The sequence below is a fragment of the Benincasa hispida genome, chromosome 6 (assembly GCF_027475165.1).
Source record: "Benincasa hispida cultivar pf3 chromosome 6, pf3_genome.v1.1, whole genome shotgun sequence".
Taxonomy (NCBI): domain Eukaryota; kingdom Viridiplantae; phylum Streptophyta; class Magnoliopsida; order Cucurbitales; family Cucurbitaceae; genus Benincasa; species Benincasa hispida.
The window spans coordinates 3,364,510-3,435,588 of NC_143483.1; the positions used below are offsets into that span (position 1 = coordinate 3,364,510).

Genomic DNA, 71,079 nt, shown 5'->3' on the forward strand with positions numbered 1-71,079 from the left:
CATAGTGAAATAAGTTATAAATATAGTTGTTGGCCTATAGTGATGGTTATTTATAATCTTCCACCATGGTTGTATATGAAAAGAAAATACATGATGCTATCAATGTTGATTTCGGGTCCAAAACAACCAAGAGACGACATTGACATATACTTAGCACCACTAATTGAAGATTTAAAACTTTTATGGGAAGGTGGTGTTGAATGTTATAATGCTTATCGAGAAGAACTACTCAACTTAAGGTCAGTTTTGTTGTAGACAATCAACGATTTTTCTGCATATGGTAACCTAAGTGGATGTTGTGTGAAAGGGTATAAGGCATGTCCAATTTGTGGAGACAATACATCTTCTATAAGATTGAAATATGGAAAAAAAATGGCATACCTTGGACATCGAAGATTTCTATCACAAAATCATCCCTACCAGCACAAAAAAAAATCGTTTTAACGGTCAAAAGGAACTTGGTACAATTTCAGAACCACTGTTTGGGGAGGCTATATATTTAAAAATCAAAGATCTTGAATTTCCTAAAGGAAAAAAGAACAATAAAAAACAAACCACGAAAGGAAGTTCAAGATTTGTTGGAACAGGTTTTCTTCTTTTTTTCAACTGCCATATTGAAAAGATCTTCATATCAGACATTGTTTACATATGATGCACATTGAAAAAAATGTTTGCATGAATATCTTAGATACGCTTTTTGATATTCCAGGGAAAAGTAATGATGGACTGAATGCTAGACATGAATTGGTTCATTTGAAAATTAGACCAGAGCTTGCACTATTAGTAGTGACAAAAAAATCTTCATTCCTCCCGTGTGTTATATTCTTACAAAGGAAGAAAAACGTTGTGTTTTAAAGACATTGTCAGGAATAAAGGTTCCTAAAGGTTACTTTTCGAATGTTAAAAACCTTGTGTTGATGACAAATTTAAAGTTTAATAGTTTAAAATCTCATGATTGTCATGTGCTCTTACAACAATTATTTCCTATTGCGATAAGATCAATACTATCAAAACATGTTCGGTACGCCATAACTCGATTGTGTATATTTTTCAATTCGGTATGCAACAAGGTCCTAGAAGTGCAGCAATTAGAAAAGTTGGAAGAAGATATTGTGTTATATTATGTTTATTGGAGAAGTGTTTTCCTCATTCATTTTTCACAATTATGATGCATCTCACAGTACACATAGTTAGGGAAGTCAAACATTATGGGCCTATATATCTACAATGGATGTATCCCTTTGAAAGATTCATGAAAATCATTAAAAACTCCGTGAGAAATAGATATCGTCCAGAAGGTTGTATTGCTAAAAGTTATATAGTAGAAGAAGCCATTGAATTTTGTTCTGATTTCCTGTTTGGAGTAGATCCTATTGGGGTTGACACTCATAATTCACAAAACTGTTTAGACAATTCAAATATTGGTAGACCATTGTCCAAAAGAGTTTCTTTGAAACCTAAATAAGAACTTTTATATCAAGCTCATTGGTATGTTTTTGAAAATACAATTGATGTGCAACCATAATTAGAGTAAGTTTTTTCAATGATTTTGGTTTTATTTTTTTCATTTCGTTTTATGATATAAATCTAACTATACAATGTTTCAATGTTCACTTCAAAAAAAACATATGATGGCTTTGCAATTGCAACATCGAAATAAGTCCAAAAAATCAGAAATGGACCCAAGAGGTACATAATCGGACTTTTATATCTTGGCTACGAGAAGAGGTAAAATGTTCAACCTATTATTTTACATACACTTTTTAATGCTTCAGTTTAAATGAAAACTTTCATGGTAGGTTGCAACTGAGCTTGAAATGGGAAAAACTGAAGTTTTAGATAACTTATGGTGGATTGCTCATGGTCCTCATCCTTTTGTGATTATGTATGGCAGTTACGTAATGTTATTTTTAGTACACAATGAATGTTACAATAGGCTCTAGCAAGCCCAAAAATAAAAAAAGGAAATAAACCTAGAGTAAATTAAAATATTAAAATACCCTTGGGACTATAAACTATCAACAAAGTCCTTTATTTCTAACAATTATAACAACGTATGGATCTAAATACCATCGTCTTGACTATTTCAAAAGAGAAAGAAGACGATAAAGATAATAAAGCCGCCAAATGACAAGTTGAAGTGAAACATACAATGAATTTAACACAAGACTAAGCTTTCATATAGCTAAAAAAACAAAGTTGAGAAGAAAATATGGGGAAACCCAGAACCGGAAACAAGAAACAAAAAGGAAAAAAAAACCTAGTAATGAAAGGAAAAGGGAAGAAGAAGATCAGAGAAATGGAGTGTTCTTCACCTGGTGGAGACGAAAAGGAGCGTCTGCGAAAAGGGAAAAATACACCGACGGCCACAAGAGGGAGTTTGGAGGGAGGAAGGGATGATCTGTTGGTTGGACAAAGTTGTGTTGATTGCCTCTCAATCGGCAATGAAGAGCGCACCGAAGATTAAGGAAAGGAAAAAAATGAAATAAAAGAAAGGGTTTTGAAAGGCGGCGGGGATTCATTTCCCAATTGTTTAGGCGCGCGTTGAACCAAATTTTTTGTTTTTCACCTTCGCGCTATTGTTCCTTAAAATTTCATAGCTTACTTTTAAAATGCTATAATAAAAAGCTATGAAATGTTATATTTCTTGTAGTGGAAGGTAAGAGCAGCTGACAAACCAAAGTAATTAGTACTTAATTTTGTGGGTGCTAGCTGTTTGTTTAAGAGGATGATGATTGAATGGCTTCCATCAATATCTTGTCAATCATTTGCACATTTTGCTTGTATACTAATTGAAGTCCACAACATTTTGCCATCAAGTCTGGGGAATCAGCTTCAATAATAGCCCAAACATGAGACCTGTGGCGGAAAATTTGACCATATTTCTTTCTTGGGCTGTAATAGAGCCAAACAAACTGGCGTTCGTGTAGCCAAATCACTGTGTCCTCAATGATAGTATGAATGTGTAATGGGTTAATTAGTCCATTTTCAATTCCAAATTGACAAATGAATTCATGCCTTGAAACTGAGCCAACATTGTTGAGAATTGCTGTTGGATGTTTGTTGATTTGGAAAAGTGTCCAAACTGCAAATCCCATCCAATCAGTATTAGTATACAAATTTGGAGGCAATTGGATGCTTGTATAACTCTTTGGAGATAGTTGATTAATCAGCTGAGGCCGAACGTTTCTCCTTGGAATAACGAAGTCAAATGGGGTTTCAAATCGATCCTGTTGTAAAGAAAATGTTAATAACTAAACTTGACTACATAATGTATAAGGACAACAACCATATAAAATTATCCAACATAATTTCTAACATAATCAACATTTAATTTGTTGATTTTTAGTTTTTTCTCTCGATTTCAATCTTACAATGCATTTCATCTTTCCGAAGTAAAAACATAATTTTTAAAACTATATATATATATTTTTTTTTACTTTTAAAACTTAATTATTTTTTAAAATATTAATAGAAAAATAGATAACAAAATAAGAAATTCAGAGGTGGAATGGATGTTTATAAGCTTAATTTTTAAAATCTAAAAACTAAAAACCAAATGTAATATTATCAAATGGGAACTAATGATTGAATGCATAGAGAGACAAAGTAGTAAGGTCCACATGAGCATAGTTGAACAACTATCTTAAGAGGGTTATGAATTTGAACATCCACCCTTGAAAAAGTATCAAATAGAAATATAAATTAGAAAAGAAAAAATCTAAACAGGGTTCAAAAATTTTAAAATTATGTCTAACCAGTAGATCCTTAAACTTTAAAAAGTGAGTAGATATTATAAATTTGTAAATTTCCAAAATGTTTTGTTTCTAGACAAATAAATAGGATATTAAACTTTCAATTTTATGGTATGCAAAATTAAAATTTTAGAAGGTCGAGCTAATTAATCATCAGATATAATTTAAAGTTCACGGTCTATATATTCTACGACACAAAATGAAACTTAAGAAACTTAAATGAACCAAATGATTGAATGCATTAAGCATAAGAAAAAGAATAGTAATTAATAATGAGCTTTGCATAAGAAAGTAGTAATTAAATAGTGAGTTAATGCATAACACAAGAAGAAAGAGAGAGAGATTGACCTTTAAATCCTTTTGAAGGAAAGAAGGAATGCTTTCTTTGAGTTGCAAAATGTGGCTCCTTTCCATTTTTGAACAATCTTCTTCTTGAGGATGAGCATTTGATTTTTGTTCCCCTTCCCACTCTTCTATAGGAAAATCTTGTCTACTTTCATTTTCCTTTTTCTTTGGATCATACTTATGAGAATGTACATTCTTTAACATGCCATTAACATGAATTTGGTCATAATATTCATGCAATTCAGTTGGAGAATTCAACACATTACTTACAATTGTGTTGACAAATCCTTCAAGATCTTGCTTATAAACAAGACGTGCACCACAAAGAACAACCTTAAAGTCTGAGTTATTGCATACGATCGAAAAACGAAGATGCCTCCATTGATTTAATCTATATGGATAAACAGCTCGAGGCTCGAAAAACAACCAAAGTTGATGAGAATCAACTAACAAATCTTCATTCAAGTAAAGAATTGATTCTCTTTCCAATCTATATTCATCATTGTCCACATGGTAAGAGAAGGAATGAGCTTTTGGTGAACTTTCATCAACTGAAAATACTACAAAAAAGGCCAAGCCCATCCACTTCTTTTCTTTATGCAAATTTGGAGGTACCTTGATTGTGATTTTAGGCTCTTTTAGTTGAAAATTGAAGAAACTTCTTGACATTTCTTTTTGAGGAAACATATAGTATTCACCATAGAGCTTCAGTTCCTATATGAAGATATATGGAGAGAGTTAATTTGATGAAACATATATGTAATTAACTTATAGCTGTTTTTTTCCCTCAACTAATGAGCAATCTTTATAAGATATATGGATCATTTCTCTCATTGCTTTGAGATGAAATAGTACATGTTTATCTAAGATAATATCAAAGCCTATAAAATCTAAACATTCATTCAAGAAGAAAAAAAAAAAGAAAAGAGAGAGATCAATTCAAACAATGATGAAGCCAAAGAGGATTCTCGAATATCACAATCTTTATAAGATACATGAATTACTCTTTTCATTATAAATTGTTTTTATTATGAAACATCCCATATTTATCTATTAACTATAACTTTAAATTTTATTAACTTGAATCATAAACTTCAACAAATATTGATGTTTTGAACCTTTGTTTAATTTGTGCTAATTAAATCAATGCACTAATTGTAGGAATAAAAAGCAAACTAAAAGAATCTTTCAAACACATTCGTTTGGTGTAAAATTAAGTTTTGATTAATGCACAAAATGAACCATGAGATTCTAATACAATTTAAACTTCTTGTTTTTCTCTAAAATCTCATCAACTTTTTATTAGATATAAGATCATAATTATTATTATGAAGAGCTTTTCAAAAATAGAAAAATAAGAGAAACTATTTACTCAAAATAAAAAGAATTAATCTTCTTTGATAGAGACTGATAAAGGTTGATAGAAGTCTATCAGTAATAGAAATTGATAGAAATCTATCATTGATACCATGTGATAGACACTAATGTATTTTTTTTGCTATTTCTATAAATGGTTTGACATTTTTTTTCTATCTGTGATTTTTTTTAAAACTTATCAAGCGTACATAATTTTTTTAATATTTAAGACCTTATTATTTTTTTAATATTTAGTAGGGATAGGGATGAAGAAACCTTCGCCGTTCCCGCTCTGCCCCGTAAACATATCTAAGTATATTGGTAAAAGTTTGACATTCCTAGAAAAAGTTTTAACGGCAGTAAACTTCAAATTACTTTTCCCTTAACCTGTATTTCTAGAATATATATGAAGAATTTACGAATTTGTTTGAATGGGCTCTGAAAAAAAAATGTTTTTAAATATTTAAAAAGTTAAACCAAACATATCATAAGAGAGGCATAGTATAGAAAGAAAACCTCGAAAGTCCTTAGAAGTGTTGCCTTGAGGTTTCGTTTTAACATGATAGAGTGGTCACTTTCATTTTCTTCAGCCTCAGAAGATGCATTCATGGTGGAACACTCCTCTATAACCTCACGTGGTGGCCTACTAGGTCGAAGCCTAGAAAATGACCCAATTGTCCTGAAACAATGAATTAATAATGTAAATACTTTTAGTGAGAGAGAAGAAAGAAAACAAATAATAATCCTTTAATTAATGTATGAATATGATAATGACAACAAAACATCTATCTATCTCAATAATGATATGATATCATTTACCTTAGGTACCTAGGTGGACTCCACTCATTGAGTGCAATATTTCTACTAGTCATATGGTATATCATTGATAGACTTCTATTCACGATATGGTCTATCACTGATAGATTTCGAGAGCTAAAGCTAAATTTTGCTATATGTGGAAATGCTTCTTCGGTATTGTGCTATATTTGGTAATATCTTTGGCTTAGTTGTTGTTTTTGCAATTGTCTCATTTTCTTATTTAAAAAAACAATATATAACGCCAACAACACTAAATTCGAATAAAAACACTTGAATGTTGCCTGGGTTGCACCTATTTTTGTGTAAGTCAGACAATTGTCCAATAAAAATGTGCAATGTGACAAATATTTTTTTAGAATTTTTTTTTTTTTTGGTTATGGGTAAATAGAGAGGGATGTATGCACCTAATCATTATCCAATTTGAATTATTTCAGAAAAATCAAGTAACCTAAAGTATTAGTCTGGAGAGATAGCAAAGTCTCTTTCTTTCATTCTTTTACGTTCAAGTACATATGAGGAAATCGGTTTAAACCTTTTACCTTTGATTGGTGATATATCTATGACTTAACTAGTTGAGTTATACTAAGGTTGACAAGAACAGAAGATAGATATATATATATATAGAGAGAAACAGTTTTAATTGAATTACCTTTGCAATGCATTAAACCAAGAAGTCTTGTAACGAGCTCCACCATCCAACAAAGTAGAAACATCTACACGATTCTGACGGTTCAAAAGATGATCAACAATTGATGTATGGTATTTTCCAGGAGATCCAAACAAGGCTTTGATAATCTTCCCAATAAAACTGCCAGCATTTTGTTCATACAATATTGAAGCACCACACCATTTGACCTTCACAAATGGGTTATCAGTCATTATTGAAACATCAATGCAGCAACATTCGTTCAACCACCTTGATATCCTTTTCATTGGAATGTAAAAAACTGATAGCCCCATTTGGCTTTCCAATTCAGCTTTGTTGCCATCAAACACTAGGGCTGATTTTAGAGGGCATTCATCTGTTTCCATTTTCACTATGAAGTCGCAACAAATTTTTGAATTATCATGGCTAATTTCATGCTTTTGGACTTCAAATACAGCACCTAAAGCAATTCCTATCCTTGGATTTTTTTCACTTATGTAATCTGGAGGACAATGTGCTGTGATTGAGAATCCATATCTTTTTTCATCAAAGCATGCTATGAAGTTAGGATAGGGAATCACAAAAAAGTATTTTTGTTGTTGCCATGTGAGTACCTGCCAAATAAAAAATGGTTACATTTTTCAGTTTATTCCTCTGTTTAAATTCAAGTAATAATATAAGATTAAATTTACTGTATCCTAACTATCATGAGGTTTTGGATTTTGTGGTAGTTTAACATGATATCAAAGAGCTAGAGGTCGTATTTAAACTTATATAAGGACAATGACCATCAATGTATCTTGATAACCTTGGTATGGTACTGTTTCTCATAACTTTTTTTATTTCCTAATTGCATTGGATATGAAAAAGCAATAGAATGATTCCCCACTCGAAATACAAATGTTAAACGGAAAGCATTGACAAGCATTATAACAGCATAAATACTAACAAGAAGTAAATAAGTAATGACACACAGAAGTTGGTAACTCAGTTCGGTGATAATCCACCTACGTCTTGGGGGCAGTATGCCAAGGAAAGATAATCCACTATTATTAAAGACTTGAGCAGTTTACAACGTAGTACTTATCCGTAATACACGATCATTGTAATCAAAAAAGAAAGTAAGGGAATTACCTCAATGTATCGTTGAGTCATCGTCCTTATGTGAATGGCAGAAAGGCGAGGCTGGTCAATTTTGTAGCTTTCATTTGGTTCAGTTGATATAGGACAACGAATCATAGTCATTCCCATTTCACTTGAAGGAATTTGTTTCTCTTGATTGTAATATTCTTTTAGTGAAACACAATCCCTTGCTTCCACATTTCTAACACTTAGTGGAAGCTTTGGTAAATTCAAAAGATGAAAACATTCCTCCAAAAATAGACCTCTCAAACTAACAAGATGAGAAATGCTTTCAGGTAATTTGGTAAAGTGGTTTTGGCTTAGATGAAGAATTTGCAATGAAGCTAAGCTATGAAGATCATTAGGTAAATCCCCATCCCACAAATTACAATCACTCAAATTCAGAACCATCAAAGAACAACCAAAATTAAACCAATTTGTTACTTTCAACCCTTGAGAATGATTGAATTTTCTAGTAAAATTCCAAGTAGGGAATAATGAATGAAGAAATTTGCGAGATAGTCCTTGACAATTTAGTATTTCCAATTTGGTCAAAAGTTGAAGAGACATTGGAGCTTGGTTTACACAAGTGTTAGTAATATCAAGCTTTTCCAAGCAAGAAATATTTCCTAAACTCTCTGGAAGACTATCAAGTTTTGAGCAGCCATTTAAATTGAGGGTTTTCAATGATGTTAAACAGCCAATAGTGGAAGGAAGTTTTAGAAGATTTGTGCAATTTTTGAGATTTAATAGAACAAGTGCTGTTAAATGTCCTATTGATGAATGCAAAATTTTTATGGATGTTTCATCCAAATGAAGCTCTAATAAATGGTTCATGTTTCCTGAAATCTTTGGGAAATAGGTGAGATTTGAACAGCCTGAAAGAACCAAAATGTGGAGAGATTCTAAACAAATATTGAAAGGAATTGTTGTTAATTTCTTGCAATTTCTGAGGTCCAATTGAATTAGATGCTTTAGATTCCCCAAAGAGGGGTGAAGTTGGTGTAATTCTACACAACCACTCAAAACCAATCTTTCAAGATTTGGAACACCTGAAAAATCAGGGATCTTGGATAGGAATTGAGAATCACTTAGATTTATCACTTTCAATGTTTCCAAGCTCTGCAAAAAAATATAAAAAAATAAATAAACGTACTGAAAATAGGAATCAATACTATGATTTATTAAAAGTAAGAGGATGACATGGAGGAAATAGACAAGTGTTAAAGTACAAAATGATGTAATATTTAATATTAGTATTGATGTACCTTTGAAGCAGTCCAAAGATGTTGAATAGAGCTACTAGGCAACTCAAGCTCCAACAGGTTTGTGGGATTGAAATTTGATGGTAAACACTTTAAAGGGTAACCATGCCAATTGAGAAACCTTAGCTGATCAGAGAGATATTGAAGTTCTTCAGAAAGATAAACATTGTTCAGTTTCAATACTCTTAGATTTGTCATTGCTGAAAATGATTTGGCATTCAAATGTGACTCTCCCTCCTCATCCATATCTATCACTATCCCTTCAATTGCTTCTGTTCCCTGACAAATATACTTAGATCATGATACACATACATATCATGTACCAATGTCAAAGATTCCCAATGAGAGACAAAATTAATAATTTCATGAAATTGTACCAGACACCTTTATAAGTGAATATATGTAGTATTGAAACCTCAAGTTGACATCTTTCCGTATCTATTAGTGTCTATCAGCAAAAAATAATAGTAGTTTATCAGTGTCTATTACTGATAGATATGACATCTTGTTATATTTGTAAATATTTTCGTTGATTTTTCTATATTTAAAAATAGTCCTTAAAATTAATAAAATAAATTACATCATTATTATTTTTAGTTAATTGAAACTCTAAAACTTAATTTCAAATACCAAAATGAGCACTAGTAAAATCTCTTGAGTAAAAGTATAAAATATTTAAATCTATAGACCAAACAAACACTAAACTCAAAACCAAGGGAATAAATGTAACATTTTAAACACATGGACCAAATTGAAATTAAAACTAAAAAATTAGGAGTAAAAGTATATCATTTCGTATATAATGATTAAATAGAAACTAGATTCAAAATCTAAGGATAAAAGATCATTTTATTTTTCTTTTTTTAATTGTATGAACCTATGAAACAAAATTTTAAAAGTTGAAGAACTAAACTTTCAAACTTTACCTATATTATAGATGACTTCAAAGTATCAATTTAGAAACGTACCTCATCAAGGTTTAGAGCAAGATTTACATCTTCTCGAAGCCACAACCTGCTTCGTTTTTCAGGCTTGTTCGGAAAGTTTTGGCGAACAATTTCTTGACCCATTTCTTGTATTAAATCATGCATTTGTAGCTTATCATGTGGTGTAGTAATAAGAGATTTCTCCTCCAATATTTCTAGTCCAAGAACAGCAGGAAATCCAAAGCTTTCAAGAATTTTTATTGCTCTTCTCTTACTCTTCCTCTTGAAAAAACATGCAATGTCAAGAAAAATATTCTGTTCAGATTCCTCTAACATATAATAACTAATTTTCAACTTTTCCAGAATTTCCTTATCACGAACTTCCTTCAACTTTTCCACCGCATTTTCCCATTGCTCCAATGGTTTATCACGTAAAGAGGATCCAAGAACCTCAATTGCTAATGGAAGCCCTCCAGCATAGCTTACTACTTGGCTAGAAAGATCAAAATAGCCTTTCTTTGGATGGTCTTCTCCAAATGCCTTTTGTGAAAAAAGCTGAAGAGCTTCTTCAATTTTTAGCCCTTCGACATTGTATCGTCTTTCGATTCCGTGTGAAATTAGGAGATGTTCGTCTCTCGTCGTAACGATGACTCGACTTCCCGAACCAAACCAATCCAAACCTCCAACTAACTTTTGAAGTTGGCTTAGATGGTTGACGTCGTCAAGAATTATAAGAGCTTTAAGATTACTTATTCTTCTCTTGATCAATGTAGCTCCATCAACATTTGGGATGTCAATGTTTCGTTTCATTAAAGCTCCTGTTAGAAGTTTTTCTTGTAACGAAGCTAAGCCTTCTTTCTTCAAAGCTTCTTTGACATTGTCCAAAAAATAACATCCTTCAAATAAATGGGAAACACTTTTGTAAATGATTCTAGCGAAGGTAGTTTTGCCAATTCCACCCATTCCCCATATTCCAACAAAGCGTACATCATCTAAACCTATTCCCATAAGCATATTAATTTGGTGTAATCTTGGGCTAATTCCAACGAATTTATCATCATACCGAAACAAATCAGGACGCAATTTGTTGAAAATATGCTTCACAATTTCATTTATGACTCCAGCTTCAGACCTACATAATTTTCATTTTTAGTAATGTTGTCAAAATCATGGGGCCGAAATTTTTAAAAGCATCATTATTTATTTAGGATTGTATTCAAATATAGAAAAATAAACCAAAATATTTATAAATATAGTAAAATATTACTATCTATCTATATACATAGATTATCATAGACTAATATAATCTATCGCGGTCTGTCATAGATAGTGATTATTTGTTATTAGTTGTAAATATTTCAACAGTTTTGCATTTAAATTAATTTTCTATTTATTTATTTATTTATTGAAATTTGGTTAAAAATTGAAATGTTTAGATAGGAAAGATAAAAGATGATTGTAAAGAAGTATGAGAAAAACAAACATAATTTTCACAAAAAATCAAAATCAAAATTAAACTGTTATCAACCAGGTCTTAACTTTTTTTATTTTGATTTTTGAAAATTAAGCTTATTAACTTTATATTCTTCTTCTCTTTTTTTTTTTAACCTACATTTGAGAGATGTTATCAAAATTCAAGCCCAATTCTAAAAACTAAAAAGACTAAGTTAAACTACTTGTTCTATTGGAAGGTGGCCTTATTCGAAGGAAGAAGCAAATAGAGGAGTTTAGGGAGGTTTTGAACCATTGTAATCTAAAGGACATTGGCTTTAGAGGGGATCAATTCACTTGGACTAACAAGAATAGCACTAGGCACCTGATTTAGGACAGATTGGACAGATTTATAGCTAATTAGAATTGGTTGAGCTTTTCTCATCTATCAATGTGGATCATCTCAATTTTCAGAGGTCGGGCCATCAGGCAATTGTGGCTCAATGGGATGCTGGATCAGGATCTTGTCAGAGACATACTAGAGTTTTGGTTGGAGATTAATAACATTTGATTGATGCTTGCAAGGAGATTATTGAAAAGACATGGAGCATTGAGATTCTAAAGAAGTTGAAGGGTTCCAATGGAAGATTTCGAGTTGTATTTAAAGGTATGGGATAAAGACAGATTAAATAGTTCCCTAGAGGCCAACAAGAGCTTAGCTCATTTGACATACGTATTTGTTGAGGACCAAGAGGTTCATGGTTCAAATCTTGTCACCTCCAACTTGTACTTAAAAAAAAAAAATGTTCCTTAAAGGGAGCTCTTGTGCAAGAAGACCATTAGTTAGCTAAATGCTTAGCATGTAACCATTGTTGGAGAGTAATAGACAAGTGGAGAATTCCACTCGTGTACCTGCCATAATAAGAGCATCGATATTGTTTGTAACAACACGCTGACGAGAGCTTCCACTATTAAAGTACTAATCTTTCTTGGTAGAAGATCTGAGAGCATTATATTATACAAGGATAGAAGACTTGGGTAATTAAGTTTTCCTCTTCGTCATATGATGAGAGCTTCCACTATTAAAGTACTAATCTTTTTTGGCAGAAGATCTGAGAGATGTTAGAACAATATTGCACCTATTATGAACAATATGTTTTACTTCCACTTCTCTTTGAAATGTTCCTCTCTAAAGTTTGTGGATCTGTGAATAGTACTCAACAATTTATAGCAAAATGGCCGTTTATGATGTACTCCTCCACAATAATGTCAAATCCATCTAGTTCTATAAATTTCGTTGGCTTCCCTAATTGGATAGCTAAATGATGTACCTGTAAGGCCATAAGACTCTAGATTCTGAGCTTTACACGTAATTTTTGCTTCCTTTTGAATTGAGACCGTTTATTATGTATATTTTCACCTTTAGAAAAACCTAGCCTAGAATTGTCACCAGCAGTTTTTCCTTTTATCAATATTTTCTCCTGAGACTCAGTACTAGTGTTCAACATTCTGACATTTTTACAAATAGATTCTTTCTCAGCTCTAACCAAGTTAAGTACGTTTCAGATCTACATTAGTAGTCATAAGCCTGTGATTGTCAGCCATCAAAGTCTCGATTCTTTCATTTTGCACATCAATAACTTTTTTGATCATCTTGTCATTTAACAAAGAGAGCTTGATAAGAAGGATCTGAAGACCCTGTCGATAGAGTCATGAAAATTTTCTACATACACATCATATTTTAAAATCTCACATGACGAGGTGTCAGATAAAATGTTACTGACAAATACTTTGACATCATCCTTTGAATCACTATTGTCTTCAGAGTCATCATCAGAGAGAGCTAAAACATAACTTTTATCCTGCTTTCTCAAGAAATTTGGACATTCTACTTCGTAATGACCATAACCTCCACGCTCTCTACACTTGAACGACTTATCTTTTTAAAAGTTTATGGTACCAAACTTGTTAGCTTCCTTCCTATTACTTTGAATTTTAACTTGCTTGAGAGGAAACAAACCACTAGACTGATTATTTTTAGTATTGAAATTGGAAGGCTTCTTTCCAAACCATATAAGAGCACGATTGAGTTGTTTTGAAAGCAAGAAAATAGATTCGACAATGGAATCCTCAGACTCTTTTTACCATCACCAAGCTCATCATCAACTGAGGATTGTAAAGTAATTCCTTTATTCTTCTTCTCTAGCTTTCCATTTAGAGACATCTCAAAAGTGAGCAGAGAGTCAAACAGATCATCGATTTTCAAAGATGTAATGTCTTGAGCCTTCTCAATTGTAGTTACTTTCGTATCAAATTTCTTAGGTGAGGACCTAAGCACTTTCTGGACAAGTCTTTCTTTTGAGATTTTCTCTCCAAGGGCAAACGAATCATTAGCAATGTCCAATAACCGAACATTGAATTCAGCAATAGATTCATCATCTTGCACTTTGAGATTCTTGAACATTGAGGTCAACAACTGCAACCTCGACATTTTATCCTTTTGAAGTTCTTTCATGTGCAACATATAGAATATAACATGCCTCTTTTGTAGAGACACATGTATTAATTAGTCTGAATATATTACGATCCAGACCATTAAATATGGCATTTAAGGCATGTGAATTCCCTAGGGACCTTCATCTTCAGCTTCCATCCACTTTAATTATAGTTTCAAGACATCCTTCCCATCATCAATTTTTGTGGTTGGATGTGACCATCGAGTAATAACGGCCTTCCATGTTTCACCGTCAATTGATCTCAGAAAGGAAGTCATTCGAGTTTTCCAGTATGAATAGTTTGTCCCATCTAAGATAGGGGGACGAATGGTGGAGCCTCTCCCTTGATTATGTTCATGATCGAAACATCTGAGATAATGGTAACACACTCTGATACCAATTGAAAAAGCATTAGGACGACTCGTCACTTGAAATCCTAATGTTAAATAGAAAGCACTGACAAGAAATACAACAAAATACAAACAATAGAAAAACAAATAAATGAGCATAGGTGTTGGTAATCCAATTAGGTGATAAACCACTTACGTCTGGGAGCAATATGTCGATAATCCACTAATATTAGAGAGTTAAGCAATTTACAACGTAGTACTTATATGTAATTCAAAGACTACTACAGTGACATACGTAGAGCTCAACTCACAAGTCATGTGAGACTCCCTTTCAATTGTACTTAGGCTCCCCTAGATGTGAGACTCCCTTTCAATTGTACTTAGGCTCCCCTTAAGTGTGATAATATGAGTGTTGAACACTTCAGATTCCAACGATGTGTGTGAGACTCCTCTTAATGTTGTTATCTTTCCTTCAAACCAACAAACTCCCTTCACTGATAGCTCTTAGGATCCTCCTAAAATGAAGAACTTCTTCTCCGAATGTCATACCTTAGGATCCCCCTAAGGTTAAGAAATCCTTCTCGAATGGTAGAGTCTTAGGCTCCCCCTAAGACTAAGAATCCCTTCTCAGCAACAATGGCTTAGGCTCCCTCTAAGACCATGATTAATTTCAATGTGCCTCCACTCAATGGATCAATAACTTGCATAGCGGAATATAATGAGCAAAGAGCAAAAGCACTAAGATGAAAAATTCTGCCACATACCAGAAGAACGGCTAGCTCGATTAACAATAGCAACAACCCTAAATGATCAGCAAAATTCTCATTTTATAATCGAATCAAAGAAAGGAAACAAGTTCTCTTTTGTAGAAATTAAGTCGTACATCAAAGAAGGAAAATATCGGACAAAATATTTCTGCCGGATAATTCCAGAATAGGAAAAAAATATATTATGTATGTAAATAATCTGTTGTCTGAAACAAATCTTAAAACTATATTTGAGACAACTGCAAAATCCAATGTCGATATAAAGCAAACTAACCAAAACTCCAACAAGGAGTTAATTGCTACAAATTTTTAAAAGAAGCATTTTTAGTCTTCCAATCCTAGTGTGCAAGATATAAAGAAAGTCTCTGATCATTTAAATCGGAAAGTTACTGAAGCATATAATGAAGAGTTGAACAAGCCTTTTACAAAAAGAGAAATTGAACTGGCGATCAAAGGTATGCACCCCTTCTAAAGCTCCAGGATCGGACAACATGCATGCACTCTTTTACAAAAAATATTGGGGCATTCCAGGCGAGGAAACAGTGAAAATTTGTTTGAAAATTTCGAATCAAAGAAAAGGTTTGGAGAAGATCAACAAAACTCTCATCTCTCTCATTCTAACATTGTCTCTATTGTCAGAAGCAGGAAGGTGGGTTGGGATTTAGAGATTTTAAACTTTTTAACCAAGCTATACTGGCAAAATACATTTGAAATTTGGTGCGAAATCCTAGCACTCTTCTTGGGAGAGTTTTGAAAGGAAGATATTTTCATAATGGGTGTTTTCTATAGGCTGCTTTAGGATCAAATCCCTCCCTCACTTTGAGAAGTATTGTGGGGAAGAAGTTTGTTTGAAAAAGGATATTGGTGAAGAGTGGGATCGAGTACACAAATTTATATGTCTGTGGACTCTTGGATTCATAAAGGTGAAAATTTTAGACGTTGTGTGGTTCACAACTCAGTTAAGCTGGGGAGGGTCTTAGACTTTATTACTATGCAAGGCAGTCAGAATGAGAAATTTTTCAAAGAAGCATTTATTCCACACGATGTGGTTGACATTTTCAAAACCCCATTAAGAGGGCGGTGGTTTTCTGATGAGATTATATAGGGGGATTCTAAAGGAAAGTTTTCGGTGAGGAGCACTTATCAGTTAGGGAATCACATAAGCAAGACTCTCAAAGGCTCCTAGTATAATGAGGCCAACTACAAGAGCATGTGTGGTGCTCTGTGGGGTTCAGATGCCTTCCTAAAGTCCAAAATCATGAGATGAAAAATTATTTAGGATATTATTCCTACTGCTTCTAATTTAATGAAAAAAGGAATTTCAACTAACTTGGGTTGTTCCTTTTGTAGGACCCACTTCGAAACCACCAGTCGTGTGATTCAGGATTGTAAAATGACTAGAAAGTTAGGGAAGCTTTACTTTTCCTCTAATGTTGATGTGTTGGCTTTAGACAGGAGTTGCTGGAAGTCAATGGAGTATTGGGACCTTCTTCATGAAACCAAGAACAAAGAGGACTTGGGGAAAATTGTGTCCATAATGGGGGTATTTGGAATTACCATAACCTCGTCATTCGTTTTAATAATGCCCCTCTTGATCATCAAGCTTATGATCTTACTGTGGAAAAGACTTTATAGATTCTTTCATTCAAGAAGGAAGTGGTCTCGCCTAGGATCAATTTAAGCATCAATCCATCTATTAGCCGTTAGAAGCCGTCAATAGAGGATTGCCGGAAGATGAATGTTGATGTCCCATGGTCGGAGAATGCTCAGAGTAATGGGACCATTTGGATTATTCTGATTGGAATGGTCACCCAATTGGGGGTGGGTGTATACCAATATCTACTAGTTGATTGGTCAGAGTCTTAAAAGCTAAAGCCATTGTCCATAGTTTAAAGCAAATCGTGGTTTCTTCGGATGGGCAGTACCCCTGGTGGAGGTGAAGTTAGATTCAATCGAAGTCATCAACCTTTTGAATCTTGATACTTTCAACTTATCTGAGGTTTATTTATCTTTTTTTTTTCTTTTTTTTTTTTTGAGGAGTCTCTTTCTTACTTCTTCGATAAATGTTTCTCATTTTTGTAAAATTCTTAGAGAGGCGAACAAAGCAACTCATGGTCTAGCAGTTTTAGTTTCTTCTTCTAGGACATCATCTTTTTGGAGAGAGCTTTTTCCATCCTCTGTTTTATCCCTCATCCATATGGATTGATATTTGGTTGTTGGTTTGTTTCATTTTTGTAAGAGGAAAACTGGACTAGAGTAAGACCTTTCATTTTTGTAAATGCAGTTGTCATATGAGCTTCTTTTGAAGTCAATCTTGGACATATAAGTATCAAACCTCTGGAACCAGCAGCTTAGTGATTGCTTTAGACTGTAGATAAATTTGTTTAAGAGACGAACAATATTTTCTTTACCTTTTTTTTTCATAACCTTAAAGGTTGTCTCATATAGATAGTTTCTTTTAATCTTTCATTTAGAAAAGTTGTCTTTACATCTAACTGATCATATTCTAAATCGAACTGAACAACTAGTAAGAGTAGAGTTCTAATCAATATGTGTTCAACAACCGGAGAAAATACCTATGTATGATTAATACCTTCTCTCTCTAAGTGAAGCCCTTTGCCACAATATGACTATATATCTTGGCTTTTGTACACTGGGAGCTCTATCTTTGAGTTTATAAACTTATTTGCAAGGTATCGACTTGCAATCTTTAGTCCCTATACTTTCAAATTTGTAACATTCTAAGTTCCTTACCTTAGTGCATATATCATCAAACTAAAATCAAGTGTCAACTTTTATCACGTAACAACTTAGTTTTTATAATTTATAAACAAATTTGATCCGGATGAATTTACTAATTATACACGTGTGATCAATTTCATTAAAGTTTGATAATTTTTTTTAACTATAGAAACTAAATTGTTACGATTTATAAAGTATAAAGACTAGAGGTCAAAGAATCAATGGGTGCACTCGAATAGGTCGACAGATTTTAAAGACTTAAATTATTACTTATTAAAGTTTATATACTAAATTGTTATAAAATTATTTTTAGTGTATCTACTATTTGAAATTTCAAAATGCAAAATTACATTCAGAATATATGGTTCTTATATAGTTTTCAAATATAGCAAAATCAACAAAAATATTTATAAATATAAAAAAAATCAACAAAAACATTTATAAATATAGTAAAATCAACAAAAATATTTATAAATATATTAAAATATCACTAAATATCAGCGACAAAAACTGATAGACTCTGATGGACTACTATCATTTACCACTGGTAGACACAGATAGATGTCGATCAATGTCTATCAGTGTCTATTTTGACATTTTACTATATTTATAAATATTTTTAGTATTTTTATCATTTAAAACAATTTTTCTATTTTTTTTTATATAAATATAACACTGCATGTAAATGCATTTCATTAACTTTTATTAAAAGTAAATTTGTATATTATAATATATAATAAAATATACGATATTATAAAATAGTAATGGTAGTAAATTTCTAACATAAAACATATTCATAAATTAGTTACCAATAGTTGAGATTCACTAAATATTTAGTTGATAACCATATCTATTTTATGAGTTTCAAAATATGCTACAAATTTTTTTTACATTGAACTCTTGTTTTCATATTAAGTTTTATTTTCATATCACCAACCAAATGAATCCTCAATTTTAAATCAAAATATTTTTTTGAAAAAAAAATAGTTACTTTTAAAATATTAATTAAACGTATTTGACAAGTAATAAAAAAAAAAAAAAAAAAAAAAACTTCTTAGAAGCAAAATTATTATAATTTTGTTTTCTATTTTTTTTTATTATTGATTTTCATTTGGATTTTTATAAGTGAGAAGATTCCTCTAATGTTCTCTTTCCTACCTCCCTTTCACTTTTTTCTAATTTATTCTTCTCTATCTAACTTAAGATATCACTAGCTCTCTTAATTTACTCCATCCTTCAGCTTCTCTCTCTAAAACCTTTTTTTTATCACCTAAAACATCTCTCCCTTCCTCTAATCTTTTTTTTACCCGATCTTTTAGTCTCTAACCTTTGGAAAATCATCGCAAATAATATTTTAAACTTTTCACATTACAAAACCAGTATTTTTCTTGAGAACACATTAAAATAGTTTTTCTTAGTCGACCATTGAGATTTAGTTTAAAAACTAATTTTTCTAAGTTATCGACAGTTTTTTTTTTTTTTTTGCTTTGTCGGTACCTCTCATCAGATTACACGTGGAGATTTTCTAATTTCGTATGTAATACCTTTCAAATTTTCTCCCAATTCAATTATCTTTTCTGAATATTATATTAAATTATTTCGTAATTTTTCAAATCTTTAGATTAATTTTCTTTTTTACAATTACATGAATTTTTAAAATTTCAAATGGGTTTTCCGATTATCAAAATGAATTTTCTAAATTGATTCAAGATGGTTGTAATGTCATTTTTAAATTTTGAAAAATATCTATTTTTGCGAAAAATTGGGTTAAATTTAGGATATATATTGAATCTCGATGTTAATCTTTTTCGAGATTCCATCCCAAAAGCTCAAATATATCAAATTTCAATGTTAATTATGCTCGAGTTTCATCGAGAAAGCCCAAATATATAGAATCTCAATGTTATTTTATCCGTAATTAATACCAATATCCATATAAATTACAAGAATTTCTAAATTGATTTATCGATTTCAATAATTTACCACTTATCTTTCCAAATTTATCCATATCGTGTATGATTTAATAGTGTGATTTTCTTATTTTGGAGAGATGTTGGAAGATTACATAACATTTAAAAATATTAGCAAATAATAATTTCTAGAGAGATGTATCGAGAATGCTCAAAACAATCGATAAATTAAAAAAAAAAAATAACATCTCAGTCACCATCTCGAGTGAGATGGACCTAAAAAAATATTCTAACAATTTTTTTAAAAAGCGTGCTAATTTTGTGAGGTGAATTGTAAGGTGAAAACTTAAGGTGTTATTTGTGGCAATTTCCCCTAACTTTTCTCCCAAGCTTTTCAAAATAAAAATAAATAAATAAAAACTTTTCTCCCTTTCCCTCAAAAGAATAAAAAAATAAAAAGCAAAATTCTCCAATCTTAGTTTTTCCTTGGAATTTCTCTCTCTTCAACCTTTTTTCTCCATAAATATTCCATCTCCAATGGTTTTTTTTTTTTTTTTTTTCATATATCGTGAATGTTTAATTTGAATTAGTTTACGCACACATTGACTAATTTCACATAGACAACAATCACCTGATTTCTACTTTGGATGTCAACGAAACTAGATGTTAAATCTTAAATAGGTGACTATCATGGATTGAATTCATGATTTCGCCCAATATTTTCTTTTCTATCCATTTAACCATTTATACATATAATCAACTTAAGAGTAACCATGTTCTTTTTCCTAGAAGAAAAAACTATAAGATTTGTGACCACTTTTAGGAAATATTTGTGATATCCTTTATAGATCTTATAATTATGAACTCTACAAAACATAATATTATATAAACATTATTGACTAAAAAATCACACCAAAGAACAGAAGAAAAGAAAAAGTTGAAGAGAGTGAATAATTACTTAACTGGGAATCTTGGATATGCCATCCAGAGAGATGCCCAACTTGGTTCATTGAATATCTCCAGCTTTCAACTTCTTCAATATCAATTTCAGGATTTGCTTCATGTTCATTAAAGTGATTCTCAAAGTTCCCCTTTTGCTTCCTCGCATTCGCTGGATCTATTTGGTAAAATATTGGAAGAACCAATTGATCCCTCAACTCCTTACACATTACAATCTTTTCTATTTCCTTCATGCAAACCAAATTCCCATAGTTCTCTGAAAAAACCACGATCGAAGACCTCGATTCTTCCACCGCTTTCATCTTCTCCGCTAAGGGTTTCCCTCCATCTTCTTCATCCTCGTCGTCTCTGAAAACTACAATTCCTTGAGTTGTCAGAGCTTCATGGAGATCGGCCGCAAAACTACGTCCGGTGTCCTTAGCCCTGTGGCTGAGGAAAACGTCGTAGTTTCGTAAGGGAGGAAGAGGAAGAGATATAGAATAACGAGGCGGAGGAGAAGATAAGGATGTTATGGAAGCTCTTCTCTCCATTATTGCTGGAGACGCCATTGAAGACTGGTGAGAGCTGCTCTGATACTTACTAACAAAATGGATGCTAATGGTTTAGAAGAAAACATAAGTGGGCGGCCAAATGATTCTCTCTCTCTCTCTCTCATGTGGAAATTCTTTTAATGGCCTAAATTGTTTTCAAATCTATTGTTATGTTCAAATTTTATATTCGTTTCATCTTTCGAGGCTTTATGCATTTTTAAGTTTTGATGTCCCATTTTTTTTTTCATATTGGATTTTTATGAAACCCCTGTTTAAGTAATGTGGAATCAAACTTCTTGAAGTCCAAACGAGTATTTTCAATAAAATTTGAGATCCAATCCAAAAAATTATGTACCCAAATAATTACCATTTTTTGAGGGACATGTTGAGAATTCCACAAGAAAGATGAAGATGCCTAAATAAAAATTTATAAGTTTGATGACAAAACATCATCATTATTTATAATTATTGAGTCACGTTGGTCGAGTTTTGAAAAAAAATTAGAAGTGTATTGATTTCACATTGAAAAAGTTCAAAAATGATAGGTTTTAAGTACTATAAAAACAATTTATGTCTTTGATCTCAAATTGTCTCAATTATAAACCGTTTTTTATTGTGTTAAATGTAGTTAAATTCACTTTTTGTATTCTCTAGTTAAGAGTGGGGAAGAGGGTGTGAATGATGTAAATGCTTTGAGAGATTGTTTCTTTGTAATTAGGGTTGGTGCGAGACTTTTGTGTGATATTGTAAATAATTTTTCACATAGAGAAATGTCTAGTCTATGATTTTTTGAAATTTTTCTAGTCTATCTTTTTTCTTTGGATTGAAGTTCTTTTAGATTTATTATTGTATTTCCAGTTTTATTATTATTTTTTTAATTTCTCTATCATTTTTCCATAAACAATTTTTTTTTTAATTTCTCTATTATTTTTCTATAAACATTTCAAAATTATCTTTGAAGTAAAGACTTTTTATAAGATGTGGACGGATAATGGTCTAAAATAGTTATAGGTCACACTCTCCTCACTAGTGGGTTTGAAATACGAAGAAATTTCAACAAGTGGAAAATAATTTTAATTAAGAAGAAAATAACATTACAAAGGCTTGAACATAGGATCTCGCTAGGCCACCTACTCTGATACAATTTTAAATCACCAATTAACCCAAAAAATTTAAGTGGATAGGTGAAGATATATTTAGTATTGTATCATTCAACACATATAGTAAAATCTATGAATAATAGACAATGTAGACAGACTTTAGAAATTTAATCTAAATTTTGTTATATATATAAATATTTTTGTATTATGTTATTTCTATTAACACCCCATAAAACTTTAGGAATGATTATTAGTTCCGACTTCTATGTTAATGAGGTTCACGTGTTGCCAATGTCTCAAAATTTCATTTTTCTCTTGCAAAAAAAATTAAAATTAATATGCATTTAAAAGGATAATGTTATTTATTTGATATTGATTATTAAAATATATTGAAATTGAAAAATAGGCATTTAAAATTAAAATGTTATTTATTTGATATTGGTTATTAAATATATTGAAATTGAAAACTTATTGATGTTCTTTACTAAATTCTCAACTACCAAGAATAAGCATAAATATCTTAATTATTAAGGACCCATTTGATAATCATTTCGTTTTTTTAAAAAAAAATTTAAGCATATTTTTTTTCATATAATTTGTCGCTTTCTTCATTACAAAAGTTGAATTCTTAATAAAATTAAAAAAAAAATATTTAAACACTATTTTCTTTAACATTCATTATTTAGCTTCGTTTTTTTAAATGTTAGTAAAAATAGATAACAAAACAAGATATAAGGAATATTTATAGATTTAGTTAAAAAAAAATTAAAATTAAAACTCTAATAATTATCGAAAGAGGTCTAAAATACCTATTTTACATAAATTTTGACTATGATAGTTAATTAATTAATTAGTTAATTATAATAAAGAGAAATCTTCACAGATAGGAAAAATGTCAAACAATTTACAGAAATAACAAAAAAACATTGATAGACAATGATAGACTTCTATCAACCTCTATTGATGATAGTTTTGTATCGATTTCTATCAATAATAGTATCATTGATAGACGTCTATCAATTTCTATCATTGATAGATATTCATAGACTTTTATAGTGTCTATCAGTCATAGACTTGTATCAGTTTCTATCATTAATAAACGTTAATAGACTTCTATTGGTACCTATTTAATATTGGTTAGAATGTCCATCACAACTATAATTAAATTTTACTATTTGTATAAATATTTTTTCTTTTTTTTTTTTATTTTTGAAAATTCCGTGTTAGTTAGAGGCAAGCTAGGTTTTCTTTTTAAAAAATGACAAAATTTTACATGAAAATTTTTTAATTTAAGAATTGAAAGTGCCGTAATTATGTAAAAGAGAATCTAAAATCTTAATTAGATATTTAATTGAAATTTAAGATAAGTTTGGGGGCAATTGCTTATGCCTAGTGATCGGGGCATATAGGTATGTCGTTATCGTGGCGGACAGTGCCTTCCCTTATGGATATCTCTGCCTTTTACTTACACTTTTTTGGTTCACTCAAGACAATGATCCAAGGAAAATACTAAACTAAGTTATCATGTTTGTTTTATTTTATTATTTCAAACAAAATAATCTCAAAACAACTTTACTACTCTCAATACAATTTTATGTGTTTAGATTTTTTTCCTCGACTTGTTTTCTGTATTTGGACTTTGGTCTTGAAATCATAAAACGCTGACATCCTTATCTTTAAGGTTTGGAAAAATTAACTTTATTTAATAATTCGATAATTCGAACAATTTGAACTACTAAAATTAAATTGTAGAGATTAGATTTGGTTAATTTTATCTTTAAATTAGGTTGGTTTAAATTTTTATATTTTGTTCGGATTAGATTGAGCCTCGATTTGCATTTTAAAAATTCGAGTTCCAGACACAACTAAAATTATTATCATTATTATTATTATTAGGGACAGTTGCAAATATAGACATTAGACCAAAAGTATTAGTGGATATAACACAATGTAAAAAAATTTACAAATATGACCAAATTTAAATAATTTATCAGTAATAGACCATATTATTAGTACAGTCTATCTGTAATAGATCATATCATTCGTAAAGATCATATCATTCGTAAGAGTCTATTAACGATAAAAATATATCGTTGATAGACTTGACTATATTTATAATTTTTTTAAAATAATATTATATACTTGTTTATTATTCATAAAAATTCTATCAATTGCAATTATCCTTATTTTATTGTTATTATATATAGCATATAAGATTTACTTTTGGAGTTTTTACGTTTTCTTTCCACCTTTGTCTTCTCTCTCCCTCTTCTGACTTGTCTCTCTCACCATCACTGACGTCTCCGCAGGCATTCTTTTTACTATCTCTCACCATCATCGTCGTCTCCTTCATTGCAATCTCTCACCATTACTGTTGTTTCCTCCGTTTTCTCTCAACAATGGATTTCTTGATCATGCACCGATAGCACAGTCTAGATCTCTTCATTGTAACCATCGTCGTTGCACATTCACCGATTTCTTGCAAAGCTACCATTGTTGCACAGTCACTGACGCTGCATCATTTCACTTAATTTAATAAACAAAAAAATGTATTTAAAAACAAAAGAAAAAGAAGGAAAAGACAATTAACCTCATAACCCAATCCAACCCAAATTTTGAGGGTTTGGTTGGGTTGGTTGAGTTGGAGACCTTGTTCCGATTATTCGAGTAGCCAACCTGATCAACCTGAATTTTCGAATAGGTCCACAAAGTTCCCCAACCTGATCTTGACATGTTTAAAAGTTATTCTCACATTTGTTAAAATCATTTTTATTATTTTTAAATTCATTCAAAATTTTTTTATTCATTTAAAATTAATTTTTAAGGTGTTTCCAAGTGATTTCAAACCTAAAGAAAGCTATTCTAATCAATGTTTCAAAATCACTCATGCATTTCAATAGCAAAAGAGTTATAACAGTCTTTCTTTTTTACAATATTTGCGATGAAGGTAGGACCAAATATCTAACCTCAAAGTTATCGTACATATTTGATGCCAGTTAAGCTATGTTCATTTTAGCTTAATACTACCATCTTAACTTATTTTTATGATTTCAATATATGTCCATAGTTGGAAATAATTGTTTAAAGAATAGCGGGAAATCAAAGAGAACTTACTTCATCAATAATTAGTATCAACTCCCTATGTTTGATTTCTTATTTTAATAATTGTTGATCTAAAAAATAGTGGGCATGATTTTAAATTAAAAAAAAAAATCAGTATACAACTCAAGGATATAGAGGATCAATTGACTTCCTACCTTAAGGAAAGGAGAGTATGTCAATTATCGTTGATGCCAAAATAGGGATGAACCATAAATTTGTATCACGGGGGAAAATAGTCCAAGTGCCAAGAAGACAAGACAAGTTGAGAACCAGCGTGGTGTCAAGCCATACATACTCAGACGCTCAAGTTAGTCTCGAGATTGTTAATAAGTTGCAAGTAAAAAATAGTAGCGGATTTTAGGTGTATCTTCGACCAATGACTTAGGTTGTTTAATATAAGATAATAATGTGGAACTCACGCTTGAGCTCATAACTGTCTATTTTTAATTTTTTGAACTGCTGATTTAATACTCGTTGAGCAGTTACGCTACCACCACGTGAGGTTATAACCAATGCTTAAGTTCATCACCCATTTAATTCCTCAAGGGTTCCTTTATCGATCATTCGTTGAGAATTTGGTCAAAATTCAACCACTCTAAGTATTGGGAATTTCCTAAAACTCGCAGTTCGTAAATATTGGAAACATATTCTATTTATCAATAAAAGTTTATTGAGTTGTTTATTCAATAAAATGTTAGTGATATTGCATTCTGTTATAAAAAATCCAATAAACCAATTCATAGCTATAATATAAGTACTTTAATTTTATGTGGAGACAAAAAAGTGGATCAAGTTTTAGTATATAGCCAAAATGGTCTATAAGTATATGGATGAGATTGAGTACCTCATTCTAGCGACACTATTGGATATGGCTCACTTTGTATACTAATACAAATAATGTGATCCCAAAATCATTCATGTGGAGACATGCGAGTAGAGGCATCCTATGCAAAGTTTGTTTGCATAAGGCAGAACCACGAAATAGTCACTTTTCTTTATAATGATCGTTTACTGTTAAAAATGAAATACCTAGGGTAACTCGATCTTAATCCTGAGCTAACTATGAACTCCTGTTTATTCGAGATTGTCCTTTGATCTGCATAGGTGAGAGTAGTTCAACAGCACTGCTCAATAAGCCTCCTATTTTGGGGATAAGACTAGATAAATAGTTGGGGACATAGTCCTGTAATATAGAATTCACTCTACCCAATTTAGGGTTAGTAGATAGGTTGTTCCCTTAAGTGCTGACTCCTGGTTTTGAACATAGAGGCTCTGCCTTCTCATGGCTGAGAGGGATATGGTTTATTAGTTAGACAATAAATCAATTGTTCAATAGAGGATCAGTGGTAGCTTAAGGAGCAAGATTATTTACAGGGGTAAAACGGTAATTTTGACCTAGTTATAAATACGAGCAACCTGTGAAAGATCAACTTACTGATTATGGTTAAAGTGGACAGAAATATATCTATAGTGAGAAGAGTACAACTACCAAGCTATAGTGGTATGTCTTGATAGTTAACAAATATTGATTAATTTAGTCTAAAGAGTTTAGCCAAGTAATTTCAAATCGTTGGAGATCATGATCTGTAGGTTTATAAGGTCTCTCTACTAGCTCGCAAAAATTACTCCTTGGACTAGTGAATTGAGCGAATTTGTAATGTTCAAAATCGAAATTATGGTTTTGAATTTGAAGTGTTCAAATTCAATTTAGGGTTTGATTAATTATATTTTATATAAATAAATGTTTGGATTTATCGAAATTAAACGTAAATTGAAAAGTTTACAATATTTAAATATTGATTAATGTGAATAGGATTCATGTTTGAATAGGTGTTTTGTTAATTTAATATTTGATATTAAATTTTTTTAATTAATTAATTAAAAATAAAAGCATTTTAAATTTTACAAAATTCAAATTCAAATTTGAATTCGTTTTATTTAATTTAATGTAATTAAGTAAAAATTAGAAAATTACATTTTTTTTTAATTCATTAATAGCAGTTATTAGAAATAGGGTAGATCACTCCTACATTGAGCCATTTGATAATTTATTTCTTCAGCACTTATTTCATTCGGGATTGAGCCTGCATTAAGGCTCAATCGATCCTGCCTTCCCTTCCTCCAATATGATTTTATGCATATAGTAAGATGGATTGATCTCTCTAATATCAGCCAACATCCATCCGATTACACGTGTATGCTTTTTAAGTATATGCACTAAAAGCTGCTCATTAGAATGAGAAAATGTAACTGAATTATAATCGGTAAAGTGTTATTGTTTCCAAGACAAGCATATTTTAGGTGATCTGAAAGAGGTTTGAGTTCAAACGTTGGCGGTACCTCCAGAGATGAGAGCGTTGGTTTTGACTGTCGCTCATCCAAACTTAGCAGCTGAAACCTCCTTGTGTATTCGCTCAACATATGGACCTCACAGACTTAGTCCACTTCTTGGTTCTCTTCATCAGATAGTTGAATTGAGTCAATGAGTTGACAAGGTTTTGTGTCGTCTAGGAACTTCAATGCGTTTAACAATTGAATTTTTCTTCTTGGTTATCTACACCATCGTTAGTTCCCATTTTTCCACATCAGTCAGAACTTTTTCGTTGGCTAGAAACGGGTGTCCAAGAATAATTGAACATCTATATCAGCTTCATAAGCTAAAATAATAAAATCGGCCAGAAATATAAACTTATCAACTTGCACTAGAACATCTTCAATCTTTCCTTTCGGGTAAGTGATTGATTTGTCAGCGAGTTGAAGCGTTACCTGTAGGAATGTATCAACAGCAGTGGAAGAACTAGGATCATCTAAGCATTCAAATTCACTAATTTTGGCATAATATAATACATGCTTCTGCAGGAAAAATGGATTTCAAGACATACCTCTTGTAGAACTTCTTCAAAGCTTCTTCAAGATCTTCTTCATATCTTGTTGTAGACCACCTCAAGATCTTCACCACTATTCTCTTGGTGCTCTAGATTGAGTTGTGGGACTCAAAACAAGTTTGAATCAAGTGATGAAGGAGAAAAGCTCACTGCAGCAACCTTGTTGAAGAACCATTCTTCAAACCGAATTTTCTCTCAAAATTCTATAGATTGCATGCCCGATTTTCACTCCAATCTTATCATTATATTGCATATCAACATGCAAAGAGAATAGCTACATCAGTTGCAGCTCATGTTTGGAGAAGACAAGGAAAATATAATGCTATATGTGTGAGCTAGTTAAATGATAGATAATAGAAAAACTCATTTTTCCATTTTGTGTTTTGATTTTTCAATTTTTCAATTTTATTTAAAAATCAAAATTTTATTTTATAAAATCTATTTTGATTTTAAAAAATGAAAATTTTAATTAATTTCATAAATTAATTATTAAATAAAACTTAATTAATTTAATATCAAATATTAAATTAATTTTAACACATATCCATCTTTATACATTTAAATCATATTTAAATATATAAATTCTCCTATTCCATTTAATTCTAAAATTAAACATAATTATATCTCATATAATTACTAATTCCATTAATTCTAATTTGAACGTTTCAAATTAATTTATCACGCTATTCTAGAGCTAGTCCGTTACGAGCTAGTAGGGGGACCTCACAGACCTACAGATCATGAGCTCTAATGATTCGAGATTAATTGGCTAAACTCATTAGACCAGATTAATCTCCATTCGTTGACTAATGCGTCATTCCACTAAAGCCTATAGTTGCACTCCTCTCACTATAGATATATTATGTCCACATGATTTAACCATAATCAGCAAGTCAACCCTTCACAGGTTGTTCGTAATAACAGCTGGGTCAAATATCTGTTTTACCCCTAAGATTACGTCTTATTCCTCAAGTTCCTACTGATCCTCTAATGAACAACTGGTTTGTGATCCAATCACCAAACCAAACTCTCTCAGCCTAGTGAGAGGGTGGAGCCCCTTGTTCAAGACCTGAATTCAATACTTGAGATAACAACCTTTCTCTTATCCCTAAATCGAGTAGGTGTGAACTCCGTCTTGCACCCTATGTCCCCAGCTATCTATCCGGTCTTACCCCCAAAGCGGGAGTCTTATTGAGCCGACGCTGTTGAGCCAACCCACAACTATGCAAATCTAAGGACAAACCCGAATAAACAGGATTTCATAGTTAGCTCAGGATTAAGATCGAGTCACCTAGGTCATCTAGGTGAAATAACCAGTCTTAAACAATAAACAGCGTTATAAAGTAAGAGTGACTTATTTCTTGGTCCTGATCTTATGCAAACTAATTGCATAAGACGCCCCCACTCCTCATGTCATAACATGTACGAATTATGATCACATCGTATGTAGCACTTTACAACTCTTTGTAACAACTACGGAGTAGGCTGCATCCAATGGTGTTACCAGAATAAGGTACCCAACCTCATTCATGTACCATAGATCATTTTGACTATTTACTCGAACTCGATCCACTCTTATGTCTCCACATAAAGTTAAAGTACTCATACAATAGTCATGGGTCTTAGTTTATTGGATTTAGACTTTCATACAATTTATGAGATCTATAATAAGTATATTGATTATAGAAAATGTTTATCATTTTACAAACTGCGAGTTTTTAGGACATAAAACCCAAGAATACTCCCACTTGGACTAAAACTCCAATGGATTAATATATACAAATATATACAATGTTGAGTAAACATTGAGAGAATAAAATGTGCAAATACAATAAACTAGGGCATTATAATACCCATAAATTCTCCCACTTTCCCTAGTGATACAAAACTCGTAGACCTAGTCCTACTAGGTGACCCTCGAACACTTTAGCCACTTTCCCTATTGACCCCGAAGTTGATTTCCTCGAATCAATATCAGTCTGGAAGTCAGAATCAGTGTATCCAGTAAGGATCAAATCCTTAGGACCATACACGAGCATATAATCTCTCGTTCTCCAAAGATACTTGAGAATATTTTTAACAACAGTCCAATGGTCATGACCAGGATTAGGCTAAATTTTGTTGACAATTCCTACAACATAGCATATGTCGGGACGAGTACACAACATTGCATACATCAAACTCCCAACTGCAGATACATATGGAATTTTATTCATCTCCTCAACCTCTTGAGGTATTTTAGGACTCTGCTCCTTAGACAAGTGAATTCCATGTCTGAAAGGTAAAGATCCTTTCTTGGAATTTTGCATTTTATACCTAGACAACATCTTGTCTATATAAGATGCTTGAGATAATGCCAATGTTTTGTTCTTGCGATTCCGAACTATTTGGATTCCAAGAACATACTGTGCTTTTCCCAAATCTATCATTTGAAATTGTGAAGCCAGCCATCTTTTAACGTCAACTAAATATTCTATCTCATTCCCAATGAGTAGAATATCATCAGCATACAACACCAGAAAAACGACAGTTTTGTTGACGATCTTCTTGTATACACAGGGTTCGTCAATATTTTGTTCAAAGCCATAAGATTTGATCGCAACATCAAATCTCATATTCCAGAATCTAGAAGCTTGTTTTAATCCATAAATGGATTGATTAAGCTTGTAAACTTTTTGCTCTTGACCCTACTCTATAAACCCTTATGGTTAAGACATATAGTTATTCTCTTCAAGATAGCCATTCAGAAAAGCTGTCTTGACGTCCATTTTCCATATTTTATAATCATAAAATGTGGCTATGGATAAGAGTATTCTAATAGACTTAATCATGGAAACTGGAGAGAAGATTTCTTCAAAATCTAACCCCTCTCTTTGGGTAAACCCTTTTGCCACTAGTCTAGCTTTGTAGGTGTGTACTTTACCAGCTTGGTCTCATTTTCTCTTGTAGATCCACTTGCAATCAATAAGTTTTGCCCTTTCCGGTTGATCTACAAGATCCTAGACAGAATTGAAATACATATATTCCATTTCAAAGTCCATGGCTTTAATCCATTGGTCTTTGTCCACATCATTCATTGCTTGATTAAAAGACAATGAATCCTCTAAACCATCATCTGGTATGATGACTTGAGTTTCAATTAAACCTATGTACCGGCCAAGCTGTTGCACAACCCTCCCACTATGACGAGGCATTCTCAACTCTTGAGAATGATGTGAAGTATCAGTTTCATCAACAACTCTTGTTGACAGACCTGCTCTATCAACAACTCTTGTTGATATGTTTATCATTTCTTTGGACATGTCTTCTATTACTAGTTTACTGCGAGGTTGATGATTCTTTATATAATCTTCCTCTAGGAAGGTTGCATTTGTCGATACAAATACTTTATCTTCCTGAGGATCATAAAAGATACCACCTCTGGTTTCTTTTGGGTAGCCTACAAATAAGCAGACTTTTGAACGATGTTCCAATTTTTTAGGATTTTGTACCAACACATGTGCTGGACAACCTCAAATCCTGAAGTAATATAGATTTCCTCTACGTCCTCTCCAGAGCTCGTAAGGTGTTTCAGAAACACTTTTTAAGGAAACCATGTTCAAAATATATACTGCAGTCTCAACTACGTGTCCCCAGAAAGAATTTGGTAACTGAGCGTAACTCATCATGGAACGAACCATGTCCAACAAAGTTCTATTTCTTCTCTTTACCACACCATTCTGCTGAGGTGTGCCAGGGGCTGTGATTGAGATTGAAGTCCATGTTCTATCAAATAGTTCTCGAATTCTATGTCTATATACTCAACACCTCGATCCGATCGAAGCGTTTTAATCGTTTTACCTAATTGCTTCTCAACCTCAGCTTTATACACTTTGAACTTTTCAAAAGTTTCAAACTTTTGGTGTATTAGGTAAACATGCCCATACCTTGAATAACATCTATAAAACTGATTAAATATTCAAACTCTCCTCTTGTTCTAACATTTAGAGGCCCACAAAGGTCTAAATAATTAGCTCTAGGGGTTCTTTGGCTCTAAGATAATTTCTAGAAAAAATATCTTTTTGTCATTTTACCCTCAAGACAAGACTCATATGGTGGTAATGAACTGTCTTCCAACTTGTTTAAAAGACCGTTCTTAATCAATCTTTCAATTCTATTGAGATTTATGTGACCTAGTCTCAAGTGCCAAAGATAGGCATTTAGAGAAATCTTCCTTTTCTTATGAGTCCCAATAGTTTTAAACATCTCTATGTTCAAAATAGCTTTGACCTCAATTGGTTTTAACATGCACAAGTTATTTTTTAATTTTGCAGAGCAAATTTGTTTATTACTCATTTTGATGAACACTTCACCATTTTCGGAATAAACTTTATAATTTTGTTCTATCAAACAGGAGACAGATATTAGATTCCTTTTCATAGAAGGAATATAATATACATTTTTCAAATAAATGTACTTATCTCCTATAAATAACTTCATATCTCCCACTACTTTGGCTGAAACATTCTCCCCGGTCCCTCCTTAAAGATTGTTTCACCTTCTATCAACTATCTCCAAGAACTTGTTTTCTGTGAGATAGTACATACATGATTAGCGGCACCTGAATCAATTATCCAGATTTTATCGTTTTCCACTAAACATGCTTTAATAACAAGTAAATCATATTTATCTTGTTGTTTGAATTCAACATTCTCATCTACATAATTCATAATTTTAGATGAGTTGGGAGATAGAGGACAATCATCTGTTAAAACTCTTTTGGTATAATCAACTGCTAGCAATTTGTTTGTTGATTTGATTTGATTTTACTGTTATGTACATTGGAAGCGAGTATTCTAGAATTCGACATGCTGATAAAATCCAAACTCTAATTTGAAAATTGTAACTAAATCCAAAGTCAAATTTTAGCAAAAAGTAATAATGTACCCATAACCATTATTTATTTGCAACGATATTTTAGTGAGTCAGAATATGTGCTACCGTGGGGCAGTAAGATACTCCTTCACTAAAACAAACAATTTTGACCAAACACTATCCCCGGAATAACTCTTATTCCTATTGTCTCTGAAAATAACTCTTATTCCTATAGTCGTTTGGTTATCGTTTTCGACCAAGATCTTTACTAACAACTTAGTAATTCTTGTAAGTGTGACCCGCCATTTTCAGATCCTATAGGACGGTATGAATTTGACTCCGAAATAGAAGATAACATCCAAGACGAAACTATAAGACCCTATTAATTTTACAGAAGCCTGGGTTGTTCCGAATCCTGTGTTACAACCCTCCGTGGGGATAGCCGTCGCTAAACGACTAGCAAAGGGCCGTTTAAAGCTAACTAGCAGGCGCAACATAGGAATTTCACGGTTTAGACTAATGGAGGAGACCGTAGGATATATTAACACATATCCTTCACCCACTTACTATGAACTACTTCCTCCATTTACCTTGATATTGACTCATACAAAACATTCTCTGAAGGGAGGTTACTCCCAGGGTGACACGAAGCGTTATATGAATCTTACGGTGTAAACTATGTGGAGACGTGATAGTTGAAATCTATTTATCGTATAATAAACTTATATTTGAACAACTTCCTCTTATTCACTGTGATCTAGATTTAAGCTAAAAAATACTTTTTGAAGGGAGGTCACTCCCAGGGTGACACAAAGTACCGCTTAATTCTGGATTGTGAACTCTTAGAGACGTGAGAGCTAAAAATAACGTATCATATATGTTATTAATCTCCCACTGAAGTTTTCTAATAACTCTATCATATAGAAGTTATTAAACTGCCACTAAAGTGTTCTAATTGGGTATATTTATACTTAGTTTCTTTTCGGCTAATAAAACAACCCTAAGTCTATGTGGTTTATCCAAGTATAATTCTTAAAATTGGATTTTAACCTACGATGTCTAGGTGATAAACCATTTTATTACCTCACATCACTCACGTATGCTCATAAAATCGGTTATCAACGCTCAATAATTCGACCATAATCCCTAGGTAGGAGATGTTCCGTAAACCGTCAACTTAAGATCCCCCAGCCTTAGACAGGATTATATACCGTTGAGTTTGTACCCTTGGTTTTATAAGTTTTAACAATTGAAACAGGTGGTCAACCTACGTGAGCATGCAGCTGTTGTTTATAGATTTTAAATGTCTAACCCAATTTTATAACAACTTATAAAACTTTAGACATGTTAAACATCCACAACACACATGAGCCATTCAACATTTATATAACATTTATATTAAATATGAGAAACCCTAACATGCATACTATATATTATAACAATTATAACATACTTTCAATACTTTCTATGGTGGGATTTTAAATCTAAATGGCATACTATATGCACATACAAGACTTATTTAATTATAACATACATCAAATGCATAAATAATTAAACATAGACTGATATGATTTTAGTTTTTGCAAAAACAAGCAACCAAAACCTAATTATTACAAAGCTGTTCTAGACCACTCTCGAACCGCTCAAATTGCTCCAAAACGAACTCAAGTAGCTTGAACCAGACCCAAACCGTCTGAACCAGACCAGCCAAGAACCATTCGAAGCTGAACCGGACCAGACCACAAGAGAACTGGTCGAACTGACAACCCTTGCACATGTTCAACATCTCGCTAAGTCTCATCGTTTAGCAATGACGACCATCGTCTAGCATTTTGCCAGATCATTTAATAAATGCTTGATCATTTAGCATGCGAAAAGGTAAACGATCGTCTAATGCCATAGCATAACATTCAACACATCGCCCAGCTGCCACGTAAAGGTATGCGATCGCGTAGTGCTATCGCATAGCAACTCGGCGCATCGCTTAGCTGCCGCATAGAGGTAAACGATCGCATAGTGCTATCGCATAGCAACTCAACGCATCGTTTAGCTCACAATCAAAGATAAAAAATCGTGGTAAGCGATTGCTCAAGGCTATCGTATAGCTCTTCATCGCATCGCTTAGTTATCATATAGCTATCGCTTAGTTCTATCGCATAGAACTAAACGATCACTTAACACCATCATCTAGCACTGCATGTCATCGTTTGAGTATCCGTCGTAGCTAAGTGATCGCTTAGCTCCATCGTATAGAACATCATCACGTCGTTCAGCATCATAGGTAAGCGATTTGTTTAGTTCTATCGCATAGAAACTTCAACGCATCGTTTAGCACTATGTCTACACGATCGCATAGCTCTGCATCTAAACGATCGCTCAGCGCTATCGCGTAGCACTTCATCGTATCACTTCACGTGCATCGTTGCTAAATGATCGCATAGTACCATCGTATAGTAAATTCAACGTATCGTTTAGTTCTCATGCCAAAGCTAAACGATCGCTTAATGCTATCGTATTACAAATTGAACGCATCATTTAACTCCCGCAGGTACACGATCGTCTAGCGTTCAATATCACAACGACTAGCACCCATTGCTATATGATCGTCTAGCTTTTCTTCATATCGTGTAGCATCTGGAGTTAGACGATCGTTTAACAACTGGAACCTCAGCAAAGACAAGAACAGAGGCTGATTTTCTAAAATTGCAACTTGGCCTTTTCACTTGTTTCTTTGATTTACAGCTTAATTTTAACTCTAATGACTCCAAATAAATTACAGACACTTGGAAACACATTAAAGCTCATCAAGCAAGAGCCAATTATAAATTTAAATGAGAAATTAAAGAGAATTAAACAGCCAAAACTCAGAAAACCACATCAGTGCATCAGTTTCATATTTCTCATATAAAACATCCACCAAACAAATATTAAACCGTATTGAATGCTTATTTGATGCTATGATACCAATTTTAGGAATGTATCAATAGCAGCGGAAGAACTAGGATCATCTAAGCATTCAAATTCACTAACTTTGGCATAATATAAAGCATGCTTCTGCAGGAAAAATGGGTTTCAAGACATACCTCTTGTAGAATTTCTTCAAAGCTCCTTCTTCAGCTGCAATCTTCTCCATATCTTGTTGTATACCACCTCAAGATCTTTCTCACTATTCTCTCAGTACTCTAGATTGAGTTGTGGGACTCAAAAAAAGTTTGAATCAAGGGATGAAGGAGAAAAGCTCACTGCAACAACCTTGTTGAAGAAACACTCTTCAAACCGAATTTTCTCTCAAAATTCTGTAGATTGCATGCCGATTTTCACTCTAATCTTCTCATTATATTGCAGATCAACATGCAAAGAGAAGAGCTACATGAGTTACAGCTCATGCTTGGAGAAGACAAGGAAAATATATTGCTATATGTGTGAGCTAGTTAAATGATGGATAATGGAAAAACTCATTTTTCCATTTTGTGTTTTGATTTTCTAATTTTCCATTTTATCTAAAAATCAAAATTTTAATTAATTTCATAAATTAATTATTAAATAAAACTTAATTAATTTAATATCAAATATTAAATTAATTTTAACACATATCCATCTTTATACATTTAAATCATATTTAAATATATAAATTCTCTTATTCCGTTTAATTCTAAAATTAAACATAATTATATCTCATATAATTACTAACTCCATTAATTCTAATTTGAATGTTTCAAATTAATTTATCACGCTATTCTAGAACTAGTCCGTTACGAGCTAGTAGGGGACCTCGTGGACCTACAGATCATGGGCTCCAATGATTCGAGATTAATTGGCTAAACTCATTAGACCAGATTAATCTCCATTCGTTGACTAATGGGTCATTCCACTAAAGCTCATAGTTGCACTCCTCTCACTATAGATATATTATGTCCACATGATTTAACCATAATCAGCAAGTCGTCCCTTCACAGGTTGTTCGTAATAACAGCTAGGTCAAATATCTGTTTTACCTCTGAGATTACGTCTTATTCCTCAAGTCCCTACTGATCCTCTAATGAACAACTGTTTTGTGATCCAATCACCAAACCAAACTCTCTCAGCCCAGTGAGAGGGTGGAGTCCCTTGTTCAAGACCTGGATTCAATACTTGAGAGAACAACCTTTCTCCTATCCCTAAATCGAGTAGGTGTGAACTCCGTCTTGCACCCTATGTCCCCAGCTATCTATCTGGTCTTACCCCCAAAGCAGGAGTCTTATTGAGCCGACGCTGTTGAGCCAACCCATAACTATGCAAATCTAAGGACAAACCCGAATAAACAGGAGTTCATAGTTAGCTCAGGATTAAGATCGAGTCATCTAGGTCATCTAGGTGAAATAACTAGTCTTAAACAATAAACAGCGTTATAAGGTAAGAGTGACTTATTTCTTGGTCCTGATCTTATGCAAACTAATTGCATAGGACGCCCTCACTCCTCATGTCATAACATGTACGAATTATGATTACATCGTATGTAGCACTTTACAACTCTTTGTAACAACTACGGAGTAGGCCGCATCCAATGGTTTTACCAGAATAAGGTACCCAACCTCATTCATGTACCATAGATCATTTTGACTATTTACTCGAACTCGATCCACTCTTATGTCTCCACATAAAGTTCAAGTACTTATACAATAGTCATGGGTCTTAGTTTATTGGATTTAGACTTTCATACAATTTATGAGATCTATAACAAGTATATTGATTATAGAAAATGTTTATCATTTTACAAACTGCGAGTTTTTAGAACATAAAACCCATGTAGTCCTAGTCTTACTAGGAGATTCTTAAACACTTTAGCCGAGAGAATCATTGTAAACACATTAGTATACAATGGACTTCTTAGTAAACTATATAGGGAATGCATCTTATTTTCACAACTCTTGTTTCTCAATAATGGCTAGGAAGTCATACGTTCCTCCCACTACATCGAGGTACTCTCAACTCTTTGAGTAAGATGTATTTGACCTGTCCAAAACAACTTTTGTTTACAGTGTTAATTTTGATCAATAACTCTTTATTGATATATTATTGCTTTTATGGAACATTGTTCAAAATAATTAAGGCAACAAGTATAGAAAGTTTTTATTTGATTTCATGTTCAATCAGAATAGCCTTAGAAATCTCAAACTTTCTATATTCCTTACTTTGATCCAATCGAAGTATTCTTTATTTTACCTAACAAGTTTTTATACACTTTGAACCTTTCAAGTGTTCTGGACTTTTAGGTTAAATAACTATTTGCCTTTATTGTTTGCTAGTCATTTCTAAATATCCAAATATTTGCAAATAGATTTTTAACTAGGTTGGTTCTAAAAGAAGTTGATTTGTAATAGAACAAACATAAGTTTTGCTAATGAACATTTCATTTATAACAAAAATTTATATGCATTCTGTTCTTTACAAAAGATAACTTTACAATAATAAAAACAAGATTATCTTTTCAACAGGAACTACACCAAACTTTACAATAAAAAAAAACAAGATTTTCTTTTCAATAAAAACTACAGCATCTCCCATTGGACAACTGAAGTACAGCAAGCAATCTTTAGGAACTAGTTTTCCTATTTTGCTTTCTCTGCTTTTTTCTCTGCTTTTTTCTCTGCAAGGTATTAAGGGAAGTTTCTCTTCCAGTGCCCTTCTTCACTGCAATGGAAACATTTTCCTTTATCTGCAACATTTGCCTTACCTTTTCTGCCAGTAGGTTTCTTTTTTTCCTTTCTCTTTGTTTTGCTTTACTGGAATACTTTTATTCTGTGAAGAAGAAGCAATGTCAAGCTTCTTAGAGGACGATCCTCTTTTCTCAACAATAGTAACATTTACTTCTGAGTCTAGTCCTTTAGCCTTCATCATGATCTGGTAAGTCTGTAGCTCGTTGAGAAGTGTAGCCAATTTATATTCTATTTTATTTATAAGCGCGTTCGTGTAAAACTGCAAGAAACTCTTCGAAAGAGATTCTAGAATAAAACCAACTTGACTCTTCTCATCAACTACAACACCATTTACTTCTGCCACGTTGAAATAGACTAAGCTCAAGTTAGCTCAGGATTAAGGTCAAGTTACCTAGGTCATCGCTTTGAAATATTTAGACTTAAACAGTAAACAACGTTATAAAGTAAGAGTGACTTATTTCGTGGTCTGATCTTGTACAAACTCATTGCACAGGACACCCCCACTCCTCATGTCATTACATGTACAAATCGGGATCACTTCGTCTGTACCACTTTACAACTCCTTGTAACAACTACAGATTGGGCCGCATTCTATAGTGTTACCAGAACAAGGCACCCAATCTTATTCATATACTATACATCATTTTATTTACTCGAATCTGATCTACTTTTATGTCTCTACATAAAGTTCAAGTATTCATGTAATAGTCATGGATCTTTTAGTTTATTGGATTTATTTCTAAAACGAAATAAGCAATTCGTATTCAATAACAACTTTATTGAATTTTTAGAATAAGTTTTATTGTTTACAAACCACGAGTTTTAGGACATAAAACCCGACAAAAACTCCTTTCAAGTAAAGTAGGTCTATTGACCAAAATCACTATAAATCATCGTGTCTTCTTTATTTAAATCTTTGCTTTTGTATTTTTTTTTTTTTAAAAAATTTTGTCTAGTTACTTTTGTGAGAAATGTAATATTGGCTAAATATATTTGTTTAAGATTTCTAGCATTTTTTCCTTAGACTTTTAGGATTTGTCTTTGCTTTTGTCTCTGGTTGTATCTATCTCAGAGGGTGTTCTTTAAATTGCCAAATATGCAGAATATTTCTTTCCTTATTTATCTTATTCTACATAATATTTTATATGGGATGTTTTCCTTTTTGATGACCTGACGATTTTATGTGGAGATATTTTCCATCATTTCCATGTGCTATTTAAGCCTAAGTTGTCCTTATGCTAAAGTTGCCACACATATTATTTTGTGAGATCGTTGAGTATGTTTAATAGAAAATCTACTGCATTCCATCGAATTTAAGAAGAAGGTTTTGTGCTTTGTTTGTGGTGCCGTGTTCTTTACAAACTCTTACAGTGAACATTTCGTAGTAATGAAGGTTGTTTGGTCTTAGAGTAAACCTAAGACATTATTGATCTAGAAGGATTTCTCACACCTTAGGGGAAGCCTGAGATATTATTCATCGAGAAGGGTGTTTTCAAGATTTAGGGGGAACCTAAGTTCTCACGTAAAGAAAGTTCACTAGTAAATGAAAGATATCAAGTGAGAGGGAGTCTCATACACATAGGGAAAGCCTAAGTGTTCCAACACTAATATACACATACTTAGGAGGAGCATAAGTTTAAGTGAGAAGGAGTCTCACATCTAAGGGGAGTCTAGGTGGTTAGCTAAGTCGGGTTGTATGTGTGTTACTGTAATCTTTCTAATTTACAGATAAGTAGAACTTTCTAATTGCTTGACTTTTATATATTAGTGGATTATCTTTCTAAGGTATACTGCCTCCTGGACGTAGGTGGTTCATCATCGAACTAGGTTACCAATCTATATATGTTTATTACTCTTCTCTATATGTTTATTCTAGATTTACTCTCTGTTGCTTTCTTGTTGTCTCTGTCTGTACTAGGACATTGTGCGTGACAATTGCATAATGTGTGAGAAACCACATTCCAAAATTTTATCCTTAATCATGTTAAATTGGCTCTAATCTTTTTCTAAAGTACATGAAAGACTTTGGTCTGAAAATAATAACAACTTAGGAGGTGTTTGGTGCGTGATAAAAGCAGAAAGTTGAGTTAAGTTAAGTTGGTAATTATTATTTGGAGTGTTAAATTGTCTGTGTTTGTTGTGTAGAGTTGAGTTGAGTTGGTAATTATTGTCTGTATTTGGTGTGCAGAGTTGTGTTTGGAAGTCTACGTTTGAGTGTTGAGTTGAGTTGAGTTGGGGTATCTGATGCGGTTTTTATAAATGAGATTGGTTATTTTTTTATTTTATTTTATTATATTTTTGTTTTGTTTTTCTTTGCTATTGTTGATTAATTTTAAAGTATACACCTATTTTCTCAAAAAAAAAAAAAAAAAAAAATTGACACAAACTGGACAATCTCAATTTGTAAAACATAACATATTACTTTCAATGAATTCTTTTCAAAAACTGTAATAATTCTAATTCTCTTCAATCTGTAAAACATACCACCAAAATACATGTCATATTGATGCTCAATTACTAGTGAATTGGTATATTGTATGTATGTATATTGAATCTTGCTAACTGAACATTACTATTTCACATATTGTACACATGAATTTGAATAACTAGATAACTTAATAGTTTATGTTTATATAATATGGATCATATATCTAGAACTAAAGTCGTACATAGAATAATAACATTCCATTTCATAATGATGGTAAGAATGAGATAGTGTAGTACATTAACATTGTCTTAAGCATCACAAAAATAATATCAACCGACCGAACATGTGATAGTTTCAAAAAACAAAGTCACAAGATATATGTTCTCGGGTTGAAATATTATGTGGTCAGTCTAGTGGGTCCGAGCAAGTAGGTGTGTGCAGTATTGTAGCCGTTTTTCTTCTAGTGTGGCTAGGAAGAGGTCCATTTTTTGTATGTCTGTGTCAATTATATCAATTAGGTCACATCTATAATCCTCAGTGAGCCCTTCAATACCAAATATGGCATGAACTACTTCCTTCTGACGTCAAAATTCCATCTCATATATCTCGGCTTGCCATGCAACGAGTTTGCCCATGTGCACTGACTGTATATCAGCGGTTGATCGTATGATGTCGATCATTTCATTTTGGAATGTGAGTCATTTCTTCTTACTCCCTCTAGATGGCTTCGCTGATACGCTTGTTCTGCTGGTGGAAATATCTAGTGCACTTGCTCTCCCCGTGGATATATCTACTTGATCTTCTTCCATTGCTCCTCAAGCAGTTTGGTTTGTTCTTTGTCAAGGTAGGTTATTCATGTGATCCTGGCCGAATCTCGTCTTCCATTTTCCAGAAAAATTTGATGCCATCACCTGGGAGGTCGCAGTAGTGCTTGGTTGCTCTGTTATTCCTAAATACATTTGATAGTTCATCTAATGGGAGAAATGGCGTGTTCCACAATCCCTTTGTATTAGGATGACTCTACATTCGAATATGGAAGAAATATTAGAAATTATACAAAATAGGTATGGTGTACATTGTTTAATATTTGAAAAAACTTACTCGAACCCAAACGTCGAATATCTCCCTGTCCACCTGAACACACTTAAACTCCTTGTTCCATCCAAACATTAGTTGATTTAACATCTCCGTTATTGTCGAATATTGTTTCTTCAAACTTTTAATCTTGCATTTGATGGTATTCTAGTTTAGGCCACACTCGAGAAACTTCTCTTCCCCTATTCGCTCCAAGTGTTGTAAATATCCCGACCGAAAGGTCCTATTGTTAGACTTCCAACTGGACTGCACCAAAGAAGTTAGGGCACTCACCAACCTAGCGTCCTCAGCTTTTGTCCATGTGTGTTTCGATAACATTTCTTGCCGACGAATGCTTCATGTTGAAAAATTCTTTAGGTGTTATCGATGTGTTACCTGCGCCACACCAGTCTGAGAGATGGTAACGTTCCCTTCCATACAGAGCCAAAACATTTTCAGCATTAGGGTAGCGAGCATCGCACGAGTAGTAGTACTCTGTACCATTTCTATGATTGTAATACATGTCTATTAATGGAATAACTAAAGGTTGCTTATGTACATGAGTGATTTTTATACCCTTTGGAACCCTCAGTCCGTGTGGTCGCGCAACTTCATCCCTCAGAACCCTAGAGTCGGTAACCGAGCCCTCCTAGCCTGGCATAACGAAGATGAATTCTCCATTCTGGTCACATACCGCAAGAACAGTTATGGCGATTTCTCCCTTCCTCATCCTATATCATGGCCGATCTATGATACTGACATTCACTTTCACGTACGTGCCATCTAATGCATTAAGGAAATTTTATTGAAATTGTTTAATCATGATAATTCAATAAGATGTCAGCACAATTTATTTTGGGTGCATTAATAGAATGGTACTGGAACTTTTTTTCTACCTTAAACAATTTCTATCGTCCATCGATACATGCACTTGTAACTGGTTCAGGGGTTTTCGATAATACTGTGTGTAGCTGTATTACTGCTCCAAAAACTGCATTGAAATTTTTCGAAACCATCTCGCCAGATCCTGAAAAATGTGTGTGTACTACTTTATCCTTCACATCATGAGCAAGAATGTGTAGGAACATTGCCACCATCTCTTCAATACCAAAACATCTTCCTAGCTCCAAGCATCCCGTCGTTCAAATCATGTTGCCCAAAATCATAAATGTCTTTCTATCCATCCGAGTACTCTCACGACATACCAAGTCACTTTTATAAATGAGGCTAAAGAACGTCAATTGTCAAACACAATGTCTAACTTTCACTGGTTGTTGTTCTATCCTTCTATTGTTGTTAAGCAACATTGCCAAAGTGAAGAACAATTGTCTTGAGACTCAGTAGTGTTTGTTATGATTTTAAACAGCTTCTGAACAGTCTCCATATAATGAGGGTAATGGGAGAAGTATGTAGGTCTTGAAAGGATGAACTATGCTGAGAATTAATGAACTTCGGTTTAATTACAAAATGACAAGTTGTGACAACCGAGTACATAACTCATATCCGATTATCCCGATCTAAGTATATATTTCCATCATCCCAAAAAAAGAAGCTTATTATAGTTGCAATAATTATACTACATTACCCTATGCCTTAGTTACTAACTTGTCCAATGTGCATTGTACTATAAGACCTATACGCGTGCTCCGCTTTATCGAATGTTTCATATGACTTGTATAATGCCCTCTTGTACTCATTCACTTGTCCATGACATTTGCACGAGTATAGGTAGATCCCTGGGTTATGACCAACGAAAACGACATAGAATTTGTGTTTTCCCATCTACCTATATTTTCAGAACATGGGTAGTCAATACCAATAATGAATGTTGAAGTGAATGGTTTTTTGGGAATTAGGATGCAGAAGTTATGGTATAAGGGTCCCTTCATACAACCCTTTACTATCTATAAAAAAACTAAAGTGATAGAATGTCTCCACGTAATAGTGACAGAAGTTCACATAAGTATTATAATAAGATTTTTAGGATTGTCTACAATTTTTGGGATTGTCTAAAATTTATTATAATAGTCTACAATTTAAGCATAATTTAAAGTTGGTTTGTAATGATAGTTTCGTGACTTATTTAACCTTACCAACAACAACTTTATGAAATTAATATAATAAATATCAACTTAAAATGTAATATATGTATAGTAAAACAAAATGTTACTTTCATATCATAAAACAATTTGGACAATTTTGTTTTAGTCAATATTTGATGGTTAAAATTTTTGAAGTTATATAGTGGAGAAAAAATGTATAGGAAAATACCAAAGTACCAAAAATTATTTCTAGGAATGCCCTTGTCGTCTCACACCCCAAAAATAAGAAATTTGGTTAAATACTTTCATGTGTGTAGTTAATTTTCAAAGTTTATTTTAAGATTTTTTCATTTTATTGCTATGTATTCTTTATTTTCAAAGTTTCAATCTACAATGTTTGAATTATTTCATGTGTGTAGTTTAAAATTTTTATTTAAGACTTAAAAAGAATAAATAAAAATATCAATAGAAACCTATTGACTTTGAATATAGTATAAGTAAAACCATCATACTATAAATCAATTTATCCTAAATTTAATTATTATTCTTCTTATGTTAGCATGTTTTTAAAGTAAATACAGTGGATTAATAATAAATAACTTGGGAAATTTTTCAGTATATACATTTTAACATTTGTATTGTATAAATTTATATCGTAAAAAAAATAATTGTATCAACCGAAACTGTAAACTACTCATAAGTATATTCCATAGACTTATTTTAAAAATATCATTCAAAACATATAATTATTTTCAGTTTATACATTTTAATGGTTGTATTGTATAAATTTAAACCATAAAATAATAATTGTTAGACTTATTTTAAAAATATCATGCAAAACATATATTTATGAAAATGTAGCGATTTAATTAACAAAATTATAATACAGAACATATAATAATGAAATAGACAATTAGAATTAATGCAAGAACAATTTTTAAAGTAGGTTCAAATTGATTCGTTTGTGAAAATGTAGGGATTTAATTAACAAAATTATAAGTTTGACACTATGTTTATCAAAACCAAACATAACAAAAGATGTAAATTAATATACTTTTGAGAAAACTTATGATTCAAATTGATTAATTTGATAATTTAGGATTTAAATTGATACAACCAAGAATTTAACAATACAAAATAATATTTTTCCAAATAATTTTTTGTTATAATAGTCTTCTTGAAGAAACATAGGAGAAAAAAGAAGTCCAATATTCTCAGAAGGAAAAAAAGTGGGAAAATGTTGAACATACAAGTCAAAAATACATGACCATAATACATTACAACTAAACAGTCCTCAACAAGTACAACAAAGAATAGACAATAATGAAGATCATTCATAATATAAAACTTACAAACCTTAAACTAGTTACGAAAGGTATGTTCGATTAGTTTGGGCCCTACACGGAAGAAAAAGAAGTGTAGTTAGACCATATTATATATTAATAAAAAGAAGTAGAAATAAAATATACGGGATCATACCTTTATTTATGTTCGGAGAGAACGAAGGTCAAGACAATCCACAACTAGAGGGTAGAATAATCAGTTCAAGGCCTACCAGAAACAAAAAAAAAAAAAAAATGTTAGGGACATATCTTATTTTGATTATAAGGAATGAATGAGGCATACCTTATATGGATGGAATAAGTTGAAGTTAGAGGTGGAAGAAGGAAACAAAATATATTGCAACAGCCAGACAACACATATGAGAATGTAAAACGGATTTAAGAGAAAGTTGAAATAAAAAGGAAGGATCAAGAATGCACCAACACACTTTACCAAAGGAGTCTGTGGAGAAGTCTCGAAAAATATGAGGAGAGATTGGGATATAAGTAGAGGATACAATAAGGATAATTGTTGAGGAAAGTTAGGTACACTTAAGTGCACCTAACATCAATAAATTCAAACAGTAATTATAGTAAACTCATATTAAAGACAATCAACTCAAAAATAAATAAATTAAGTAATGATCAAGTCAATATTAATTGGGTGGTTGAGCTAAAAATGGACATAAATACAACATAATACCTCACACATGGAAGGACATAATAATATAAATTAAAAGGCCTTAGAATTTCGAGAAGCTAGTTCATTGGAACAAATACAATTACAAGCAAAGAAAATAAATAGTTTCAATACTTCTAAAATTGAAGTCAAATTTAAACGTACAAAAGTTAAATTTATTTGAATACTGAAAAAAAATTCAATGGAACGAAGAAAAAAAATTCATTCACCAGAGTTAGAACATAAAATAGATTGAAAGGAAATAAAATAAAAAGCAGAAATCATACTCAAAAGATAAGGAAAACAGATTAAAAGGAAATAAAAAAAAATCCATTCAAAAGATAAGGAAAAAAATAGATGCATGTATTTTTTTAATCTAAAAATCAAAAGGAAATAAAATTAAAATAGAAATCATACTCAAATATTAGATGGCAGATTTTTTGAACAAATCATCATCGGCTTTCAAGGGGAAAAAATAGAAAAAACCAGTTGTTGGGGTGGATTGACGACCCCCCACCAAGCTTCAATAACACGGTTAGCATCTCCTATCAGGAATTCACTCGCCGTCCAATTTCGATGGAAGAGCATAACAAAAAGGCAAGGGAAGAACACATGCTTTAATATTCAAGCGACAAGAGGAAATCTAGATAAAAATAAAAAGTATGGAAGACAGTCAGGAAACAGAACACATATCAGCATGGGAAGGAAGAACAGAGACGGATTTAATACAATATAAATCGATAAAAACAACATATAACTCATTCGAGCCAGTGGAAACAAAAGTGGAAATTAGTTGTAAGAGGTGAAGAACAAATTATAGGAGTAAACCCTAGGTAGTCACAAACATGCTCGATAAATCATAACAGTCAAAAATCGAAAAATCAAGGAAGAATATCAAACATGCAAGGAAGAATATGGCATGAGGAAATTAAGAGGACGACGTACACATATTCGGCGTCAAACAAAGTAATCGAAATAAATTTAGATCTCAGCAGAAAAAAAGAACTAGATCTACTATAAAGTTGACCATGTACACTGAAAAAATGGTTAGATCTACCAAGAAAATATTTAGATGTACCGAAATATCGTTAAATCTACTAGAAAAGTTTTCTTATCCACGCGATCAAATAAGAAACCAAAAAAGTATGAGAATAATAGAAATAATGAAACAAGAAAAAAGAAACAAAAAAATAGATATACAAACAAACCAAAGAAGAGGAATGAAGAGATGAATACAACCCATTTCAACCGAAGAAGAACGAAGATATCACATGAAGAGAACAAACCAAACGAAGATAGAAGGGAGAAGATGATAAGAGAGAAAGATCTGATTAATGAAAATGCGTGACGGGAAGAGAGAGAGGGGTAGTAATTAAAATGTTGCAATTAGGGAGTGAAACGAGGAGACAAATTGAGGAGGTAAAACGGTGAGTTTAAAACCCACCGTTTTTATTTTATCGTCCACCAAACACCAGTGGGCTTAAAAGCTAAGTCCACCTGAACCCAACTCCAACTCACCCATCAAACACAACTTTATTAAAACCCCACCCAACCCAACTCCAATCCCCCATCAAACACCACCTTATTTTGCTAGTTTAAAGTTAGTCATTGTTAATATTTATTTGTTTGAAGTTAGTCAATTTTTATAACATTTACATTAATATTTAATATGAATATTTGATTACTTTCTCTATGTTAAGTTCTTGGTCGTAAATATTTTATTATTCTCTGTGCTGGATTCTAGGTCATATAAATGATTTTATATATATTACTTTGATATTTAGATGATTAAAAAGAAAGCTATATTTTCTATTATCTTGGTCTTCATTGTTATATGGAAGTGCGAAAAAACTGTAATATCAAATCAATAAAAATAATTATCTTCAATTATATACCATAAATCTTTTCTTTTTACGTATCAAACGTTGACTTTCTTTCTATCATCTAAAACATATATAAAAGACAAACATGAAGGTGTTGTGAATTTGAGGAGCACAACAGGAACACGGATATAGAGAAAAATATAATATAATAATATTTTTATATAATAATGTTAAAGATATAAAATATAATATAACATAAAATAACTAAAATTATAAAATTATAAAATTTGATAATATGAAAATCAGTGGAATTTTGAAGTGGAATTCTCACGAATGTATGTATGATTTTAAGAGCCACTAAATGTCACTATTTATAGGCAAAGTGGCAACTAGGATGTGGACTTACATAGAAACCAAACATGAATAATTACAAGGCACATGAACAGCATGAAGAGTGAAACATAGCTTTTGGGACACAAGCAATGGGCAGCTATTTATTATTATAATATTCATAATACTCCTCCTAAGATGTCAATATATATATATATATATATATATATATATATATATATATATATATAATATGCCTTGTTAAAACTTTACTAGGAAAAACCTAATGGGTAAAAACCCTAGTGAAGGAAAAAAAATACATATTTCATATAATACATACTCCTTAAAGAATACAATATATTTACTCCCTTTTATGAAAACTTCACTTAAGATCTTTGACTCGTCGCATTCCAATATTATGCACCAGTTTTTCAAAAGTTCCAGTTGGTAATATCTTTGTAAATAAGTCTGCCAGGTTATCCTTCAAACAAATTTGTTGTACAGTGATGTCGTCATTTTCTTTAAGATCATGAGTGTAGAAAAGCTTCAGTAAAATATGTTTTATTCTATCTCCTTTAATATATCCTTCTTTGATTTGGGCTATGCAAATTGTGTTGTCATCATATAATATTGTTGGAAGATTGTTATTAGAGCACAAGCCACACGTTTCAATAATATATTGAGTCATTGACCTTAGCCATACACATTCTCGACTAGCCTCGTGAATTGCAAGAATTTCAGCATGATTTGAGGAAGTGGCCGTTATAATCTGTTTCATCGATCGTCATGATATAGCAGTTCTTCCACAAGTGAGCAGATAACCTGTTTCAGATCTAGCTTTGTATGGATCAGATAAATATCCAGAATCTTCATAATCAACTAGATCAAAATTTGATTTATTTGAATAAAATAAACTCATATCGATTGTTCTTCAGAAATAACAAAGTATATGCTTAATTCCGTTCCAAAGTCTTTTTGTAGGAGAAGAACTATATCTAGCTAGTAAATTTACTAAAAATGCAATATCTGGTCTTATATTATTAGCAAGATACATAAGTGCACCAATTACACTACTTTAGGAACAAGAAACTCCTAATTATCTTCTCGAGGTCGAAATATATCTTTCTTTATATCTAATGAATGGACTTCCATTTGAATAATTAATGAATGTGCTTTCTCCATATAAAATCTTTTCAAAATGTTTTATGTATAAGTTGACTGATGAATAAATATTCCATTTTCTAAATGCTCAATTTGCAAGCCAAGCCAAAATTTTGTTTTTCTGAGATCTTTCATCTCAAATTCTTCCTTAAGTTATTCTATTGCCTTTGAAAGCTCTTCAAGAGTTCCAATTATATCCAAGTCATCAACATATACAGTTATAATAGAAAGTCTTGCTTGTGATTTCTTTATAAAAACACACGAACATATTGGATTATTTTGATATCTTTCTTTCACTAAATATCCACTCAAGCGATTGTACGACATCTGTCCTAATTGTTTCAATACATATAGTGATCTCTGTAACTTTATTGAATACCATTCCCAGGAATTTGATGTATATTGATAACTTATAGAAGTACAAGTTATTTATACTGTTTTATTTAGATATTGCGGCAAAAAGAAAGAAAAGTTGCTTCGATAGTATACAAATTGGCTAAGAAATGCGGAAATTGTGAAATGTCATAAATACACCCACTAACACCATTGCGATGGCGAGATAGAATGTTTTAGTTTCTGTTTTGAAGGAAATTAGTCACCGCATGCGTTCATGGCTCGAAGACAAAATAAACAACACATCTACGTCGCATTGTGCCCATCAATGATGGCACATGCGACAATTGATCAATAGCTTTAGCAATCAACACAATTTCAACCGCATGTGATAATAAAAAAACAACACCGCATGTGGCGATCGATCGAAGATATGAAGAGCAACGCATTTGCGGAAGATTCTGACAAGTGTAAAGCTTTCAGTTGTGCATTTCTGACGGATTGATTGCGTAACAGAAGGAATTTTCCATTCTGCCATTTCAGGAACTACCATAACTATACAGTGCGGACCACAAATTCAAAGAGCCAAGGTCTTGCCTATAAATAGCTTCTTCAAATTCACTGAAAAATATACATGTATTCATAGAGACGTGCATATACTGATTCTGGGAGAGAGGCTGGTCTGAAGCGACTTATAGAATAGATTCGGGAGAACTCGAGCAGAGAATTCTTTGAGTTCCTAAAGTCGAAGCTCTGTGCAAAGGTCAATTCTACCGGGAAAGCAAACTTGAGAGGGAAGCTTTCCTCTCCACCACTTCCACACGTCGACAAGCACAAATCTCCGATCGGGATCTGTGTCAAGATGTTGACACTCTTTCCGTATTAGTTTCTAATATCTATTTTATCATTTGTATTCATCTTCTTTAATATTTCATTCATGATATGTATCAAACGCTTAATTTTAGAATTTAATGTTATCATCGTCACCATTATCATCTCTCTATCTCTTTCAATACATTTATCATCCATTTTCTCCATGATGTGTTCCTAATCCCCAAAATAATAAGCAAGAATTAAGCGAGTAAATTAATCTGTGTTAAGAAATCAATTAAGTTTAGTTAAAGCATGCTCAATGGCATCTTCACCTGTGAGAGCAGAAGTGAATATGTTATTCCGCCTATCGAGAGAAGGTTGGAAGAATGCATTAACTAAAGTGAGAAGTATTTCCAGAGATGGAAACAACCTTGCATTCATCACGTTCATCTCTGTTTCACCATAGAGATATGGGAACACGGCCGATCACCGAGAGGTGTACGCCAAGGGAAAGCGGAGCCTTAGTTGCGTCCTTAACGCGATTAACAAACTTGCAATGTTTTTACTCTTTACTCTTTCTCTTTCTGCTTCATTCAAAAGACTTGCCATCATCTACATCGATTCTTTGTACAACTTCACAGTCAGTTCTCGACCTCAGTATCATGTATCATGTATCTTGTATCATGTATCATAGTAGCTTAGGATTTTACTTTATCAACGCATTTTTACTTTACTTTATCAATGCATTTTTACTTTCATCGCAATTTACATTTCTGTATAAATCAACATTATTTATTCATTGTTAAAACCAGTCGAATGTATCACATAAGTATCGCATTAACAAAAACAATCCCCGTGTTCGACCTCGGATCACTCTGAGAAACTTGCGTTGGAATTATATTTGGTTTCAGCGCAAGGAAACTTGTGACACGCACTACTTCATCGCATAATACAAGCATATACTTAGATGTAGTATTGCATACAATTTTCTTTATCGCAAAGCACTTGAGTATATTATATATCATCATAGTGCATGCATAATAAGGAAATATACATTTTAGTACCAGTTTATGGCAACATGAGCTTGTATCATTCATATTCATCATTGTCTATATGCATAAAGATAAAAGGACATCATCCATCAAAATATTGTCAATAAGTTTATGGTGCTGTTGCCGGGGATTGGTAATGGTTAGTGTTGAATACTTTTGTGGTATTTTGTAGGACATATCTCTGTTGTACTGTCTGTTTATCGCGAAGAGCAGGCTGACGGTTTATGAGTACTGGAATTGATCTAGAAATTCTAAGCTGACCCAGACATCAGGTGTATTTTTTGCGCAAGAGCACATCAGGACCAAGTTAGGAAAAAAGGAAACATGGCAAACAATAATAAGAGGCCTGATGGGAATCAAGAGGTAAATTGGCCAACGCAAGACTCTGTATTTCTTGCTGTTGACCGCAATATCCCTATGAGGAATTATGTGGCACTGAATCTTTATAACTTCTCGCCTAGAATTTCAAGACCCACGGTTGTGGAGAATGCATGTTTTGAGATAAGGCCGGTCATGCTTCAAATGATCCAAAATGCGGGACAATTCGGAGGTTATAAGGAGAAAACCTGTATGCTCATTTGACCTACTTCGTAGAAATATGCAACGCATTCTCCATACCTAGTGTGACTCCCAAAAGAATTAGATTGTATCTCTTCCCGTATACACTGTGGGATGAGGCAAGGAGGTGAGCTCAATCATTAGAGCCAAATTAAATCAACGCATGGGATCAGTTGGTCGAAAGGTTTATGAATAAATTCTTCCCTCCAACCGTCAACGCAAAGAGATGGAGGGATGTGTTGAATTTCGAACAGAAGGGTTATGAAACTTTGAGCACCGCCTGGGTGCAACTTAGACAATTAGTGAACTGTCCGCACATCGAGATTTCTAATTGCGTTATGATGGAGACTTTTTATAATGGCTTAGATCGATCATACTGATGCCTCCGCGGCAGAAGGGTTAATGGACAAGACATATACGGAAGCAAAGATCATCTTAGATCGCATTTCACGAAATACAAATGAGTGGTTAGATGACAGGTATGAGGAAAGAGGCTCAGAGCAAGGAAGAGTAGAAAGTGCCATTGTACCAGCTAATACAATTAGCACCCTGGCCGACCAAATGGCCACAGTGACCTCGCTCCTCCAGACTATGGCTATGCAGCAAGGACACCTCTCTCAAAGTTCAGCGCAAACAAATGCACTGACACAAGTAGCCGCAATAAATTGCGTTCAATGTGGAGAGGGGTACTTAGAGGAAGTCTGCCCGTTGAATCAACAATCTGTATACTCTATTCACAACGAATCATTCGGCAACATCTACAACCCTGATTGGCGGAATCACCCAACTTTCAGTTGGGGCAGGAATCACAACCAGGGGGGCCAAGCTAATTATCAGAACAGTCATCATGGGAATCGAGGCAATCCTCTGGTTTTCATTAATAAAAATCATAGCTAAGGTAATTTTCAGAGTGTACAACCCTACGACCAACCGTCCTCTTCTGACACCTCTTGTAGTACCTCATCTTTGGAAACATTATTGAAACAGTTTATTGAGAAGAACGAGGCAATCAAGCAATCGCAAGCTTCCTCCCTTAGAAATTTGGAGGTACAGATTAAACAACTTGCGATCGAACTTAAGAATAAAGCGCCTGGTACGGTGCCCAACAGCTCGGGAGCATCGGGACAACGCGGTAAAGAACAATGTCAAGCAGTGACATTGAGAAGTGGCAAAACAACGGTTCCCATGCCACCCGTACCGGATTCAGTCGAAAAGCCAGTAGACGTAATCATTAATGATGACCAATCAACCACGAACAACCAAATTACCAGTTCAGAAGGAAATACTTCTACAAGGAATGAATCTCAACAAGTCTTAAATTCAAACTCACCGCAACCTCCAGCTCTTAAAACACACCAAGAATAAGACCTCAATGAATTGAACAAGAGGTACGGTGGGATCATCCACTTTTTCTGTCTAAGTTGAGAAAGAAAGATGATAGTAAACAATTCAAGAGGTTTCTAGATGTTCTCCGACAATTACATATCAACATTCTCTTAATAGAAGCTTTGAAACAAATGCCGAGCTATGTGAAATTCTTCAAGGACATACTTACCAACAAGAGGAAGATCAGGGAGAATGAAACGGTCGCATTAACATATGAGTGTAGTGCGCTTTTTCAGAACAACATCCCTACTAAAATGAAAGATCTCAGGAGTTTCACATTGCCATGCTCAATAGGGGGAAAAGAAGTCGAAAATGCGTTGTGTGATTTGGGGGCAAGTATAAACCTAATGCCCTTGTCAATCTTCAAAAAGTTAAATATCGGCAACGCAAGACCAACCACAATTACGTTGCAGTTAGTCGATAGATCAATAACGCATCTAGAGGGCAAAATAGAGGATGTACTTATGCAAGTAGATAAGCTCATCTTCCTTGCTGACTTTATCATATTAGATTATGAAGGTGACATTGAGGTGTCTATCATCTTGAGTCGCCCATTTCTCGCAACAGGGTGCACACTGATCGATGTACAAAAAGGAGAACTTACCATAAGGGTCGATGATCAGCAAGTTAAGTTCAACATTCTCAATGCGTTGAAATACCCAAGTGATATGGAAAATTGTCAATATGTTGAAGAACTGCACGAAGAACAGTGGCACGAGCCTCAAGAAGAATCGTAGGAAGAAAACTTTGGGATTGGCGCAATGTGGGAGGAAAATTGTGCCGCAATACAAATTGAGTCAAATTCTGAAACAATCAAATTATCTGAACGAACAACGCAACGAACTAAGCCATCTTTAGAAGAACCACCCATGTTAGAGTTGAAGCCGTTGCCAGTGCACCTCCAATATGTTTATTTTTTAGGCAATAACACTTTACCGGTTATTATATCTGCCTTGCTGAGCAAAGAGAAGGAGGAAGAACTTATCCAGATCCTGAAAAACAATACAAAAGCCTTGGGACGGATCTTAGCGGATATTCGAGGGATCAGTCTCTCATATTGCATGCATAAGATTCGTCTCGAAGAAGGAAAAACGGGATCTATAGAGAGGCAACGCCATTTGAACCCTGCCATGAGGGAAGTTGTGAAGAAAGAGATAGTGAAGTGGCTTGATGCAGGCGTCATTTACCCTATATCTGACAGCAGCTGGGTAAGCCCAGTGCAATGCGTTCCAAAGAAAGGCGGTATAACAGTCGTCACCAACAGCAGAAATGAGTTAATTCCTACAAGGACAACCACGGGGTGGAGAATATGTATGGACTACCGCAAATTAAATCTTGCCACAAAGAAGGATGACTTTCCACTCCCATTTATTGATCAAATGTTAGATCGACTTGCTGGGAATGAATTCTTTTGTTTTCTTGACGACTACTCAGGGTATAACCAAATTGCGATTGTGCCGGAAGATCAAGATAAGACAACTTTCACGTGCCCATTTGGCACATTTGCATTCCGTCGCATGCCATTTGGACTCTGTAATGCATCAGGTACCTTTCAAAGGTGTATGATGACAATATTTTCAGATTTCATGGAGGAGTCAGTCGAGGTATTTATGGATGGTTTTTCAGTTTTTGGCAACACTTATGACTCCTGTTTATCAAATCTTGAAAAAGTCTTGAAGAGATGCGTCAAAACCAATCTTATTCTGAACTGGGAGAAATGCCATTTCATGGTTGAAGAAGGAATCGTACTAGGTCACAAGATATCAAAGGAAAGATTGGAAGTTAATCAAGTGAAAATCGACGCAATTTCCAAGTTACCACCACTAGTCAATGTGAAAACACTTAGGAGTTTTCTGGGACATGCGGGGTTTTATCAAAGATTCATCCGCAACTTTTCTCAGATTGCAAGACCCTTAAGTGCACTCCTTGAGATTGATCGCGAATATAATTTTGATGACGCATGCGCTTAAGCATTCCACATGCTGAAAAATGTGCTCATCACTGCACCTATTCTGATTGCACCGGATTAGACGTAACTGTTTGCATTGATGTGTGACGCTAGTGGATATGCAGTGGGCGTAGTCTTGAGTCAGCACAAAGATAAGGTTTTGCATCCTATCTATTATGCCAGCAAAACGTTGAATGATGCGCAAGAAAATTATACAACTACAGAAAAAGAAATGCTCGCAGTGGTATTTGCGCTGGAGAAATTTCGATAGTATTTAATTGGAACAAATGTTGTGGTGTATACTGATCATTCTACGATCAAATACTTTATGACGAAGAAGGATGCGAAACCGAGACTAATAAGGTGGGTGTTACTCCTACAAGGATTTGTCCTAGAGATTAAGGATATTATTTATACTGTTTTATTTAGATATTACGGCAAAAAGAAAGAAAAGTTGCGTCGATAGTATACAAATTGGCTAAGATATGCGAAAATTATGAAATGTCATAAATACACCCACTATCATCATTGCGATGGCGAGATAGAATGTTTTGGTTTCTGTTTTGCAGGAAATTAGTCACCGCATGCGTTCATGGCTCGAAGACAAAATAAACAACACATCTACGTCACATTGCGCCCATCAATCAAGAACGAAGAAATGATCAACACAATGACGGCACATGCGAAAATCGATCAAGAGCTTTAGCGATTAACGCAATTTCAACCGCATGCGGTAATAAACAAAAACACTGCATGTGGCGATCGATCGAAGATGTGAAGAGCAACACATTTGCAGAAGATTCTGACAAGTGTACAACTTTCAGTTGTGCATTTCTGGCGGATTGATTGCGTAACAGAAGGAATTTTCCATTCCGCCATTTCAGGAACTACCATAACTATACAGTAGGAACACAAATTCAAAGAGCCAAGGTCTTTCCTATAAATAGCTTCTTCAAATTCACTGAAAAATATACATGTATACATAGAGATGTGCATATACTGATTCTGGGAGAGAGGCTGGTCTGAAGCGACTTACAAGGTATATTTCGGAGAACTCCAAGCAGAGAATTCTTTGAGTTCCCGAAGCCGATGCTCTGTGCAAAGGTTAATTCTACTGAGAAAGCAAGCTTGAGAGGGAAGCTTTTCTCTCCACCACTTCCACACGCCGGTAAGCACAAATCTCCGATCATGATCTGTGTCAAGATGTTGACACTCTTTTCGTATTAGTTTCTAATCTCTATTTCATCATTTGTATTCATCTTCTTTAATCTTTCATTCATGACATGTATCAAACGCTTAATTTTAGAATTAAATGTTATCATCGTCACTATTATCATCTCTCTGTCTCTTTCCATACTTTTATCATCCATTTTCTCCATGATGTGTTCTTAATCCCTAGAGTAATAAGCAAGAATTAAGCGAGTAAATTAATCTGTGTTAGGAAATCAATTAAGTTTAGTTAAAGCATGCTCAATGGCATCTACACCTGTGAGATCAGAAATGAAGATGCTATTCCGCCTATCGAGAGAAGGTTGAAAGAATGTGTTAACTAAAGCGAGAAGTATTTCCAAAGATGGAAACAACCTTGCGTTCATCACGTTCATCTCTGTTTCACTGTAGAGATATGGGAACTCGGCCGATCACCGAGAGGTGTACGCCAAGGGAAAGCGGAGCCTTAGTTGCGTCCTTAACACGATTAACAAACTTGTGATGTTTTTACTCTTTACTCTTTCTCTTTCTGCTTCATTCATAAGATTTGCCATCACTTACATCGATTCTTTGTACAACTTCACAGTCAGTTCTCGACCTCAGTATCATGTATCATGTATCTTATATCATGTATCATAGTAGCTTAGGATTTTACTTTATCAACGCATTTTTACTTTACTTTATCAACGCATTTTTACTTTCATCACAATTTACATTTCTGTATAAATCAACATTCTTTATTCATTGTTAAAACCAGTCGCATGTATAACATAAGTATCACATTAACGAAAACAATCCCCGTGTTCGACCTCAGATCATTCTGAGAAACTTGCGTTGGAATTATATTTGGTTTCAGCGCAAGCATAAACTTGTGACATGCACTACTTCATCGCATACTACGAGCATATCATTAACAATGCATATACTTAGATGTAGTATTGCAGACAATTGTCTTTATCGCAAAGCACCTAAGCATATTATATATCATCACAGTGCATGCATAATAAGAAAATATACATTTTAGTACAAGTTTATGGCAACATGAGCTTGTATCGTTCATATTCATCATTGTCTATATGCATAAAGATAAAAGGACATCATCCATCAAAATATTGTCAACATATATATTTGAAGTACCTTAAATCCTTCTGGGATTCTCATATAAATATCATTATCAAGAGATTCATATAAATATGTCGTGACAACATTCATAAGATGCATATCTAGACTTTTATACACAATTAAGCCAATATTTATCTTAATGTAATTGCATCCACCACCGGAGAATATTCTCCTCAAAATTAATACCAGGTCTTTGTGAAAAACCTTGTGCAACTAGTCTTGCTTTATATCTTGTGACCTTATTATTTTCATTTCTTTTCCTCACAAATACTCATTTTTATCCCACAGGTTTAACACCTTCTGGTGTTCGGACTACTGGTCCAAAAACCTGATGTTTTGAAAGTAAGTTTAATTCTGTCTTGATTGCTCCACTGAAGTCATTATTTTCTGTATTGACATTCTTCAACAAATTTTGGTTCAGGATCCTAATTTTCAGACATAATATCAAGAGCAACATTATACACAAAAATGTCGTTAATAATCACATTAGTTTGGTTCCATATTTTTCATGTCATGACATAGTTTATTGAAGTTTTATTATTATCTTTAGGTATTTCACCTTCCTCACTAGTCATGTCGAGGATTTCTTTATGGGTATTTACATCCTTAACCAAGACTTTTTTACTACTAATTATTTTTCGTTTTTTGGGGATTTTTATCTTTGGAACCCCTAGTCTACCACGCTTCTGGCATGTTCTAGACTCATTAGTGATAACTTGTTATGTTGGGATATCAATTTTTTATGGAACATTTGCAGCTGGTATATGTGACTTAGTAACTTTCTTTGCATCTATAAATGCATCTGGTAATTGATTTGCCATATTTTGCAAATGAATTATTTTCTGAACTTCAAGTTCACATTGATTTGTACGAAGATCTAAATGAGATAATAATGATGCATTCCATGGAATTTCTTTTTCCAACTTCTTAATTCCTCCCTCTAATGTTGGAAAATTTGTCTCATTAAAATGACAATCGGCAAATCGTATAGTAAATACATCACCCATCAGGGTCTTAAGATATTTAATAATTGATGGGGAATCATATTCAACATATATTCCTAACCACCTTTGAGGACCCATCTTAGTGCGTCGTGATGGAGCAATTGGAACATATACTGCACATCCAAAAATTCTTAGATGGAAAATATTTGGCTCATGACCATAAGCTAATTGTAATGACGAGTATTTATGATAAGCTACTGGCCTAGTGCGTACAAGTGACGCTGCATGCAAAATAGCATGTCCCCATACAGATGATGGAAGCTTAGCTCTCATAAGTAATGGTCTTGCAATTAATTGCAAATGTTTTATAAATAATTATGCTTAACCATTTTGTATATGAACATGAGCTATAGGATGTTCATGCCAAATTGTAAATATGTCTGGAATCATGAACTTGAGGTTCATTGTTGTATATGTTTGAATTACTCATATATGAGTATAATACAATTCAAAAGATAAAGTATGCAACTCTTCCAATATACGCTTTTCATTTAAGATAGTGGATATGATATATAGATATTGCACATTATTCTAACTATCAGTCTCAATATGATAATCATTGCAACCTATATCTTTAAAACTTAGAAGATTTCTCTTTGATTGACTAAAGAACAATGCATTGTCAATTATAAATTTTATTCCACTAGGAAAAATAATATTTTCTTTTTCAAAACCTTCAATCAAGTTTGTAGAACCTGATATTATATTTACTTTTGCTTTCAACATTGTCAATTTGGAAAAATATTTTTTATTTGTAAGTATTGCGTGTGTTGTTGCACTGTCTGCCAGACATAGATCTTCTTTGCTCATTTTTTCAACATCTAACATATGAAAATGATCCATGTTTCAAAAAAAAAAAAAAAAAAAAAAAACAACAACACTTAAAATATACAAAAGTTACTAGAAAAGTATGAAGATAGATAACATTAAGTCTAGATATTCTCAAAATCAAAATAAACACTTGATGTTCCATCAACTGCACCAATCTTCTCTTCAAGAGATTCAAAGAAGTCTGTCACATCTAAATTTGTCATATGGGATGGGTCAAATATGTCATAATCTTGGTATACAAAATTTACTTCCACATTTTTCACTTTTTCCTTCAGGGAGGCTTGATAGAGGTCAACTAAGTGTTTTGACGTACGACAAGTACGTGACCAGTGCCCAGTCATTTCGCATTAGAAGCATCTATTTTCAACACTTTTTGAACTCTTATCTTGTGGAACCTTTTCTTTGCAATCATCATTTTGTGTAGTACTTTTGAAATTTGAATGTTTAAAACTACCATTATGAAAATAAAAATTATTTCTTCCTCTTCCACGGTCGCGACCTCAACTGCGACCACAACCTCGACCACGATTATTATTAAAATTCAAAGCATTCACTTCATGAAATGGTGTCGTCCAGTTGGTCGAGATTCATGATTTTTCATCAATAACTCATTATTTTGTTCGGACACGAGAAGACATGAAATTAATTTAGCATACTGTTTAAAATCTTTCTCTTGGTATTGCTGCTGCAGAAGCATATTCGAGACATGAAATGTAGAAAATGTTTTCTCTAACATATCAACATCAGTAACTTTCTCTCCGCATAATAACACTCTCTAACTTATTTTAAATAATATGGAGTTGTAATCACCTTACTGATTTAAAATCTTGTAGTCTCAAGTACATCCACTCATAACGACCATTAGGAAGAATAACTGCTTTTTGATGATCATACCTCTTTTTTAAATTTTTCCACAAGATACGAGGATCTTTTATTGTAAGATACTTCATTTTCAATCCCTCGTGGAGATAATGATGAAGGAAAATCATAGCTTTTTCTTTGTCTTGACTGGATGTCATATCTCCTTTAATAGTCTACCCAATATTTATAGCATCCAGTTGGATTTCCGCATCAAGTACACATGACAAATAATTATTGTCGTTAATATTAAGGGCGACAAATTCTAATTTTGTTAGATTTGTCATGGCAACACTATCATAAAATATTGTACTTATGTTAGAAATTTAATAGATATTGAATATGCAAAGTCACATTAAATTTATTAATTATAACGAAGAGAGAAAAACCGACATACCTTTAGAACCTACCTTTAGTGAAAAAAACGACAGGAGCACGTGCTGGTAACATGTTATTAATTTGAGGAGCACAACAGGAACACGGATATAGAGAAAATATAATATGATAATATTAAATATATAAAATATAATATAACATAAAATAACTAAAATTATAAAACTAGATAATATGAAAAGTAGTGAAATTTTGAATTGGAATTCTCACCAATACATGTGTGGTTTTAAGATCCACCAAATGTCACTATTTATAGGCAAAGTGGCAAGTAAAGTGTGACTTACCTAGACATCAAGCATGAATATTACAAGGCACATGGACAACATAAATGATAATACATGACTTTTGGGTTATTAAGCAATGGACATCAAGATTATTTTTGTTGCTAGTATAAGTTTATTTCATTGAAAAAAAAAAAAAAAAAAACTTGCTCCACTCCAACCCAAATTGTAGGTTTATAAAAATCTGCCATGTGTCGGTTGTTTCTATAATTATTGTAATTTTTTTAATTAGCTAAGAAAATGAGATGCATAAAATTACGTGCAACCATAGTTTTAAATTTCAATCGACATGTCGATATTTCCATCCATATTTCTAGATTTCTATGAGCTCGATATTCGACATGAGGGAAATCGATATTTTCATAATATATGGTAGAAAAATTCAAAATTAATCAATAGAATATCACTAATGTAAATATAATATAAATAGTAGACATGTTAATTTATCTTAAAATTATAAAATATTTATTTACTAATTGAAATTAAGTTTTTTATTTTTTGTACTTTTAATTTTGTGAGAAGTATCTATTGAAATCAAAATTTTATCGATGCTTCCATCAAAATGTTAGTAAAATTAAGATCGGGATATTTGTGCAGACATGGATATTTTAAACATTGCGTGCAAGTTGATTGGCTTTGAAATTTCAAAAATTCCTCATGAAACCAATTCAATTGCCAGACACCGACTCTCTCATCTCCACGGAATTTACTCACAATGACTTGTAAAAGTCAGCGTTCTTCGTTTTTTGTTTATGAATTCTCATCCACATCTTGGTTTGGCCTCCAATTCAGAGAGACAAATTGCAAACCCTCTTCTTTTTATATTCTAAAGGTTAGATTCAGCTTTCTTCCAAAGTGAAAACATGGCTCCGTTGGCTTTTCTTCTAGTGGTCTTCTGTATGGCTCCTCATTTTTTTGCAGAGTCTTCAATTTTATACAATGGATTTCTCGAAGGAAAAAGATTGATTCTTGATGGCGCCGCAGTTGTTAAACCGACTGGTGCGTTACGCCTCACCAACAATTCACCAAATGTCGTAGGCCATGCGTTTTATCCTGATGCAGTTAAGATGTTTGATAAAAGTTCTCCGTCGTATCCCAATGCTTCATCTTACAGCGCAACTTTTGTGTTTGCCATCGATCCTTCAAGCCCCGGCCAAGGTGGCCACGGCTTGGCCTTCACCTTGGCTCCATCAACCAATTTTGATGGAGCTGAAAGTGGACACTTCCTTGGATTATTCAACCCTGTCAACAATGGAAATACTTCCAACCATATAATTGCTGTTGAATTTGACACTGTTAATGGGCATGGTGAAGCAAGAAATTCTAGAGGCAACCATATTGGGGTTAACATCAATGGCGTTTCATCAGTTGCATCCAGACCTGCTGCTTCTTCCTACTATATTGATGATGAAATGTTGAAGGAAATCGAAATTGATTCTGGTGATCCGATGGCTGTTTGGATTGAATATGATGGTCTGAGTAAAACTTTGAACGTCACTATAGGTTTTTTGGAGCAAAAGCCAGAGACACAGCTCATTTCATTTCCTGTTGATCTGACTACTGTTGTGAAGGATCAAATGTTCGTGGGGTTCGCTGCATCGACTGGGATCGAAACAAGCTCTCATTACATTTTGGGATGGAGCTTTGCAGTGAATGCACCGGCACGGCAACTGAGGTACTCTCTCCTTCCCAAAGGACCAAAAGAGCAAAATCTTTCTTCTTCATCCATTAATAATCCCCAGTTGAAGGTTGTTTTAGCCGTTTCATCTATTGTGGTTATTTTGGGAATTGTTTTCTTAACCTTCTTGTTTATAAGAATGAAGAAAACAGAGAGCTTGGAGGATTGGGAAAGAGATTGCCCTCATAGATTCAACTACAAGGATCTTTACACAGCAACAAATGGATTTAATGACAGTGAGCAAATTGGAATTGGGGGATTTGGGTCAGTATATAAAGGCAAGTTAAGTTCAACTGGAGCTGAGATTGCTGTGAAGAGAGTCAAAAGAAACTCAAGCCAAGGAATGAAGGAATTTGCAGCAGAAATCGAAAGCTTGGGACGATTAAGACATAAAAACTTGGTTAATCTTCAAGGATGGTGCAAGAAAAAAAACGATCTCCTCATAGTTTACGATTATATTCCAAATGGGAGCCTTCATTCTCTTCTCTATACTCCAAAACAGAGCTTGGTATTGAAGTGGGAACAAAGATTCAACATCCTCAAAGGCATTGCTGCAGGATTACTATATCTTCATGAAGATTGGGAGCAAGTAGTGATCCACCGAGATATAAAGCCGAGTAATGTTCTAATAGATGCCGACATGAATGCCCGGTTGAGCGATTTTGGATTGTCCCGGCAATACGACCATGACGAAACATCGCACACGACTCGAGTCGTTGGGACAATAGGTTACATACCACCGGAGTTGTTTCACACGGGGAAGGCGTCGAAGAGTGCGGATGTGTTTGCGTATGGAGTTCTGCTTTTGGAAGTGGCGTGTGGAAGAAAGCCTCTAGGATCAAACCAGTTCATATTGGTGGATTGGGTGATGGAATGGTATGAAGCGGGGAACATTCTTTATGTGGCTGATCCTAAATTGGATTCAATTTATAAGGTGGAAGAGATGGAGATGGTATTACAACTTGGGCTTCTTTGTACTCGTTGGAAACAAGAAGCTCGGCCGTCAATGAGACAAGTAATGAGGTTCCTTAATGGAGAAGACCCAATTCCTTCACTCGATGCGTGGGCTAATTCTCAAAGTATCTTTGAATCTAATTCAAGATTGACAATGAATGATCGCTCGTTGTCCCCGTCCGTCGGCCCGATTTCCTCTACCTCCATAAACATAGGAAGATAGTACGTTTTTGTTCCAAAAAAGTGAGCTTTTTTTTTTTAATCCATTTTTTAAGGAAAATATTAAATTGATGTAAGATAGATTTGAAGTTAGTTCTAAACCAAAGTACGTTGCATCAAATTGTTTAAATGTAATGCAATCTAACTCAAGTTTACTTCCCAACAATTCATGTTTGGATCTAATAGGTTAATGAAGTGTTAAAAGTAACTTAACAGGTGTGTGAATGTTCAATTTTATGTGACTAAAAACTTTGAAAATGTCAAATATGTGGCTCTAAGAGATACCTGATATTTGGGGTACTATTCATCCAACTCTGACAACCTAAAAAATCCTACCAACTAAACACAAACCTAAAAGGGTTGTGTTAGTTTAGGTAAGCTTTCTAGGTTTGGGTTAGGCTACTTTTTTTTTTAGAAATTGGCTACTTCAATTGGTTCTTTTGTTAAAAGAAAAAACCTTATTCAATCCTAATTTAATTGATTTTGTAACACATGCACACATAAACCCCAGTTTTTAGGGTGCAACATATTTCAATTTGGCTTCAAGAAGTATATGTTTGAGTATTAATTTGTTTAACATAGCGTTTTAAAGTATGAGTTCAGGCTAATTGCTTTTTCTTATAATTTTTCGGTATTATATGAGTAGTGGTATGTTAAACATCATATTTTGCAAATAAAAATAAAATGATTTATTTAACATGGTATTTTCTCTTCTTTTAACATTAAAAGCTTGAACTAGGACATGTTTGGATTGCCTAGGAAATAATGTTTTTTTTTTCTTTTTTTAAGAAAACCATCTTTTAATAAATTTTTCATAAAAATTATTTAAGATAAAAAAAAAAATCCATGTACTATTTGGTAATATTTTCTAAAGAGTGTTTTAATACACAAGTTTATCTGGGTTGTTATACAATCACAATGTTTCTATTGATGTCAAATTACTATAAAATAATACATTAAACACTAAGAACAAAAAATTGTATTTGTTTTAATTTAAAAATACTTTCAAGAACCAAGTCTTATTGTTTTCGAATTTTTTTTATATAATCAGCAAATTGGAGATGGTTGACGAACTTGGTCGTCTGAAATGGTCATTGGAGGTGATCGCTGAAGTTGGGCGTTAGAAGTGATCATTGTAATTAATCACTAGAGGTGATCTTGGTTGGAGTTGGAATTTAAGAGTAATCACGGTGGTCATAGGAGTTGGTTGCAAGAAGATGTCATCAATGGCAATTATAGCCGGAGTGAGTCGAGGTGATTGTTGCTAGAGTTGGAAGTGGAGTCATTGGAAAGATTAAGGGGAGGGAGAATTAATTATTTTAAGTAAGTTGTAAATAGTGCTAATGTAGTAAAATAGTGATTAAAAATGGGCTTTCTACACATATAGTCTATATAAATATGTCTAATTACACAATTATTGTACTTTCTTATATTTTACATGATCTAACCTAACTTACTTTTTCAACTCTCTTTATCATTCACTTTTTTTTAATATCTCTCTCTCTCTATATATATAAAATAACATTAATACCAAAAGAAGCATGTAAGGAAAGTTTATTGCAATTATGAACTTCCTAAGATGATTTTCTTTTCAAAACCTACATAAGAAAGGAAAATTTTCTATAAAGATAATTTGTACAATATACTGTTTTACTTATGGAACAATATATGGATGTATATTTATATTTTTCAATATATTGGTGAACACAAAAAAAAAAAAAAAAAAAAAAATACTAAACCATGGTAGATGCAATGTATATTTACATTTACTAGTATATTACCAATATATTCAACATATACTCAAGATTTCATTGGAGAAACGGTCGATTTTCAGCTAGGAATATAGAAGAATATAAATGAAATCTCCGAAGAAAATATTAATTTGAAAAATGTTCTGCATTAAATGATTATTAACCAAAGTAAATAAAGAGTTGTTTTCAAATATAGGAAGATGAGTCAACTTATTTATAAATATAGCAAAATGTCATTGTCTATTAGTGGTAGACATTGATAGACAATAAACATTTATCATTATCTATCACTGATACTGATAGATGTCTACCAATGCTTATCGTTCTCTATCACTGATAGACAATAACATTTTACTAATTTAAAAATATCTTCAGCTATTTTGTCATTTAAAACAATTACCCACTAATTAGATAACATAAACAAATTTAAAATTGAAAAAAAAATTATGTTAATTAGGAAAAAAATTAAGTATTTTAAAAATTTATTAAAGAGAGATAATGTAATTAAAGATATTTCAAAAAAAATAAAATCCTTATATAATTAATAGTAAATCCAGAAATGATACTATTTTTTTAATTTTAAAATGTTACAAAATTTAAAGATGGGAGAGAATATCATAACGTTAAAAATGTCCAAAAATGTTGCTAAAACCTAGCTATAGAATATTACTACATTTTAAGACATTTGTAATATCACATCCCCTCCTAAGCTACTCTCTCAATATGGAGATGTGAAAACAGTAGATGTCAACCCTCTTATGACATCTACTGCCCAACTGACACCTGTACCCATTTCCTTGCTTCTATATTACTTAATATGCAAGTATAATTAATAATCTTTACTCAATCCCTAAGGCCTTTTGAACTCATTCACCACAAAGATTCATTAGATCTGTTGAATTGTATGCCCTAAAACTCGGAGATAATAAATATAAATAATAATCGGCATCATTAAAAAATTATCGATGTTATTTCAATAAGTGTTATTGATTGTGTTGTATTCTATTTTTTCTTAATAATCTTAAATCTAATAAACTAACATCCTATGTTGTCTAATGAGTCTTGAACTGTATGTGTAGACATATATGGATCATTGTTCAAAATACAACTTAAAGGGTCTATATCATAGGGATAAGTTTGTAGGATCTCTTAACGAAGAGCATCCATGACCGCATTCGGATTTTTTCGATTTCATCGTGACCGAAATACAACACATAAATTCTAACATACATTTATGCAAATTACACTAATTAAAGGCATGCTTGAAACAATAAAAATACGAAGAGAAAAAGTTCTCATACCAGTTGAAGACGCTCTTCAAGCTTTGGAACTCTAACGTAGCGGAAGAACCTCCACCCGTACTCTATCGCCCAGCAAATGCATCGGTTACAACAGCATGATCAATCACGAACAAGTGAATGCAGTGGGGACGACACCACCAAAATGGAGCCCTTGGTATTCTCGGAGTGAGAATCCAAAGTGTGGTCTTTGGTGAGTTTAGTAGAGTTTGGACAAAGAACTAATCGTGTAGACGATAAGCAAGTGGAAGAGAAAAGGAAGCTATCGTATAGCTAAATGCTTATCATTTAGAAGAAGCTACACGATCGTGTAGGTTTTACTAAGCGATCGTTTAGTAAAAGGTAGAGGGTCGTTTAGATCGTTTAGAAAACACGGCATACTATGCGATCGTTTAGGAAAGCTAAGCGATCATTTAGGAACTAGTATACGATTGTTTAGGCACGAGGTGTGCGATCGTTTAGGCATTGAGCGACTATCGTATAGGCTCTCGACTATGCGATCATTTACATTTCCACACTGATGCCAATTTTTCCGAACCTTTGCAAAATGAAACTAATTTTTTAACCGAAGCGGCTGCTCCCACTAATGTTCACTGTGGTCGCGAATCTCTTGTACGATTTTTTTTTTTTTTTTTTGTATTGAAAACATAATGATCAAAGTTAGAAATGAGAAGGGAAAACAAGAAAAGGTAAAGAAGAATAAAAAAGAAGAAGAGGAGAAGAAAAAAAGAAAGGAATTGTCAATGGTGGTTAGCGGAAGTTGAAGGAAGATGGAAATGGGAAGGGGAAGAAAGAAAAGGGGGGAGAGAGAGAAGATAGAGAAAAGGAAAAAATATTTTATTTGAAGTTCATAGTAATTTAAAAGAAATATTTTAAGAATTTTTTTAAGGGAAATTATTTCAAATGGTAAAACTATTGAAAATATTTATAAGATATAACAAAATTTTAGAACTATCCATGATAGATAGTGATAGACACTGATATATCATTGAAGAAATCACCACAACAATTTGGAAAAGGTTGAAACCGAGTTTGACAGTCATCAAGGAAGACCAACTAGTCGGAATCAATCCTAAACTAAAGAAACTTTCTTCCCTTTTGAACCCAAACTCAGATGAAGATGATGATAATGATGTGATCTTTGTGGGAATACATGGAATGGGTGGCATTGGTAAGACCACGCTAGCTAGGGTATGTTACGAGCGAATTCGTCATTGCTTTCTCTCCGACGTCCGAGAGAATTATTTCAAAACCTCCGGCAGCCTTCCATATTTACAAACCAAACTCCTTTCAAGGATGTTTTCATTTAAAAACAACCAAATATTTGATGTTGAAGAAGGCATTGCTATGATCAATAAAGCCATTTCTCCAAAGAAGACACTTCTCGTCCTTGATGATGTGGATTGTTCGGATCAAATCATGGGATTGATTCCAAACAAAAACTCTTTTGGCAATGGAAGTAGAATCATCATCACAACACGAAATGCGGATTTACTTTCGAATGAATTCGGGGTGAAAAGAATTTTTGAAATGGAAGAACTTAAATATGAGGAAGCTCTTCAACTCCTTAATTTGAGTGCTTTCATGAAAACATGTCCAAAAGAAGGTTACTTAGAACATTCCAAGAAGATTGTAAAGGTTGTGGGAGGCCACCCTCTTGCAGTCAAATTATTAGGATCATCTCTAAGAAACAAAGATTTGAGTGTGTGGAATGAAGTGATAGAAGAGGTTGAAGGAGGTGGGAATATTCATGAAAAAGTTTTCAAGTGTCTTAAAGTGAGTTATGATGGATTGGATGAATAGGAGAAAGAGATATTTCTTGATGTTGCTTGCTTCTTCAAGGGGAAGAGAAGAGAAGTTGTAGAAGAGATATTAAATGGATGTGGTTTCTATGCCAAAAGAAGGGTTGAATTTCTTATTCAAAAATCTCTCTTAGCTATTACTTATGACAATAAATTGCAAATGCATGATTTATTGCAAGAAATGGGTCGAAAGATTGTTCGTCATTACCATGTTCGAGATCGATTATGGTGTCACAAGGATATAAAAAGTGTAGTAAGATATATATTAGTTGATCTATTTGATTGGAATCTCTTTTTGTTCTTAAAAAGTGCAAAATAAAAGTATTTTTATTTGTTGAGGTTTCTGTCTGGTAAATATTTAAATTTTTTAAAATCAAGCTTATAAATACTATTTCTTCAGGAATGTTTTATTATCTACTTTCTACTAATGTTAAAGAAAATCAAACTAACATTTGAAGGAAAAATAGTTTGGAAAACAATTGTTTTTGTTTATAGATTTAGTCTAGGGATTCAAAAGTTTTTAACAAAGATGAAAAACCATAATTGAAAATATTAAGATGAAACAAGCATAAATATATTTCAAAAAAAAAAAAAAACAAAAAAATTGGAAGTCCTGTTTGGTTTTGGTTTTGGTTTTTAATTTTTGAAAATTAAGTCTACAAACATCCCTTTCCACCTCTAGATTTCTTGTTATGTTATCTACTTTCTATCCATGTTTTTAAAAACCAAGCCAAAATTTGAAAGCTAAGAAAAACAATAATTTCTCAAAACTTGTTTTTGTTTTTAGATTTTGAATATAAATTCAACTATTGTATTTAAGAAAGATGCAAATCATGGTAAAAAAAATGAGAGAATGTAGACTTAAAGAAACATTTAAACTTTTAGCTAAATTCTAAAAATAAAAACAAATTCTTGGGATATTGTTTTTTAGTTTAAAAAACTCATGGGTTGGAAAAACATCATAAGAAAATGGATTACAAAGCATAGAATTGGTAGAAATAGTTTTTATAGAGTTATTTTCAAAAACTAAAACACAAAGTCAATAAACACAAAGTAAGTCGATTATCATATAGGATCAAAATCATTACCAAATGGGACTTTAAAAACACATGGCAGACAAACTCAGTATGTTATTTGTTTAGAACTTGTGATTTATTTTTTCTTTTTTTGAAAAATCCGTGTACATTTGTCTCTCTACTAACAAATTTGTTTGTTGTTCATTTGATATGTTATAATTTCAGGTTTCAGTATGTTCATTTGATATGTTATAATTTGATATGTTATATTTTTCAAGTCTAGTACAAGAAACATGGTTGAATTTCCAATTTTATTTTCAAGAATGCACCAACTTAGGCCGTTTAATTTTTACAATGTGAGACTGAAAAATAAGTTGGAATATTGCATTCCAAATGAGATAAGATATTTGAAGTGGAAAGGATATCCCTTAGAGTTTCTGCCACTTAGTAGTTCTGAAGAATATAAGCTTATTGAATTTCACATGTGCCACAACAATCTCAAACAATTTTGGCTAGAAGAAAAGGTAACAATCTAATCCTTTTATATATATATATATATATATATGTTAGTTGCTCATCTTGTAGAGTTAGGTTTGTTGAGTTTCAACTAAGCTATTGTCAGCATGTAGCATTAATATTTATAGCGATAATTGGTTGA

At 32.9% G+C, this 71,079-nt stretch overlaps 2 protein-coding genes and 3 pseudogenes across 4 annotated transcripts; 4 read left to right on the forward strand and 1 right to left on the reverse strand.

Annotated features, from left to right (window-relative positions):
* Positions 1-361: 361 nt before the first annotated feature.
* On the forward strand, positions 362-1,465 carry LOC150035352 (uncharacterized; annotated as a pseudogene).
* A 544-nt stretch (positions 1,466-2,009) lies between these two features.
* Positions 2,010-22,315, reverse strand: LOC120080125 (TMV resistance protein N-like). 2 transcript variants are annotated; one of them, XM_090314692.1, is made up of 9 exons: positions 20,893-22,200; positions 11,298-11,366; positions 10,277-11,130; positions 9,312-9,587; positions 8,056-9,165; positions 6,925-7,535; positions 5,973-6,135; positions 4,104-4,814; positions 2,010-3,230 (listed from the first exon to the last, which is right to left on the reverse strand). In XM_090314692.1, exons 3-9 carry the CDS (start codon positions 11,042-11,044, stop codon positions 2,721-2,723), a joined length of 4,149 nt encoding a protein of 1,382 aa, XP_090170818.1. In that variant the 5' UTR covers positions 11,045-11,130; positions 11,298-11,366; positions 20,893-22,200; the 3' UTR covers positions 2,010-2,720. The 2 variants fall into 2 exon arrangements, with proteins under 2 accessions (XP_090170818.1, XP_038890618.2); XM_039034690.2 differs by having other exon boundaries at positions 10,277-11,366; positions 20,893-22,315.
* A 31,873-nt stretch (positions 22,316-54,188) lies between these two features.
* On the forward strand, positions 54,189-54,794 carry LOC120079910 (uncharacterized). The gene has a single exon (XM_039034364.1). It carries the CDS (start codon positions 54,189-54,191, stop codon positions 54,792-54,794), a length of 606 nt encoding a protein of 201 aa, XP_038890292.1.
* Positions 54,795-62,267: 7,473 nt separating this feature from the next.
* LOC120079066 (putative L-type lectin-domain containing receptor kinase VI.1 pseudogene) lies at positions 62,268-64,720 on the forward strand (annotated as a pseudogene). The gene has a single exon (XR_016530302.1). The product of XR_016530302.1 is annotated as a putative L-type lectin-domain containing receptor kinase VI.1 pseudogene (transcript).
* A 3,870-nt stretch (positions 64,721-68,590) lies between these two features.
* LOC120079911 (disease resistance-like protein DSC1) overlaps positions 68,591-71,079 on the forward strand; it is a 6,558-nt pseudogene continuing 4,069 nt past the window's right edge.

Coding starts and splice junctions, on each gene's coding strand:
- LOC120080125 (XM_039034690.2), bottom strand. CDS start 21,437: ATGGCGTCTCCAGCAATAATGGAGAGAAGAGCTTCCATAACATCCTTA. Junction 7,536..8,055: donor TGACTCAACGATACATTGAG/GTAATTCCCTTA, acceptor TTTATTTGGCAG/GTACTCACATGGCAACAACA. Junction 6,136..6,924: donor TGGTTTAATGCATTGCAAAG/GTAATTCAATTA, acceptor TCATTGTTTCAG/GACAATTGGGTCATTTTCTA.
- LOC120079910 (XM_039034364.1), top strand. CDS start 54,189: ATGCCGAGCTATGTGAAATTCTTCAAGGACATACTTACCAACAAGAGG.